At 36.8% G+C, this 72089-nt stretch overlaps 4 protein-coding genes across 4 annotated transcripts; 1 reads left to right on the forward strand and 3 right to left on the reverse strand.

The window, feature by feature from the left end:
- Positions 1–6792: 6792 nt before the first annotated feature.
- LOC147409818 (protein FAR1-RELATED SEQUENCE 9-like) lies at positions 6793–7920 on the reverse strand. Its single transcript, XM_086432016.1, has 2 exons — positions 6951–7920; positions 6793–6860 (listed from the first exon to the last, which is right to left on the reverse strand). Exons 1-2 carry the CDS (start codon positions 7918–7920, stop codon positions 6793–6795), a joined length of 1038 nt encoding a protein of 345 aa, XP_086288142.1.
- Positions 7921–8283: 363 nt separating this feature from the next.
- On the reverse strand, positions 8284–9111 carry LOC147409819 (protein FAR1-RELATED SEQUENCE 5-like). Its single transcript, XM_086432017.1, has one exon. The coding sequence runs from the start codon at positions 9109–9111 to the stop codon at positions 8284–8286; it is 828 nt and encodes a 275-aa protein (XP_086288143.1).
- Positions 9112–26480: 17369 nt separating this feature from the next.
- On the forward strand, positions 26481–32397 carry LOC147409820 (ABC transporter G family member 1-like). Its single transcript, XM_086431882.1, has 8 exons — positions 26481–26835; positions 28591–28670; positions 29808–30272; positions 30406–30492; positions 30593–30721; positions 30853–31044; positions 31392–31478; positions 31592–32397. The coding sequence occupies exons 1-8, from the start codon at positions 26505–26507 to the stop codon at positions 32255–32257; spliced, it is 2037 nt and encodes a 678-aa protein (XP_086288008.1). The 5' UTR covers positions 26481–26504; the 3' UTR covers positions 32258–32397.
- A 20230-nt stretch (positions 32398–52627) lies between these two features.
- Positions 52628–56732, reverse strand: LOC147409821 (uncharacterized). The gene is made up of 2 exons (XM_086431883.1): positions 56510–56732; positions 52628–53816 (listed from the first exon to the last, which is right to left on the reverse strand). Exon 2 carries the CDS (start codon positions 53813–53815, stop codon positions 52643–52645), a length of 1173 nt encoding a protein of 390 aa, XP_086288009.1. The 5' UTR covers position 53816; positions 56510–56732; the 3' UTR covers positions 52628–52642.
- Positions 56733–72089: the final 15357 nt, after the last annotated feature.

Here is a 72089-nt window from a genome sequence, read left to right on the forward strand (position 1 = left end):
GATCGCCGACTTGCATGTTTCAAATCTTAACCTTCTTATTAAATGCTTGGGCGACTCGTCGTTGATAAACTTGTATATGATAGAAAGCTCTGAGTCGCTTCTCTTTGATCAAATTCAATTTTTCATTGTAATGATGGACCCAGTCTGCTTCTGATAATTGATTTTTCAACAATACCCTAAGGGAAGGAATTTTTGTTTGGACTACCAAAATTGTTTCCATGTCGTAGACTTGAGAATATAGAGTGGCTCTTGTGGAGGTTCGAATTGAGGTACGATTTATCCAAATGGGTAAGAGGTAATTTCTTGAATCAATCAATGTGTTTTTGAAAAATCTTTCTCACAATGGACTTGAAATTCTTATTGGCTTTTTCAACTGTTTTGCTAGTTTAGGGACGCTAAGGAGAGGACTTGTGATGTCAAATCTTGAATTTTACATAAACAGTTATAGCCTCAATTTTAAAGTGGGTATCATTGTTAAATATCAACTCAGAAAGCACTCCAGATGAACTAAAAATATTTGTTTAAATGAACTTGGCAAACTTGGAAGTGATGAGCACAGTGTAAGAGCAACTTATAACCATTTGGTAAAGTTATATATAGGGAACGGTTCAGTAACCCAAAGGTTTGCAAAACATTTTTCAAAACATGGGTTAGAAGTTTTGTAATTAACTGATGTTTTGTGAGGATGATCTCTACGATGAGGAGATCATCATCACCAAAAATCAGCCTATTCCAAAACTTCTATCCCCATCAAAAGTGATTTATAAAAATTGGATGGTCCACGATTCTTCAATTTGTAAACTAAGGTTAGAAATTTGTAAACTTCTAACCCATGTTTTGAAAAAGTTTTGGCACAATGTTTGGTAAACCTTAGGGCTGCTGAACCGCTCCCATATATATATATATATATATGGGAGGCGTTCGGAGGCATCAGTTTGATCAGTCGTTTTAACAAACGAAACTCGAGCGTTGGATATTGTTGAATCGGACGGTCCAGATTGTTGATTTCGTTTAAGTTATAATTTAAAGGATTTTTATAGCGCCATCCCTCATGTTTTGAGTTATTAGTGTCACCTCCCTGAGTGAAAAACAGCAGAGAGAACTCGTATGTTCTCTCTAAACCCTCGAACACCTCTCTCTTTCTCTCGCTCTCGCTCCGCTGAAACCCTCGAAACCCTCCTCTCTCTCGCTGCAACTCTATCGACGAAAACCTCTCTCTCTCCCTCTCTCTTTCTCTCTCTCTCTCTCTCTCTCTCTCTCTCTCTCTCTCTCTCTTTCTCTCTCTCGCTCCGCTGAAACCCTCGAACCTCCTCACTCTCACTCTATCTCATTGAAACCCTCCTCTCTCACGCTGCAACTCCATCGACGAAGCACGAACACGAAAGTGTTCTTGTAACACAGAAGCGATTGTGCAAGCCTACTCGAAGGTATATTGAAGAATCATCAGATCTGAAATCAAGATCATGCCGTGGAAGACTGGAAAGTCCAAGTAAAAGTTTAAGGGATAAACTCATGCAGATTAGATCTCACAATCAGCATCATAGGAAAGGATTTGGAGCAGTGTCGCTGGTTTGTAGGCAGGATTCACTTTAGGAGTCTGGTATTCAGGTACCATTTGGTGTTCGTGTACGGAAGGGGCGCCCAAAGAAACAATCTTCCATTTTGGTAAGAAATTCTCATCAAATCGCTTGCATATCGATAGTGAATCTTTTTCATCATCTTGTACCTTCTTCTCTAGCTGAATGTGGGCTGCTGCTATGAATTGACTTATCATTTGGTCTTACATGGTATTTAATTATTTCTTAAATATTTTTGTTGACTTTAGACCATCATATAATGATATGGGTGTGTACACTTGTTTTTGGTTCGCATATTGGTGGGCCACTTACCTATTAAAGATAATAGAATATGTATGTTTTATCGATGAAAAAACATAAGTTTTAAGCAAATTCCTTATGTGTAATATCCTATGTGCTTATGAATGTCACGAGTGAAGTTATGGGCTTTAAAGAAAAATGTGTTCTGTTCTTTTATTCCTCGGCCACTTTCATGCAATTTGGAAAGTAATGATTCTAACAGATGAACCCAAGTCAAAAGAAGAGAGTAAAAGGAGTGGGTGCAATACAAAAGAATGTGGCCACAGTACAAGTTGTGTTGCATTTCCTTATTCTCATTTCCACCATTTCAATGTCATCTCTAATCAAATCCCATTACTAGTTTCACTGTTTCATGCACCATTACTAGTTTAAATTTCTAAATGATAACTATTTCAAACCCAGTGGTGGCCTTCGTAAAATTGAGAAGCATGCACCATCATTGTCAATGGCTTGTTCCAGTTATTTGGTTCACCAACATGAAATCGATTTCGTTGCCTGGAGCCACATTTAGAGCATTTTCTTACTATCTCAATCCACCCCATTTTCAGGTTACCTTTTTTCCATTTTAGACCTCTCAAATTGCGCCAAAGTACTTTTTATGTGCAATTATTATTATTTTTTTTAATTGGTAAGCTTGGTTTTAATGAGTTTAATAACTTATTATTGGCAGGATTTGAACCCAAACAGTTCTGGTCCTCTTCGGCCATGTGCACGAATATACTTGTGATTTTGATAATTTTCTTGTTATTGGTTTACTTGATCTGATTTTAATTTACTATTACTTCATAGAGAATTATAATTCTCACATTGATATATATCTTTGATGCACATTTTGTGAAATCACTGACAATTGGTTTTGTTAGGTTTGCTATCAAGATGGGCAAGTTTTATGTTGTCTTTGTAGGGAGAAAGACCGGGATATTTTCCACCTGGGAAGAATGTCACCAGTACGTGGATAGATATCCGTCAGCTTGTTACAAATCATTTTCATCGTATGAGGAGGCCACAAGACACTTTATCGAAGATACGCATAATCGTGATATAGTTGAAGAGAAATTCCATGAAGTAGATGATCAATTCCATGACTTGAAGCAAGAATTCTATAAAGTGGAGCATGTGGAATTCAAGAAAAAATCATATGTATTTAAGAGATTACATGTAATTTGTATAATTATTTTCATATTGTCTTTAGTCATGGGTATGTATTTTCTTTGAACTTAATAGATTTCAAGAGAATAATTGATTTTGGATCTTAATGAGTGAATGTATATTGTATATTGGCTTTAATTTTTTGTTGCCTTTAGCCTATCTTACATGTAATTGTTTATTGCCTTTAGCCCAACCTCAACACCACCCCTTGTTTGTTTGAGACCAGCTATCCTCTAGCAGATTTCATTACTAATATGCATTCCAACACATTGAGTCATGTGGTTTCATTACCAAATATCAGGATTACAGATGAATGTTGTAGGATATTTAATGGGTATTTCGGAAACGCACTAAAAATGTTTGGAAGAACAGGTTATGATGTGGTTGAAGGTATTCACGAGACATTAAGAAATGGGTTTGAAAGATACATAAGTAAAACTTCTGGAAGAGACATACATGGTAAGTTCATGCATCATGATATCAACATGGCTACGAAGAATGTCATTTGTGTACTTAAAATTTGATTATTCAGTCAAAATTATTGTTAAACGAAATATTCCATGGTTAGTGATTTCCACATGGTTAGTCAAAATTATTGGTTAAATTGCCTGTCAAACCTTGTGCAACATGAGATTAATAATTTGACAAACAATTTTTGGACAATGAAGATGTCTTAATGAGGATGACCCATTTTATGGTTGGATTGTCTCCAACATGAGATTCATGGACCTTATAGAAGAAATACACACATTGCAAAGCAACTTCGAAGTCGTTGGTTCAACTCCAGCCTACCCATCCCAAAAATAAATAATAAATAAATAAATAGCAATAACAAGTTTAGACCAACTCTAAACATGAACTTAGTTTTGGACCAAATGTAAAACCTCTACCTGTCCACAAAAATTAACTAGTTTAACTCAAATTCTCAATAAAGACTGGGATTTGGCAACTATTTTGCCTTAAAGGCTTGGCCACGTGGCTTCTTCCACACACTGTCTAGCATTTTTAAAGTGCAAAATATGTGAAAACTATACAGGTGATCGTAGAATTACTTAACAGCTAGACAAAATCTCCGAGCAATCAAATGATGTACACTTTACAAATCCCACATAATTGGTTTAAATGTTTTCCAACCTCAACAATGTGCCAAACTACACATTCTCTGTTGGGTTGTGAACATGATCACTTACAAAAAAAAAAAAATAGGGCATGATGATTCTGATGCTTTAAGCCAAAGCAGCAGCTGCCATTGGAACCGATCTGTAACATGCCCTCTTGGCTGCACGGACAATATCCTCAACCTGCACAAGGCAACACACATATCAGAAAAAGAAATGTAAAGAAAATGAGTTAGATTTTCACGATAGACTGAATTGGATATGCTTGATCTAACTAGGAAAATTCACAGAATGTCGTTGGTCCGATGCTTACAAAAATATGGTTTATTCAGGGCATATTTGCTAGCATATTTTTTTCCAGCTGAGGGCAAAATCTTTGGAATAAAGTAAATTCAAATAGAGAAAAGAAAATCATAGTACATAAGGAGAGTTCAAAGTTGCAAAATTTTCAGTTCAGGATATATTCAACAACCTTGACAGTGCCAATCACTATACATATGATGTTTGACCTTCACGAAGATGCACGATGAGCTATATGGGTATTTTCTTCTTAGAAGGAAATATTTGAAATTCTGCAGAAAGAAACTATAACACAATTCATTAAAGATAAGAAACAAAGTAAATTCAAAATAAAATCTTACATTCTAGATATAAATCAATTGCACGGGTTATATGTTTTATTCCAGTCAATCCATCTAGCAGAGAAACAATAGGAGTAAATGTCATGTTTATGACATCTAGTGCCGCACGAACAGTGTTTGTCCACTTGGAATGGCTCTGAACAAGATCATCACCTCCTCTCCTCCTAAAAATCACTGTTACATCCTGCACACACACACACACACACACAAACAAAATTATAGACCGACCTTACTAAATATTTTCATACTTCAAGTAAACAAAATAACTATTGCCAGGAAATAATAAAATGCATCAGAAACAACAGTTTCCAAAACAGCTGGAACTACAAAACAACCTTGTGCTTGAAGAATCCCATAACATTTGTAAAAAAGTTGATCTCGTAAGTATTTTAATATGCCATTTTGGAATACTACGATAGGGTACTTATAAAAAAAAGGATAGGGAAGTCATCAAAATTTCCACACTAAACAAACCTCCTTTTCAAACCAAACCATCATCTAGGTAATTCTTGACCGTGAACGGACATGTGGCTGCATACTTGCATTTGATAGACTAAACATAGGATCTCGAGCTACTCAAATCTAATCTCTAGGATTTACTTCAAACCACTGTGGACTGAGTTTTAGTAACATATCTGATCTTATGGTAGTAAAATTGGGCAATAAGGAATCACGTATGAAAATCTAAAACCTGTATCTCCAGAGAATAAAACAGCAGAGACAAGACAGTCATCTATAACTAGAAGAGTAATCATAGTAGGTTTTCTATTTTGCATGCTTATAATATATAATAATGGCCTGTACTAGATTTGGTATATTAGAATGGGGGATTCCCTAGGTGCTGTGTGTGTATGCTTAGTGAATTGATCCAAGTCTTGAAAGTTACGTTCCAAAATCCACTTATAATACCTTGATGTATGTAACAACACAGAGAAATACACAAGTCAGCTAACATTACAAGGAGTTGCAACAGTTCAATGGAATCAGAGGCAAGGGCTTACTGTTTCTAGAGGGAAGACATTTCAACCCTAAGAATGCGTTCAATTTTAGGAGGCAAAGACTTCTCCACATCCTTTATAACTCTTCGGAGATTGTGAGGCCTCAATTCCATACGAAGATTAGCAAGCTAAAAAATACACTCCAGATTTTAGTATAAGTAGAAGAATAAAAAATTAATAGATGGATCCAACTTCTCTCACAAAAGGCCATGCCATGGAAGTTTGAACGCAAGATAAGTGAGGATTGTACCTCATTTTCATTAGAAGAACTTAGATTCTTGTATTTGTTGACAAAATCATCTTTATTCTTAAAATTATCAGGATCAAGGAAATGAAGCAAAGCCATGCCAATAACAGAAAACAAAAAATAAAAACCAATGTCTAGTGCATTTATGATGGAAATAGGATATCTGTCATATCATCAATTGCATCAGAACAAAGCAATAACTAAATGATTTCAGATCAAGGGGGAGTTGTTAACTTATCTGCCAAATAACCAAACAAAACAAAACCACTTACAATCTGCTCCCATTATTCGATAGTGAAATAGATGAAGACCATATATCATTTTTTGTGAACCAGGCCCAGGATGAAATCTGTAAATATGTGCTCATATTTCACAAAAGATCTTTTCTATTTCACAAAAGATGAGTTATAAGTGTTTGATAATTAATATTTTATTTTTTTAGGCATTCAGCTGTGCGGTTGGTTTGAATTCACTATTGTCTCCCCTTTGTTTTTAGGACATCAATCCTACTTATATTAAATATAACACATTTTTTTATAAGTAATTTACATGCTTTTGCAAACATAGCTAGTAAATACTAAACAATAACATGGGGAACTGCAGATCTATGATACAATCTTACCCAGGGGTAATGTCAGCCCACCTTTCAAACAAGGAAGGCCTGGAAATGCAATACAAGTAGCAAAAAACAGCAAGTTTGAAAACCCATGTCTCTAATCAGATTTACTGAACAAAAAACAGCAACTTGCTCCAGCATGTTTGTTAACTCAATGGAAATGCCTCATGATCACTTTCCATGTCCTGACCCAATTCCTGAATATCATCATTATCTATTAAAAAAAATAGATATAAATAAGACTGTATAATATAAATAAATGTTTTAAAGTGATATTTTTTCTTATAAAGATAATTTCACTTACCTTGGGTTGTAGAACATGTCCGCTTTTTATATGGATTTATAAAACATATTCGTTTGTCGTGTCCGAATGCTTTACATGATGCACACTTTCGTTTCTTCTTTTGTTGGCTCAACTCGATACTACTTTTTAATCTACCTGTACATTCAACATTTCCTTTGTCCTTCTCATCTTTCTTCCTACCCTTTGTTTGCGAGACATTTGGGTCTAAAAGTAACAACTGTGATGCATCAACTACAGCTGGGGATGCATCAACTACAACTTCATGTTCTAACATTTCATCGCATTGAATTTCAGAAAGTTTTTTGGATAGTTCATTTAAGGTATTCGTGATGATTTCGTATCTCTTCATTGAAGTTAATGCAAAACTAGCTAATGTAGTAGCTTGTTGACACATACTGCCAAATCTCAATGCAATTGACGGTTCTTTCCCATCGATCATTACTTCTGAATCCATCACCCTAAATTTGTTTGCCCCTTTCCTCCATCTTCCAAGAATAAAGTGTGACGGTATACTATCAATGTCTAGATGGAAAAACACCTTTAGAAAATGCCGACATATTATTCCAACGAACTCAAATTTCTTACATTCACATGCACCCTCGCAAGTATCCAAATTTAACTTCAACACAAACTCCTCTGACTTACCAAACTTAGTTGTCATCCGATACGTATGAAATCTATCATCGATTCCCATTTCTTCAACTTTAAGTCGATTCACTTGGAGCCATTCTTTCCTGAGTTTCTCAAACATATTTTTAGTATACACTGTCGCAACATGTTTGAGAAGTAACTCGTCATTCTTCACACATCGAAACTTGTGTTCTGATTTAAAATCTTCACCGGTCTCATTTGTAACAAGTTTTTTCAATGCTTCCTCATACGTGACTACAAATTCTCTTAGATTTGTCTTCCATGTAACGAACCCATTAAAGAATCCATTAATACTCTCACTACGACCAGTAGTATTCATGCCAGCGAAAAAACAACTCCGATTATACACAGGCACCCAAGACTCTCACAAATAAAATAATTGTTCAAGCCATTCATTTCCTTCCAATCCATGCTCTACAATCAAGTTTTTCCAATTCTTTTCAAACTCTTCTCCCGTGTATGTCGACCAAATACACCTCTCTAATTTGCTTTTGAAATCACAAGTTTCAAAGCATTTATAAGCCAACTTCTCAGGAAACTTCTTCATGATGTGCCAAATGCAAAGGCGATGACATGTGTTGGAAAAAACTTTGGTAATCGCATTCCTTATTGCCAAATCTTAATCGGTGATCATCGATATTGGGTGACATCCTCCCATAACCTTAAGCCAAGTCTCAAATAATCATAAGAAGGTCGTCTCTATCTCATCTTGTAGAAGAGCACACCCAAATTGTATAGATTGAAAGTGGTGGTTTACTCCAGTAAATGGAGCGAACAGCATATCATATTTATTTGTCCGATAAGTCGTGTCCAATGTCACCACATCACCAAAATATTCATACGACAATCTAGACCTTGCATCCACCCAAAAGAAATTCGTTGCCCTCATCTCATCATCACATTGTATTGCATAAAAGAATTGTGGATTTTCAGCCTGTTTTGTTATGAAGTAATTTAATACTGACTGTGCATCCCCTACCTCCAACTCCCTATGCATAACATTCCTCAAGTAATTGTAACAATCCCTACCATCAAAGCCAATTAGATCTCCACCAAGAATGGTTGGCACTTTAGTGATTTGAATATTTTCTCTTCTGAATGTTTTCACTAAATCCTTAGCTACTGTAGGCATATAACGATTTGATCTCATTTTCATTCTCTTCGATGGTGTGACTACCTTGTGATTATGGCCATCGTCGAAAATGGACACTCTCCATTTTGCGGTCCACTTGTAATCGTGTATAACATGCATCATAGCCTTACATCCACATTTAACGGTTGAAGAACTTCTTCTGATTATCTTATTTGCGCTTTCATTCACAATTGTTGCTTCAACATCTTTTTCTTTTGCCTTATATTTGCCTTGATGTGTGCAAGCATATGTCATTCCAGTTATCTCATTTGAACCTCGCCGACACTTAGTAGTTGTTTGAATACGAATGGAAAATCCTTCTTGATGCCCGTAATCTTCATAATACTTCTTGAATTCTTCAATTGAATCAAAGATCATCCCCACATACGGTACATTCAACTTTTAAACATTCTTTATAGGACTCTCACAATCAACATGTTATCTACTATCTACTTGGATTCTCGATGAAGATCCCATAGTTTCACCAATAGTCGCTTCCCCACACTTGTCAACGCCAATTGTATCCATGAAATATTTTCACTGATACATTAAATCACAATCAATGCATTAAAGGAAGATTCAAAGTTATGCCAATCGTATGCCTTCATTGAAGGTAATGCAAAAATATCTAAAGAATCAAAGTTATTCCAAAATAAACTTGTGATTCAGAAGGCTGAACCTTTTGAACATCTTTCCAATAATACTCATAACCAACTCTACCAAGACCTCCTCCCATCCCTTGACTAATACCATAAACTACCACAACTTCCCAAACAAAACTCCAATGCATTTCCCTATAAAAGCATTATGAACCAATCCAGGGGTGCACAACTTGAAACCCAAAATCCCTCTTTGAGTCTCTTCTTCTCCTCAGCCTTCCAATCAAGTGGAAGGCTCTCTTCCTCCTCCATTAGAAAAAATTTCCAAAAAATAACCACTACCCAATTCAAAACTCACTGTTTTCGAAGTGGGTATCTCAATTTCTAATCGAAATTCCTCAAAAATGGGAATTTATAAACTACCCAGCAAACAAACAACTTCAGTTATTCGTGAAGTGGGTGTCTCGATTTCGATTCAATGTGTTCGAAGTGGTTTCACAAAATGTGCATCAGAGATATATATCAATGTGAGAATTACAATTCTCTGTGAAGTAATAATAAATTCAAATCAGATCAAGTAAACTAATAACAAGAAAATTATCAAAATCACAAGTATATTCGTGCACTTAGCCGAAGAGGACCGGAACTATTTGGGTTCAAATCCTGCCAATAATAAGTTATTAAACTCATTAAAACCAAGCTTACCAATTAAAAATAATAATAATAATTGCACATAAAAAGTACTTTGGCGCAATTTGAGAGGTCTAAAATGGAGAAAAGGTAACCTGAAAATGGGGTGGATTGAGATAGTAAGAAAATGCTCTAAATGTGGCTCCAGGCAACGAAACTGATTTCATGTTGGTGAACCAAATAACTGGAACAAGCCATTGACAATGATGGTGCATGCTTCTCAATTTTACGAAGGCTACCACTGGATTTGAAATAGTTATCATTTAGAAATTTAAACTAGTAATGGTGCATGAAACAGTGAAACAAGTAATGGGATTTGATTAGAGATGACATTGAAATGGTGGAAAGGAGAATAAGGAAATGCAACACAACTTGTACTGTGGCCACATTCTTTTGTATTGCACCCACTCTTTTTACTCCCTTCTTTTGACTTGGGTTCATCTGTTAGAATCATTACTATCCAAACATGAAAGTGGCTGAGGAATAAAATAATAGAACACATTTTTCTTTAAAGCCCATAACTTCACTCGTGACATTCATAAGCACATAAGATATTACACATAAGGAATTTGCTTAAAATTTATGTTTTTTCATCGATAAAACATACATATTCTGTTATCTTTAATAGGTAAGCGGCTCACCAATATGCGAACCAAAGACAAGTGTACACACCCATATCATTATATGATGGTCTAAAGTCAACAAAAATATTTAAGAAATAATTAAATACAATGTAAGACCAAATGATAAGTAAATTCATAATAGCAGCCCACATTCAGCTGGAGAAGAAGGTACAAGATGATGAAAAAGATTCACTATCAATATACAAGCGATTTGATGAGAATTTCTTACCAAAATGGAATATTGTTTCTTTGGTCGCCCCTTCCGTACACGAACACCAAATGGTACCTGAATACCAGACTCCCAAAGTGAATCCTACCTACAAACCAGTGGCACTGCTCCAAATCCTTTCCTATGATGATGATTGTGAGATCTAATCCGCATGAGTTTATCCCTTGAACTTTTACTTGGACTTTCCAGTCTTCCACGGCATGATCTTGATTTCAGATCTGATGATTCTTCAATATACCTTCGAGTAGGCTTGCACAATCGCTTCTATGTTACAAAAACACTTTCGTGTTCGTGCTTCGTCGATGCAGTTGCAGCGTGAGAGAGGAGGGTTTCAATGAGAGAGAGTGAGAGTGAGGAGGTTCGAGGGTTTCAGCGGAGCGAGAAAGAGAGAGAGAGAGAGAGAGAGAGAGAGAGAGAGAGAGAAAGAGAGAGGGAGAGAGAGAGGTTTTCGTCGATAGAGTTGCAACGAGAGAGAGGAGGGTTTCGAGGGTTTCAACGGAGCGAGAATGAGAGAGAGAAAGAGGTGTTCGAGGGTTTAGAGAGAACATACGAGTTTTCTCTGCTATTTTTCACTCAGGGAGGTGACACTAATAGCTCAAAACATGAGGGATGGCGCTGTAAAAATCCTATAAATTATAACTTAAACGAAATCAGCAATCTGGACCGTCCAATTCAACAATATCCAACGTTCGAGTTTCGTTTGTTAAAACGACTGATAAAACTGATACCTCTGAACGCCTCCCTATATATATATATATATATATATATATATATATATATATATATATATATATATATATATATATATAACTATTTTGTAAACTGTTAAAAAGCTTCTGAATGTCTAAAGGGATAGTTCATCATATCATTCGAAATAATGTACTATCTTGGAATGTACGGTAAGGATAATCAAGCTCATACATGGTATGGGACGCATATGAGAGTAAAATCATAAATGGAATTCGAGTTTATTCATTTCCATCTTTATTAGTGAACTTGTTATGTAAAGGTAGTTGTACACAAATGGGGTTGTATAATGGGAATTACATGCACATCTGATAAGCATAAATGAAGATGATTGGTCAATGATCACTAACAATCTAAAGTAATCGAATAGTGTGACACATCAAAAAGAGACCCATTGCTTATGATCACATCAAACGGTCAGTTTGAGACAAATAAATAGTCAACCAAGTGTGGTACGTTGCATCGACCAACCACAACATCAGTAACTAAAAGTCAGTATAAAGTATTGTAACATCATATCCCGACTAGGAACGATCCAGTCGTGAATCCCAACTCTCTAATTCTACTATTCCATTATTGTGTATTATGTATCTATTGTTTTATTTTGAATTATAAAATGAAAAGTATGTTTATCATTTCAATATTGCCAATTAGTTTGGTATAAGAAGAAAATGTATATTGAGTATTGTTGATTGATGTGTTATGAATCTTTCAAATGTTTAGTTGTTCATCCTTAGCTATATGTACTACTTAATCGTAGTTTATTTTGTAAAACTTTGCATGTATTAAAATGTTTCAGTATGCTTACTCGTTCATATTAGGTCAAGTTATTAATATGTATTATTTGTAGACCTACTAGAGGTAACCATTGTTACTCAACCTTTCCTTTTTATTATTTTTTAGTTTCAGAGCCTGTAATTAGTGAGACAAATGTAAAACGTGCAGTTGAGGAGCATCTGGTTGGTTAGATTGACGAACAGAATCCGTTACCTGGTGAGTACTGGGGTTACATCCACTAGAAGTCAGTTCATCTAAGATGTATATAGATTTTGGGGTTGAGTGTTAAGATTATTTTAGTGAGAGGACAGTTTGTAATCCTATGTATTATTTACACCTTCTGCACTCTGATTTACATTATATTGCTCGATATACATTTGACTTCCTGTTATCCTATTTTGTTTAATTATATTTATATTCGAGATATTATGTTATTTTTATCAGGTTTTCGAGTGTCTTGGAACACTAACATAAACAGAGAAAATTACGTCAAAATTTCGAAACGACACCTAGTACTTCGAGATTTGACATTGGAATTTATTTTAGTATTTTGGAAGAGTTACAAAAAACATCTATGGTTCCTACACACTTCCATGTCAGGAAAATAAAATATAAGATACGATCTTGAGTTACTTCACCATTATTTTATTTTTAAAAATACTTAAAAGAGTCCACTAGAGTGACTTCATTTCACACTTTTCTAATATGGAGGTGAGCATAGAACCATAAATGTTTTTCAATGATTATATCTCGATAAAAAGAATTTATGGTTCCTACACACTTTCATGTAAAAAAAAAAAAATGAGGTCAATCTTATGGTCACTTCAGCATTATTATATTTAAAATGGATAGAACAAGCAAAACCATTAAAAAAAGAAACACGTGGGTTTTCGTACTATTTCTCATTACTAAGGTTGTTGTATATACATAACGAAAAATGGGAGAAGAGAGGACAATAATAATGATGTTCTCATGTGTTTAGTAGAATTAATGCTTTGTGTGGAACTTTTCTTGCCTTGGAGCCTCTTCTTCTAACCACAAATTAAACTCTTGGTCATGATGGCATCCCAACCATGCGTTTCTAGTACTTTGTTTTTGTATCCCACGGTTTCAAGGCCTTGGATATCTTTTCCTGATGCCCTGCCTTTCTAATCTCATAATTGAATGAAAATGCAGGATATCGCAAATATTCATCAAAACTTGGAGCGGTATGTCTAAATTACCATTTAATCCCTTAAGGTGATTTTCTATCATCATTGTTAATTGATAATTTAAGAAGAAAAAAATAAATCATTTCTCAAATTGTCTAGATTAATTTATGGAAGAGTTGTCCTATAGTGACTGCGGAAGACTTCGCATTCGACATTGAGCTAAGGTGGAGGCGTGTGCTTCACTACAAATGCTTTTCACTCATATCTCGAGAAAAAGAATCTATAGTTCGGTCCAAACCTCCATCTCAACTCAGTGTCAAATGCAGTCCTTTAGCATTTTCCTTTATGGAATTATCATGCTACATTGCCACTTCATTTAGTAAAAAACATATACGTACACGGCTCTTTCTTAAAGATAATTTTCTTTATGAATAGATCTTCCACAAAAATAGTATGGCCTAATGGTCATTGTCTAAATCTTTTCTACTATATCAATTAGCATAGTAACCACGTTTACATGCAACAATTATTTGATGAGGCTTCAGTTTGATTAATTTGGATAAATCTGAGAAAGTTTAGTGGATTAATTAAGGGTTTTTAATTTATAAATTAAAATTAAAAAAAAGAATATATATAACAAGATTTTGAAAGTAAAAGAATTAAGTAGATGGATTATAAAAAAAAATCAAGGTCACAAAAAACACCCATTATCTTTAAAGAAGAAAGATGAAAAAACAAAGGAAAACAAAAAAACAAAGGAAAATGCTAAAGTGATTGCACAAGATGCTATGCTGAAACAAAAGTGTGCACAGAACCATAAATGCATGTACTTGAGATATGATTAAAACACATATGGTTTTGTGTGGACTTTGATGCTAATAGAGTGTCCAATGTAGCATCCTACACATTCACTCTAGTACGACTAAAACAAAAGTACCTCAAATTTTTTACTTGCCAGAAGATCGCATTCTTGAAGATTTATTAAAATAGTTGGGGAAGATTGAGTGGTAGAGAGAGATGGAGTTCGGAGTTCAAACTTTTAACAATCTTAGATAAAAAAGGACTAAATTACATTGAAAAATGTAATTTGTTTGTACAACTTTTGATTATATTAAAAACAAATCATAGAGTTTTGTGACAATGTTCATTAATAAATATTTCATTTATGTAGATACCCCAATTTGTCAGAATCGAGTCTAAGAGTTCTTAAAAACCCATCAAAACAGGACTTAGCCGAAAGTCCTTCAATGTAACCTAGTGGGACCCACCCAAGGGGACCCAGCTCTTCGAGCCCACCTTTTCAAACCCAAAGTTAGGCCAAGCCTTGGGTTACCCATGGCCTAGGCCATTTTCCTCAAGGCCGTGGGTTACCCCTAGCCAAGATCAATTTTTCCCTAGACCTTTGGTAACCCAACTATCCTTCATACTTTAATCCTAACCATTATTTCACGCAAGGACCAAAAAAGCGTTTGGCTTTGAAATTCGGATGTCGCATTATCCTCCAAAATAGATTTGCCATCTAGATTGATTGTATCTTGATTTGATTATGGATTGTCCAGACCAGTCTTGCAAATTAGCCTGGTCAGTCCAAAATGACCCACCAACCACCCTAAGCTGCCCCTAGCGTGCATTCAAGCATATTATTCACACCACAACACACAGACCGACCATCAACATCGGTTTGTGTTGTGTGCTATAAAAAAGCATTTCCCCTCCTCATTAAATACACAGAAACACCCTGAGTACTTCTCTTGTTTCCTTTGAGGTCCCACCTACTCCCTTGTTATTTTTCATTATCTCGATGATCCGCCCCGACTTGATAACTCGACAACCGTATTCCATGAGCTCAAATCCCCAACTACTTCACCCCGACCTTCATAAAAACCTTTCCCCAATACCCACGTAATTGAAACCCTATCCAAATCAACTGAACTATTTCCCACTTTCTTTCGATACTATTGAACATTTGCCAAATTCCCAATCTCACTTCTCCCAACTCAACGGAAGCTTTGTCGATACTCCAACTAGAAGAGGCAAAATCTTGCCAAACTTCTACCTGATTGTCCATTGAGATCATAGGTATAAAGTTGTAAATAAATAATTTATTTATGTTATAAGTTAAAATTCCTGGTTGAGTTTCTAGTTTTAATTCTTACTCTAGCAAAGTAATTTAGAACACCTCCTTATGCATTGTGCACTCAAAAAGACCAAACAAGACAACCAGAAGGTATTCCATGAAATTATCAAATCAAAATCAATCAATCGAACTCACTTCAATTCATACACTTTCCACTATACAAATCAAGATTAAAATTCAATCCCACTCACTTACCACTAAGAATATCTTTGTAAAGCAAAAACATAAGGTATCCTTCATAGAAACTATAAAAGCAATTGTCCTTCAAGACGAGGGATTGGGGTATCTAACAACTTCCTCTTTCTATGTCGAATCGCTTACCGATCTCTAGATCATGCAGACTAGATTGAAAATCATCTCAATAAACGGGTGACTGCTTACATCGGTGATCCCATAAATTGTACCCCAACCAGGGTAAGACCCCAATTTGAGGAAGAGTTTGGCTCGGTTGAAAGGCAAGGGCGCTACACAAAAAAGCTAAAAATTAAAGGAAATCTACATTATTTGCATGAAATTAAACTAACTTCAAACATAAGCACTTAAAGCTAACTAAATGTTCACAATGAACTTATTATGGATTTATAAAAGGGAATATCACCTCACATGGAGGGAATACTCTCTTCCTCTTTAACCATTGAAAGGAAACTAAACTACTTGATTGTATTTAAATAGCTTGAAACTAAATAATTGAAAATTATTACAAGAAATTAAAGTTCAAAATGAATTTATTGTTGGTAAGGATCCCCCCACTAGAAGATTACCTTCATACATACCAAACCTAGCCAATATAAACTACTTTACATCGAAATGAAACTTAAAGAAAAGCATATAAGAGATGGAATGAGAGGGGGACAAAAGAATGAAGTTTCAGATAGTAAGAAAAAGACAACTTAAATGGTCCACCCCACCTTGTTCTTTTCTTTTTTCTTTTTTTATCTTCTTCCAATTGTTGTTCTTGTTATGCAAAAGGTGTGATTAAACAGTTGATCAAAATTTTGAGGCTTTGAGAAGAGATGACAAAATTTTAGGATAGTATATGTGTTAAAATACTCAAGATTCTAGAAAATTCTGTTGGAGGGTAAAGGTTTCCAAACCTTTTGAACTTAGTGAAAATTCAATTAAACCATAAGCAATGGCATGCAGTAAACACGAAAAAGTGGGGACTTGGTTGTAAATTGCATTGTACAGGCTCCAATCAAACTTGAGGGTAGAAGGGTAATAGTTCTTAGATTCTAGAGAATTCTTCTTGATCGTTAAAATGGTCATAAACCTTTGAACTCTGTCAAATTGTAAAGAATTGTGGAGAAATGTTATTGAAACCCTAATTGAGTTTCAATAAGTTAGGGATAGAAAGGTAATTAGCTCTTTGTGAGGATCAAGAGTCAAGATTGGGAGAGTTATAAATTTACTAGAAAAACAAGGTGGGAAAATGAAGATTGACTTAATGTCTGAGGAAAAGGCAATTAAAGAATGGTTTAAGAGGTAAATTCCCTAACCAAATCTAAAGCAATCAAATGCACTTATTCCAAGCATGATTGCCTAACCAACTGTGTGGCGCCCCGCCGAACACTAACACAATTCCCCATGTCAGATCTCGAGGTAGTAGGTGGCACCTCGAAATTTCGGCATGGTCTCCTCTGTTTATGTTAGCATTCCAAGGCATTCAACCTGCACCTGATAGACGACATGCAATCCTGCATATAAACAAACAAAATAGAATACTAGCGGAAGCCTATATACATCAAATAATATACGGTATATCAGAGTGCGGAAGAAGAAATTTACGGGATTATACAAAAATTTCTCACTCTAACAGGAATCCTAACGCTCAATACAAATCTATAATACTCCTAGACAAATCGACCCACTAGGGGGTGTAGCCCCAATACTCACCAGGTAACAAACTCTGGTTGTCTATCTGACCGACCAGATGATCTTCACTCGTGCTCTATACCTACCTCGCCAAGCTCTGAATCTGAGACTAAAAAATGGAGAAGGAAAGGGTGAGTAACAATGGTTACCCAGTAAGGAAGCAACAATTTATGCCAATAACCTCTCCTAACATGAAAGAATAAACATACTGAATCATTTTAAAATAAACAAAATTTTACAAAAGAAACTACGATTAACTGGTACATATAGCTAGGGATGAGCAACTAAACATTTTAAAACTGACATTACATCAATCAGCATTACTCACTATAACATTCTCCTTTTATACAAATCTAATTGATCAAATAGAAACATTAAACATGCAATTCATTTTATATATCAAAATAAGCAATAGATACATAATACACAATGGTGGAGTATTGGAATTAGAGAGTTGGGATTCACGACTGGATCGCTCCCAGTCGGGACATGATGTTACAATTCTTCTCTGGCTTTAGTTCCTGATTTTGTGGCTGGTCGCTGTTTACCACGCTTGGTTGACCATTTATCCGGCTCAGGCTAGCCGTTTGACGTGACCGTAAGCAATGGGTCTCTTTTCGATGTGTCAGAACGTTCGACTACTATAGATTGTTAGTGATCACTGACCAATCATCTTCGTCTATGCCTATAAGGCGTACATGCGATTCCCAAATATACAAACCATTCGTATACGACCACCTTTACATTACAAGTTCACTGGTAAAGATAGAGAGGAATAAACCCGGATTCCAGTTGTGACTCCACTTTCATACGCGTCCCATACCACGTATGAGCTTGGTAGTCCCTACCGTACATCCCAGGATAGTACACCACTCCGGATGATATGACGCACTATCCCTTCAGGCATTCACAAACTCTTTAACAGCTCACAAAATAGTCACATATATATATTATTTTCATTTGAAAACAAAAGAGAAATTAACAATACAAGGTTGAGAATAGATATCCAGTTTCCTACCATGCAAGTATAGCCACCCGGCCTAAAATAAATAACATAACGGAGCGCCTCGCGCCAACAGAAAGGAAATAAACATGCAACCAATAATATTATCACTAGATATCTGTTCACCAACCTACACACAGCACAACAACGTAAAATGCAGACATCACCCCTCGGGTGTGACTCTGACATTTTACCGTTTCATACCCTTTTTCCATTTTTTTACAATTTTCAATCTCTTTAATAAAACATCCATTTTCTGATATTCATCAACTCAATATGAGTTCATTGAATATTAAATCACATTTTCCAACTAACGAATTTATTTTTATCAATAATATTGAAAAAGAAAACAAATTTTATATCAAAACGGGATCCGAGCAGTGCACAAGACCCAATTGATGGAAATAACCCGTTAAAATATCCTACCCACGTATGATTTGTTAAAAATTACAATTAAACATATCAAACATGCATTTTCTGACGTGAATTTTGAAATAATGAAAGAATTCTATATTTTGGAAATACATCAAAAAATTTTAGATAAATTCCTAAATGCAATTTTTACAATCTATGATTACTAATAGAAATTGAGAGTTCCTTACAATGTCTAGGCGAAAGGATCAAAGCTTGTGCGCGGAAATCGAGGCGATCGGCGCGGAAATCGAGACAGACCGAACTTCGAAGCGGTTGATTTTTGAAATCAACCTGGTGGTTTTGAAGAACTCGACGTGCTCGTCTCTTCTCCCTTCTACGGCGAAAGGTGGTTTGACCCCGAAATCGATGAAAACCGAGGTCGAAGTGACGAAAATCTCCGTATAAAAATACGGCTGATTTTTGACTATACGGGGTGAAAAAGACGAGAAAACGGAAGGAATTTGGTTGAGTTACGTAGAGAATGAGGCTGCGGACGTTTCTCTCTTCTACGTCGGAAGACGGTTTGACCCCGAAACGAACGAAATCCGAGGTCAAAGTTTTGAAATTTCCGTATCCAAATACGGCTGATTTTTGATGATATCGGGTAAAATAGAAAGTGAAACGAAGAAAGATAGGGTGGGTTTTGTAGAGAACGTAGCTGCGGACCTTTTTCTCTTCTGTGACGATCGTCGAAAGTGGACCGTTTGCGAGAGATCTGAGGTGGAAGATCGGAGAGAAAAAAAAAACAAATTTTCGTTTTATATGTCTCGGCCATATGACGCGTTGGGGAAGATGAGTTATATAAAAAAAAATTAAATTTTTTTTTTTTTTTTATTTTATAAAAGTTAGGACGAAACCGGTATTTCGCCTATTGTTTTGATCGACGATAACTTGGTCATTCGGTCTCCAAAATTGACAAACGAATATACTATTTTGCCTAATTTTTCGTTCCGGATCTAATGATATAGTCAATTTCTACAAATTATGTCTCCATAAAAAATTTACATTTTTAGCCTGACGTGACCCCTAAACTTGATGTCATTTTCGTTTTTGGCGATAATTCGACTTCCTGGATCTCCAAAAATGACAAATAAATAGTCTATGTTGAATAATTTTTCGTTAGGAACCCAATGGTATGATCGAATTTTAAAAATTATTCCTCTAACAAAAAGTCACTGTTTTAGCCTGGTCCGACCCGGTAATCGAGGATTTTGTAACTTTTATATTCGGACTCGCATTTGAGCGTGCTTACAGGCTAAACTATGTTTTTCGATCATTTTGAATCTAATGGTTAGGTCAGATTCTATTAAAAATGATCAGAAACATCCTAAAATTTTATCCCTAAGTCCCACTTTCAATATTTTTCTCAAAATTTCACTATTTATTTTTCCTCGAGATACAAATCAGAAATTCGGGGTTTTACAAACTGGCCCTTACATGAGTGAAGGCCAGTACAAATTGTTGAAGGGTCTCAAGTAAGTAAAGGGCAAGGCATTTTTTTTACTCTAACATTAGCTAACAACAGAACAAAGTAAATTTAATCCTAGCAATTGGTTACTAAAGGCCACGCTTAAATTAAGTTTTATTTTTATTTTTTTGAAAGTCTTTTAGTTTTTTTTTAAATGAGTTCTACTTGGTAATTTTCAAATACTTTTTGTTGCACCTTTCTTTGTTGGATTTTGATAAGCTCTCGGGCTCGACTCCGGCAAATTGGGGTGTCTACATCTATAATACATTTCATAATTTTGATTTAGATTACTTATGCATGTGATGAACTTATATGTAATAATTTTAACTAAGATCAATATTATATATTAACTTTAGATTATTTTTTTTTATTATATATTATTATTGTTTGATGGTATGGATTGAATGTTAATTGGATGGGTGCTTATACATGTTTATTATTGTAGAAGATGCAGGAGCGACAAAAACAACTGTGGGCTTAGCCCTAGGAAACATGAGCAATTTGTTTACATTTCCTGGTCACCAAATTAGTTGGCCCTATGTCATGGAATATTGTTGAAATTACCATGATTCGAGGGCCTAAGACCATAGTTAGCAATTTGGTGTATGGAAAAAAATCATTATGGGATTAATTACAGTACAATTCGGAATATACATTTAGTGGTTTGTTTAAAAATTCGGTTAAAATTTTGAATAACAATAAAAATGTGATACAAGAATGGTTTGGGTATAATTCTACTTCAATACTCTAAAAAAACTTTTAAAAAATTGTGTATACATACTAAAATTTCCATAGTACTCATTTTCAAATATTTAGAAAACTCCCTTATTTTTTAAAAATTTATTATTTTTATATCTTAGTTTTCAATATCACCATTAGCACCCTTCATCATTGAACTCATCCTTGGTAAATTAAGAACATATGATATTTTTATGCATATAAATCAAACACTTAAGCCTTATTACAAATCAATAATTATTCTAATATGGTATATATATTTATTCTATTCCATTTTAATATTTATTCTAAAATAGCATATATGGAAAATAATTAAAACTAAGAGCATTTTTTTTTCTTATGATTAATCATACTATTGACACAAATCTTCATAAGATGCACAGCACATACTATCTGAATTAATTGAATTACCAAGACTCACATCCAAACATTTTGAGAGGAGAGAGAAGATATGTAAAAGGAGTGAAAAAACTAATTGTTGATTGATAATCGTGGGAGTCAATAACAAACAATGATTGGTACGATAACAATCAACAATTGTCGATTATCTAATGATGAATTACTAACTATGCCTAAGACCATTGACTATTAATGAAATATTTTTGGGCCCATGAAATTGGACTTCTCTTTGACGGTTACAACAACGCGAAGAAAATTCTTCGTTGGCTGAGAATTTTTTTCGACTAGGCGAATTCGATGAGTTTTTTCGACCAATTGGGCCATCAAATTTCCCATAGTTCGACGACTTTGGGCCGTAGAATGTTGCTGTTTTTGACATGGTATGTCCTCTATATTCCATTAGTCATTTGTGTTAGGACAGAGAAGCATTCTAGCAGATGTCCACCACTTAAGGGTAAAATGGCTACCCAAATGTGGAGATATATGATGTAGTCATGGTCTTTTCTATAAGTGGAAGCTTTACTATGGACTATCATTTTTTTCTACTATGTTGCGTATTATACTTGTTCAACTTTTTAAATGTCTTGCATTACATTGTACCAATCTAGAGTTATATATCTTTACTCTCATGATGAGAGAATACGGAGGGGAAGTGGTTCAACACCAAAATTTGAATTTCAAAAATGCCCCTTTTTAATATAATTTGTGAAGTCTTAGTAAAAGATCTAAGAAAATGGTAGTCCCGCCTCCCTAAAATTAGGTTGATTAATTTCTTAAATCATAAAACTATCATTTTTATTATGTAATCATAAAAACAAAAAACACCCTTTAATTAATATTTTAATTCATAAATGAGCCCTTTAGATCAACAAACTTGGGAACTATAATTATCTAGAGTGATTAATTGTGAATCTAATTTTGAACCAAGCCCACCTCAAACCCATCATTATCGTATGTATATAAGTAACTATGCAGCATTAATCGTGGTTCAGTAACTGTCAAGTTACTTGGTGAATGTAATTGTAAAATTTGGAAAAAAAATTTTGTCAGCTACCCAATGGTCAAGGCATTAAATATCTTGTGTCTAGCATTATTTGTGTTATTGTCGTGAGCAAACAATTCAAATTGAATACAATATCGATAGAAGTTGTGATATATTCATGGGAACGAAATTAAACCACACATTAAACTCTTGGTCATCATGCCATCTCAACCACGCATTTCTAGTACTTTATTTTAGCAGCCCACGTTTTAACGTCTTGGACATCTTTTCCTCGTGTCCTATCTTTCTAATCACACTATTGCTTGAAAATATAGAGGATATCACAAATATTCATCAAACCTTGGAGTGGCATGTCTAGTTTTCCGTTTAAGGTGATTTTCTATCACCATTGTTGATTGATAATTTAAGAAGAAAAAAATAAATCATTCTTCAAATTATCCATAGATTAGTTTATAGAATAGTCGTGTCTTTGAGTTACAGCGCAAGACACTGCGTCCGACACCAAGATGACGTGGAAACGTGTATCTCACTGTAGATTTCGGCCCTTCGAAAACTAAAACTGGATTTCTGTACTATTACTGATTAGTACGAAAATCACAAGCAAAATCATTAGAAAAGCAACACGTGGATCTCTGTACTATTATTGATTTGTAAGGTTGATACGATGCACCTGATAGTAGATGAGGTGGCATGAAAGAGTAGTTGGATAAGAATATTTTGATGGTCTGATGAATTTGTTAGAAGAGAGATTTTCCAAACAGATCAATCTATTCCAATTTTATTACAAAAACTCCTATGCTTTATCAAGTTTATTACTAAACAAACCTTATTTTATAAATCAAATGAGCATGACTAATTTAGAAGGATTGATAATCTTTCAAAGTGCTATTAGGCCCACATGGATTATTAAATTGACAATCCAACACTAAATCCTTTTAAATTTTATAAAAAAAAATTTAGATTCAAAATAAAAGTAAAACTATTTTTTTGAGCTTGATTGAAATTATTCAAAATAGGTGACTACCGAACTCCCAAATTTAAAAGTAAATTACAACAATGAAAATTAACTTGATTTTGAAAAGGAAAAAACTTCAAACAACTTCTATGATTTGTTCCAATGATTTGCATCATTTAACTCAAAATTTTTTTTTTTTTTTTTTTTCTTGATCAACATTTTTTTTACCTAAAAGTAAATGCACTAAATTTTTACGATCAACAACTACTTGGTAACATTCTTGTGGGAGGATGATTTTGTTTAGTGATGATGAACAATAAGACAACACCACCTAACCATTATGAAAAAATAAGGTTAGGTCAGAAGGCACACACTTTTCATTTATAGATCAGATTGGACCATTCGATGAAAGAGAAATGCAGCCCAATGACCCATATTTTATCTCAGCAGACTATTAGATGGGATCGGACTAGGCGATGTATATAGAATTGTGAAGGACTCGGTTTGGCATAGCCAAGGAATTACTAATTGAAGAAATGGAGTAGAATTGGCAAGAGAATGAGTATGAGCCTTACATGGAGGGTTTCCCAAACTCTACATAATCCTAATTGGAATGGGTCAATTAGACTAAATTAGAAAGAGATTAATCCAAGAAACAATTGCAATTATATATGGAATCATGTGCGTAAGAATAGAAAGATCCAAGTTCAAGTAAGATTAAAAAAGATACGCAGAAAGATTAAGAAAAACATAATTATCAATGCAAGGGCTTTTTTTCCCAGCTTATAAATTTTTTTGTTAACTTGATTGTTGGAGGGTCTTAATCTCGGAAACCCTCCCAATTTGAGCCTTTTTTGCAGGAACATGAGGGAAATCAACCTAGAAATACAAGTTTGGCGGTGACGTACTTCATTATGCATACATATTTTGATTCCACCATGGGGGTACAGATAATTAGATCATTTGATGAGTTGGACACCGTGTTTGTAGCACATTACATTCACAACCAAAAGAGTGTAATGGATGTTCAAGTGATATTTAACTTGAAGAAAAAGCAACGAGAGTCTATTAAGAACCATTTGGTGAAATTTAAGGTACGAACTTTCAAAGGGTAATACCTAGATGAGAAAACCACTATAATATCATTCCAAAACGGAATGCATGCATCACTAGTTAAAAAACTCATCGGTGCAGTTTGAAGATCTTTTCGTTTGAGAAAAAAAAAAGTGTATCAAGCTAGAAGAAATTATAAATGCTAACTCAATCAGTTGAGTCCAAACAATTAATTCTATTGATGACCAGAAAGGACCCTAAAACAAATAGATAACTAAAAATAGATAATACGAGTCACAACAAAGAAGAAATGGGAAGAAGACTAGATTTCACCAAGATGGGTCTGGAGGAAACTAGTTGAAGGATGCCCAGGTCAAAGGATAAGATGGAGGTAGAGATATAGGGATTTTACTCCTCTAACACTTATGTTGGAGGAGGTTTTGTTAAATATTAATAAAGAGCCCTTTTTTTAGAGGCCTAAGGGTTCCACATAGAAATAAAGAGTCAAAGTCGTATTGCGCATACCACAGAATAAGATATCATCCTACTAACGTATACTATTCCCTAAACCATTTCATTTAGGATTGGATTGAGGAGTGAAGGATTGAACAGTTAATTTTAAAAATATGCTAAGGAGCTTTTGAAGATAGAAGAGGGTGGCCTAAAACTCTCACCTTTCCACCACCTCCAACTAATATAATCAATGTGACCAGAATGAGTCTAAAATTGAGCACAAAAAAAAAAAGCAAGAAACGAAGGTTGAGCATGTAGGAAAAGTTTTCAAAGTAACAACTAAACCCAAGCTAGTGGATTCAACAGAGCACTCGGTAGCCTACCTAAAGACCATTATAATCTTCTCATAAAAGGATCAAAGGATGGTGGAGTTCTTGAGAGGACTTAAAAATAGATGGCCACCAAGAACCCAATTTTAACTGAAATTGAATCGTGAAAATTAACTTTTTATTTTTTTTATTTTTTTTTAAATTCATAGAATTTCATTTTCTATAACCCTATCACATAGGATCGTATTACCACAAGATGATGCAATCATAAAATATCATTTTTTTCCATTGTCGAAGGAGAGATAAATTTTCTCTTTATTATTTGACTTAGGATCCAATACAGTGTCTATGTGTCAAGTTTTTGTTTGATTTTAAGATACTTTGGGCTCCTAACTAAGGATGTACATTCGAGTAAATCTGAATCGGACTAAATCGAATTTTTGGGTTTGATTTGGGAATGGCTAAAATTGAGACCAACCCAAAATTCTTGGGTTTGGGTTTGATCTAGGTTCAAATTCTAAAGGTCAAAATCAAACCTAAATTTTTGAGTATTTTTTAAGGTTTGGTCCGAATTTGGGTAAAATCGAAATTCAAATATTTTTAAACAAAATAGATTCTAGGGAGTCAAACCATGGATATGACAATACCACCACGTCTCACCAATTCGTCAATTGCTAATTTATTCTAAAACTAATAAAAATAAACATATTATAATAATTTAGTTTTCGGTCCTTATTTCAGGTATGATCCAATTTTGGAGGGGCAAACCTAATTTTCCCGATTTCAATTCGATCTAAACCAGATCGGGTTCGGTCCACTATTTCGACATGGGTAGAGGGTCTTTGGTAAAACTTACATCCCTACTCTAAACTAAGCAGTACCCGCATCCGAATACATTTATTCTCCAATGAAAGTGTGCCATGTAAACACCGTTCCTATGTGCACCGTATTGGATTGCGATTGTCTTTTTTAGCACATGTCATACGGCTGTGGTGTTGTGAGCAATAAATCACCCACTGTTTTTCAATGTTTAACTGTTAACAGTCAACACACGTAAGTCTTTGAAGCCTATAAATACTAGTGTTTTATAATTCACTCTATAAATTATCATCTCTCTCTCTCTCAAAGAGCATGGATTCCCTTGTAAACAACTCTGTATCCACCTATGGTTCAAGCCCACTAATCTCACAACGCCATGATCACTTACCAAGTGTAAGAAGTGAAGATTTAGAGATGGGTAGGTTTCCCTCTGAAGAAATGACTGTTACAAGGGATTCAAGAGAAATGGGTGATGGCATTGCCTTGACATGGGAGGATCTTTGGGTCACAGCCTCCAATGGTAAAGGCAAGCCAAGCCGCTCCATTCTTCAAGGTCTTACTGGATATGCCCAACCTGGTGAGGTCCTGGCTCTCATGGGTCCTTCTGGTTCTGGCAAATCCACTCTTCTTAATGCATTGGCAGGTAATTACACAACTAATCCACTATTTGATTTATTTTATATACACTCACTGTTATGTGTTTATTTTACTTATTTTAAAGTCCTTTGGACTCCAAATCAAATGATCATGATGGGGATTTTAACAAGACTATGATGTTCAATTCGTGGACCTGTAGGAAGTTGGGATCCGTTTGATTTCTCATGAAAAATGACTCAAGGAAAAAAGGGATGACTACCAAAATTTAAAATTGAAATTCAAGGATGGAAATGAATTTTTTTTTTTTTTTTTCAAAGTACTTATAATTTCTTCCTCTGCAACCCTGTGGCACTGGATCATGTTTTTGGATGTTACAAGGTGATGCGATATTAAAATTTTAGTTTTTTCATTGTAGGTAGGAGAGAGAAATTTATTCCTTTTTTTCTATTGTTTTTCGCCACATGTCAACGTATGGGAGATGCTGTGAGAAAGATTATGTGCGCAAAAAGGGAAATTTTTTGACTGCATCACCTTGTAGCATTTAAAAGCATGATGGGATGCCATGGGAATGCAGAGGTCGAAACTCTTCGAACTTAAAAAAAAAAATTCAAAAAAGGAATAATTTTTCATCCTTTTTCAAAACTTTGGATCAAGTTTGAAATTATTTTAATTTTTAATTTTTGAATATAAGTTTTTTCATGAAATCTACAAAATTCTGGTGTTAGATTGCCAATATGATAATCATGTGGGCCCAATTACCCTTTTTAAGATTGTTAATCCTAAAATAAAATTACTGGCAGAGGACTGTGGATAGGGAGAGAAATTTTCTCTCTAATGATTTTGTCTTGTTTTTTCTTCACATGTCTAACGACTACGGTGTGTGAAAAAAAAAAAAAATCACGTGAATTAAAATAAAATAGACAAACTCCATCTCCAAACTCTTCCCACGTGATTGTGTATGGTACCATAGATTTTATTTCCTCAGAACAAATAATTGCATGTATAAGGTGGGGAGAGTTTGAGTGGAGTAAAATAAATAGAAACTCAGTCTCTAGATTTTATAGCAAAGATTAGGTTTAAAAAATAAATATTAATAATAACAAAGGGTAAGAGTCGTGCTGGAGTAACATTGAAATTGACATCGTTTGGGACATTCATATACTCAAAGCCATAAATGCTTCTCACTCATATCTAGATGAAAAGTATATATGATTTTTTAGACACATCAACATCAGCAATATACCAAACGAACTCAATTTCAATGTTACTTGAGCATTTTCCAAAGAGTAGTGCTGGGGTGACACATGATTTATTGTGATTCTCACAATTCTGACGGGGACATGCATATATAATTATGTGCACATCCCACGTCATATACTTGTGAGAATTGTAGTAAATACTTTGTATCATTTCAGCATTTTCCTTTTTCAAAAGGTAATTTTGCTTCCTGAGCCATGTGGGACTCTCTCAACCATGAAAACAAGCTATAAAGAATAGGGTGATTTTGCTTTCTTAGCCATGTGGGACTCTCTCAGCCATGAAAACAAGCTATAAAGAATCCCCTCCCATTTAATTAGGAAGACCTAAACCTAGTACATGTACGGGTCTCATGGAAGATTTCTACTCACACACTGAACATGGGATGAAGTTGTAATGTGGTGTTTTAATAATCGGATTTCTACTCAGATACTAAAATGTTGTAGTACGGGGCCATATTTGGTCTTCTTGATTTTACCGTCCAATCACTTTACTCCACCTTCTCTCATTCTAACTGTGAAGGTATGTTTGGATTTACTGGCAGGGAGATTGGGTTCAAATATGATGCAGACAGGAGAGATCCTAATCAATGGTCGAAATGAAAGGCTCGCTTTTGGGACTTCGGTGAGTTAATAAAAAGAAGATGAGTTATTTAATTATGTGGTGCACAGAGGGGTGCAACTTGATCCGGTTCAAACCGAGAACCGAATCAAACCGATAGTTTTGGGTGACTTGATTTGATTTGGAACAAGTTGCGGTTCGATTCTAGGTTACGATCAATTTGATTCGATTCCCAAATCAAGCTTGTATAGAACCGAACCAAATCGAGGACCAAACTCCTATGCAATAAATAAATATGTGTATATAATAATTATTAAAAATTATTTGAAGAGTCAGTACATAGATTAGTAATCTTTTATAAAATTTTATGTTTATTTTTTTATTAAAAAATATTACTTATAATTTATAAAATATTTGCAATCTGTGGAATCGAACTGAACCAAATCGACTTTAATTTGGTTTGGGTTGGTTTGGTTCCAGTAGAATTTGGTTTGGTTCTGGTTCTTATTTAGTAGAACCAACCTATGTCGGTTCGGTTTCAATTTGACCTCAAACCAAATCGAACCGAACCAAGTTGCACCCCTAGTGCACAGTGTGCCAGGCATCTCCCATCATATCATATAGCACCATCAATTCTTAACATATAAAATTGACAAAAATACCCTAGCCCCAGATGAAGTTTGAGATTCTATATCAAATGATGGCTTGTTAGGATAAATTCCCTCGAGGAAATGGATCTCTAGAAAAGTTATACTGATTCCTTAAAAATAGTACTAATATCTAAAAGTTGGTGTTTTTCCATAAATTTCTGCCCTATGTTTTTATGGCTTTGTTCGAGGTCAGAAAAAACCTAAAATAACATGCATCTAATGTTGCTAGGTGGTCTTTTCCTTGTTGATTGTCATAGTAAATTTAATTAATTACGTCTTATTTGATTGCAAGGAAAATTAGCATTTTCTTTTCAAATTGTTTTTTGTGCAAATGATTATTGAGTAACAATAATAAGCGAGTCTGAGCTTAAGAATTCTTTTAAGAGTGGCAATAGTCACTAGTTACTATCACCAACAAAGCCAGCTTAGACGCTTACAGGATGAATAGTATCAATTCACTATAAGGGACTAATAATTTAGAAGCCTCATAATAATCCAAAGAATTCTTACCTCTTTTTTTTTTTTTCTTGTCTTTTTTTCATTAATTTAGGCTTATGTGACTCAAGAAGATACTCTTATGACGACGCTAACAGTTAGAGAAGCAGTCTTCTACTCAGCTCAGCTCCAATTGCCGGACTCCATGTCCAAGTCCATGAAGATGGAGAGAGCAGAGACAACAATAAGAGAGATGGGGTTGCAAAATGCCATGAACACAAGAATAGGGGGACAAGGCACCAATGGCCTAAGCGGTGGGCAAAAGAGGAGAGTAACCATTTGCATAGAGATCTTAACGCGCCCGAAGCTTCTTTTTCTAGATGAGCCCACAAGTGGGCTCGATAGTGCAGCTTCATACCATGTCATGAACCGAATTGTAGGGCTTGCTCGACAAGATGGAAGGACTCTCATCATATCCATCCACCAACCTTGCAGTGAAGTATTTGAACTTTTCGACAACCTTTGTCTCCTCTCCTCTGGAAGAACAATTTACTTCGGTCTTGCTTCTGCAGCGAATGAGGTAATTGGATTCAAGAGCTTATAATGCTACACCTACCTTCTTTTATAAGAAGCCAAATTATGAAATAAATGTCTCAGGTTAATGTTCAATTGAAGACATGGATTTTTTAGTACTAATTATTCAATTAATGTAGTTTTTCGCATCCAACGGTTTTCGATGTCCGACAATGACGAACCCTTCGGATCACTACCTTAGAACAATCAACAAAGACTTTGATACTGTAAGAAGTTTCGTGATCCTGAATCCCTAAAGAGTGTCATTATTTGTTCTAAAAAGATATATCTTGTAAACTTACCAAGCTTCTTAATTCTTATCATTAGGACATCGAACAAGGTTACAGTAGTTCGATCACAACTGCTAAAGAAGCCATCACAATTCTTGTGAACTCATATAAGTCATCTGAAACTTGCAAACAAGTTGGAAGACGTGTCGCCGAGTTATGTACAAGGGTATGTGACTAATGATCTTTCTTTTATGTTATACTTGCACGACCTGATTAAGCCAATGACCACAAGATTGAGGATAATCTGTATGGTCTAATTCTCAACAAAGATTGCTAAAATGTTCTGTTGTTTTGCAGGAAGTAGCATTGGAGAAAGCGGGAAGCCAAGCTAGCTTCATTACTCAATCCTTCGTTCTTACAAAAAGATCATTTGTGAACATGCATCGTGATCTAGGCTACTACTGGATGCGTTTATTGACTTACAGTGCACTATGTGTATGTCTGGGAACCATCTTTTACAACATTGGCCACAGCTATGGCTCAATTCAGGTAAGATGGTAAAGATGAAGCTTGTGCTAAACAACCTTCATTACTCAATCCAGCCATAATTTTTTTTGCTCTCTGAGCACGAAACCCTAGATCAAACAACAACGACATCAGCCCCATAGAGCATGCTATGAACCTATAATAACCTAGCCACCAACCCCTCCCTCCTTCGCGCATTAGAACAATCTTAGTGCTTTGATCCCTGATAACATTACACCCTTAAAGTCTTCGGCCTCGATGAAATTACGCTATAGATAAGTAGCATCCCAAGATGAGATGAGATAGATTTACTCTCTTTAAGAAAGAATTAAAGATGGCTCTTCTAAGAACAATGACTTCTTCATTTTCAGGCTAGAGGTTCAATGCTCATGTTCGTAGGTTCATTCATGACATTTATGGCAATTGGTGGATTCCCCTCTTTTGTGGAAGACATGAAGGTGCCTGTTCCCTTAATCTATCTCAAACTTCATTTCTGTCTCTAACAATTGAATGATAGTTGCATGAAATTAATATTTTTAATTTCCTTTTAATTTCCTTCTTATAAATTCAGATTTTTGAACGAGAAAGACTAAATGGGCACTATGGAGTTGCTGCATATGTTGTTGGCAACACACTTTCATCGATTCCCTTCTTGCTTATAGTCACTCTAATTCCAGGAGCCATAGCTTATTATCTTGCTGGCCTTCAAAAAGGAATTGAACATTTTTCCTACTTTGCATTGCTACTTTTCATCTGTATGATGTTGGTTGAGAGCTTAATGATGGTCGTTGCAAGTTTCGTGCCAAATTTCCTCATGGGTATTATTATTGGAGCTGGAATCCAAGGATTGATGATACTGACAGGTGGCTTTTTTCGACTACCAAATGATATTACCAAGCCTTTGTGGCGATATCCCATGTATTATATCTCCTTCCATAAGTATGCTTATGAAGGATTCTTCAAGAACGAATTCGAAGGCCTAACTTTTCCTAGAAATCAAGCACAAGGTTCACACACCATCGATGGTGAAGAAATTTTGAAAGAGGTGTGGGAAATGACTGGTTACTCTAAATGGGTTGATGTGTTTGTTTTGTTAGGGATGGTGATCCTGTATCGATTAATGTTTTTTGGCATTATAAAGACGGTTGAAAAGGTTAAGCCCATTATCAGAGGTCTTCAATCTGTCCCACCCAAGCAAAAGGCCCAAATTGTGGCGAATCCCAACTCTACACCATAATAGGAAGTAGCTCTCTGATGGTTTCAAAAGAAGGAGTTGTTAGTCCTAAACAATGTGATGGTAAATGTGGTATCTACGTCGAATTTACTAATATGTAATGCTTAATCACTTCTAAGTCAAATCATATTAAGTACTTCTAATACTAAAGGACATACGATTTTTTTGTTTTTTTTTTGTAATACTCCTTATCCTTGTGGAGAATATCCTTATACAACCAAAGATTACAACTCTTACACTATGTTTGGATTGAGAGAAGTGGAGAGAAGAGAAACTCATTAAAAGAAGAGAAGAGAAACTTAATTTATCTCCACTATGTTTGAATTGAGAGGAGAGAATTGGGGATAATTTTAGAATTTTAAAATACCTTAAAAGAGATCTAGAGACAGAATTGGAATTATAAAATATTTAAAAGGCTTTCTCTCCATTTCTCCTCTTATCTCTACTTTGGGAAAGAAAAGAAACTCACTTATTTTTCTTTTCTTTTCTCTCCATTTCTTTCGATCCAAACACATCATTAAGTTTTTCTCCCAAGTACATAAATCCTTCCTCTAACAACTCTCATTATGAGAGGTTTTCTCATAGTCATATCTAACTAATTATGGCCAATACAGTAAGTACAGTGGATTTGTTCAATTGGAGAGTTCGGCTAAGATCTGACCATGGGATTAGATCATAGGTTTTAGAGTGAAAAACTTTGGGTTTTCTAGAGAGAAAAACTTCCAAACAATAGATGAAGGGGTTATCAAACCATCTTCTCAGACCTGATTCTTAGAAGAAGATTGAAGAGTCAACCATATCGGTTTGAGTTTAGTTTCTTTCTTTGTGTTATCTTCTAAAACCCTTTCTACTCTTATTTTTTCTGCCATGACGGCTTCTTCGGGCATTTCCTAGAAAATCTTTTCAAGGGAAGAAAAGGGTCGGTGGTAAAGGATTTGGATTTTTTCCGATCACTCACAATGTTAGGTCCAAGATGGGGAAATGGCCTACTTCCATGGCCTAGAAGAAGTGATTAATCGCATTTGGGAGGTAAAGGGTCATATGGATAGAGAAAGGATTATTCCTCTTCAAATTTAGTAATGAGGAATATTGTAGTTTGTTGTTTAACTCAGCGATATGGAGTATAGGTATAAGACTTTTGATATTGAGAGATGGACATCTAATGTAAAATCTGTGTGGGCGATGATGTCTACAATCCCAGTTTGGGTAAAATTACAATATCTTCTGCTCTAATTTTGGGCACCAACATGCCTTAGAAGGATGGTGAGTGTGATTAGGACCCTTCTCTCTATGGATGAAACCACTACTAAATGATCAAGACTGGGGTCTGCGAGAATGTGTGGAAATCAGTATGGAACACTAGTTTCCACATGAGGTTTTGGTTTTTGAGCGTGAGGATTGCAAAAAAATCATCTACGAATCGACATTGTAGTTGTAGACACCCCAATTTGATCAAACAAGCTTGAAAAACTCGTTCAAATCCAGTATCAAGGGTCAAATCAAGAGAATTTCGATCAATCAAGTGGACCAAAATCAAATCAATCAAGAAAATCAGATTTAATATTTAAAAAAATTGATTTTCGTTTGACCGTACGTGAAAGCGCCCTCGATCCTCGGGGTGCGCGGATCCGCTTTTGAGGTTTGGGAGTCGCCACCTAGTTATTACGGTCTAGGAACCGAATACTGACTCTAAACGGATAAAGAAACTAATCTACTAAAGAAAAACTAAATCCGGGGATCATATTAAAGGGTTGGAAGGTGTTAGGCACCAACCCCGCCCGGCCAATGCCGGTCTCTACTTATCCCAAATAAGACTACATTGCTAATAAAAACCTAGATAGAAAAAATAAAAGAGATTTTACCTTCGAACACAACGATTTTATTCCCTCAGATTTGATAAAATTGCTCCTTGTACCGTACTCCTTACTTCGTTCTATCTCCGAATCTGATTTCGGATCTCCGAGGCAAGGTATCTCTTCCTTAGATCTGGATTCTTTGAATTTTTTTATCGATTTTGGGGTGTTTTTGAAGAGCTTCTAGGTGTTTTTCAGGCTAAAATTGAAGTATGGGTGTTAGGTAAGGAGTTGGGGCTTCAAAATTAGGATTTTGGGAAGGTTGTGGAGGCTTCTTAGCCTACTTTTTCTAGAATTTTTTCTTTGATACGAAAATAGGGTGTGGAGGCTCCTATTTATAAAAAAATTTTAGAAGAATTAGGGTTTGATTAGGGTTTCTTTTAGGGTTTTAATTAGGGTTTTGACTTTAGTCTTATGAGATTGACTTAGTCTTTAGTGTTTCAATTTAGGGTTTTGACTTTAGTCTTATGAGATTGACTTGATTAGTTTAGATTAGGGTTTTGATTTAAGGTTTTGACTTTAGTCTTATGAGATTGATTTGATTAGTTTAGATTAGGGTTTGATTTAGGGTTTTGACTTTAGTATTATGAGATTGACTTTAATACTTTGACTTTAGTCTTTCTTGGTTGACTTTTAATAGCTTGACTTTAGTCTTACTTGATTGACTTTAAGATTGACTTTACTCTTACTTGATTAACTAGATTTTTGGAGAATCCCTTTTATTATATCTTTAATTCTTTGGGCCCCCAAATGGAGGGTTCCTTGAATAAATATCCTGGCAACTATCAACAATTTTGCCTGAAAGCCTGATTGATCGATTTTTTAGTTCAAAATTTTAAATTAATTTTATTAATGTTTCACTTTACATTATTAATGGTTTATTTATTAATTTTGAAAATTTTAATTATTAAAATTGTAAAATTACCGTTTTACCCTCGGAGAGAATTTTTTACGTTTTAAGTCGTTTTTCAATGTTCCAAGATGTTTTGGAATCAGTTTTTTTGTAAGGAATTCGATGGGAATGTTGGTTTTTTTCATTTATAAAGTTTTTTGTATGAAATGGTCATGAACTTTATGAGAGGCATTTTCGTAATTTTGTCGAATCCTGTGAAAATTGGCGAAATGATTTATTTGATTTCGATTTGTTACTTTATGTGTTTGAATGAGTTTTCCTAATCGTAACGTAGGTTCTAGGGTTGTTTTGATGTTAGGGGTATTTTGGTAATTTGGTCATTTTTAGTGATTTTTATCATGAAGCTTTTTTTTTATCTGCAAGATGATGATTTCTATGTTTCTAGGGTCGTATTTTCCTAGTGTAGCGTGGTTTTTAAGTTTTGTCAGTTCAAGATACCTCATCCGGATTTTTGAAACATTTCTGTTAACAAAATAAAGCAATGGAAATAACATCCATCATTAGGAATCATTGCGATCGGGTTGATAAGTTGATTAATCATGCAGATACAAAAATGGGGTGTCTACAGATGCCCCTCTTTGGCAGAGGGTTGAAGCAAACTAGATAGCAAATCTATTTTGGTAGATAGTGCGATATCTGAATGTCAAAGCTAGTGACAGTTTATTTTGCAGCCTGATTTAGCAATTCGTCGAGGTGTTCAGATTCTTGAGGGTAAAGCTCTCCCCGAATTAAAAGGTTGTTAGGTCATTGAGCGAGAGCTCTCACTGACAGTGTCAGATCCTTGAATTTTAGAAAATTCTCCTTGATTGATGTAACAACTGTGCAAGTATGTGGACTTAAAATCTGAGATAGATTTCGAAGAGTTTGAGTAAAATCTGAGCACAAAATGAATAAAAATTGAGCTAAACTGAGCATAATTCCAAGAAACCCTCTGCGGTATCTGAGCAAAATTTCGAGAAAACCCTCGGCGGTAACTGAGCATAATTTCGAAAAAACCCTCGGCAGCATCTGAGCATAATTTTGAGAAAATCCTTGGCGGCATCTGAGCATAATTCCGAGAAAACCCTCAGCGGCATCTAAGCATAATTTCGAGAAAACTTTCGACGGTAATTGAGCATAGTTCTGAGAAAGCCCTCGGCGGCATCTGAGCATAATTCCGAGAAAACCCTCGGTGGTAACTGAGCATAATTCTGAGAAAACTCTCGGCTGCATCTAAGCATAGTTCCGAGAAAACCCTCGGTGGCATCTGAGCATAATTCCGAGAAAACCCTCGGTGGCATCTGAGCATAATTCCGAGAAAATCCTCGACGGTAATTGGCTGAGTAAAACTGAGAATGAAGGAATAAATCTGAGAAAGAAACGATTGAAAATAAATCTGGAAAAAGAGTGATCGAATTTGGGAATGGATAGATCAGGGAAAGAATGAATGCCCTATCTCTTATTCCAAATGTGAGATCCAAAATGCTTTTGTTTGAACCTCAAAAGTTTTATGAATTTAAAACCTGAGTTTTATTTCTTTTTGAACTTCAAAGGTTTTCCAAAAAACTATTATCAAGAGGGTAACCTTAAGTTTTGGGTTCCCATTATCTTTTAGGATTAACTTTGCGCAAAACAAAATACCCCTGGTTTGATAACAAAAGTGGCAGTGGAGATAATTGAATACATCATAAAAAAAATGCCTCTAGTATAAGGGAAAACTACATATTAGAGGAAAAAGAAAAATGCCCCTTGTATGAAGGTTTAAAATATTTGATTACTACAAGCCAAATAAAGATCCAACTTTTTATTTTAATTAATTTTATTGAAGATTTTGAGTCAGGCTCAAGAGAACAAAAATATTTCCTTGTAAGACTCATCATAAAATTCATCCTTCTCTCCCTTGGTTCACTTGGGGATGTAGGAATTTTCAGATCGATCGTAGACAAGATACTTGTGGCTTCCGAGTCTATGCCTGGTTTAAACTGAGTATTGAACTTGATTATTCGGACTTCTGATGTTTCAGTTCGGACCGCTCTCAGCTTGAGATTTTCTTCTGTTTTTCTTTTGTTTTTCTTTGTTGTTCTAACTTTTGCCTAGATCGCCTTTTCAGGTTTTCAATCTATCGAGTTTGCTCTACCTTTTGCCTAGATCGCCTTTTCAGGTTTTCGATCTAGCGGGCTTTTTTTTTTTTTCTTAGTTCTAATTGTTGTCAAAGTTGTCCTCTCAGATTTTCAACCTTGCGAGCTTGCCTTAATTTTTGCCTAAGTCGTCCTTTTCGGATTTTCAACTTAGCAGGCTTCATCATTTTTTTATCTTTTTATTCTCATCTGAACTTCTAGAATTACTTTCTGATCATGCTTTGCTATTTTCCTTGACTTTTCGTACGGTACTTAGGAGGACTTTTATAGGTAAGCTTAGGACTGAGTATAAAAAGAAAGGAATTTTGAGGCTCAAAAATCCAAATGTCTCTTGTGTGGCATTTCATTTAAAATTTTTTCTTGGATTTTCTTCCCCATTTTGGATGATATTTCTTTTTCTTTTGAATTTTTTTTTTTTTGATTTTTTCTTTGTCGGGGAATCTATTCTTTTATTTTGATGTGATCGGGCCTGAAGTAACTTCTCAGGTTGCCTACGTACCCCAGAATTTTGGGATCAGACCAAAACGTAGTTCAAATTTTTTCCCTCCCTTGGGTTAGGAAGTCAGGCTAAGAAGTAAAAGGCATAATTTTTCTCTTTTTAAACAGGCTGCAAAGGAGTTGAGAAAGGAGATAATGAACTAGGTAGTAGGAAAATTGATTCGGCCAAAAATAGCCTCCTTAAATGTAGTACCGTTTGATTTGGTCAAGGTTTGTTGATTCTGGTAATTCGATTCCATCATGATCTTGAAGCCTGACAGCTTTTCCTGGTAATATTTTCTTGATGATGTACGGACCTCCCCACTTTAGTTTAAACTTCCCTCTAGGGTCAAAGATAGGTGCCCGATTCTCTTTGAGTACTAAATCCCCGACTTGTAAGTGACGGGGCTTGATCTTTTTGTCAAATGCACGGGCGACTCTTCTTTGATAAGCTTGCACGTGATACAAAGCTCTCAGTCGTTTTTCTTCAATCAAATTCAATTCTTCATACCGTTGGCGAACCCAATCTGTTTCTGACAACTGACTTTCCAACAAGACCTTGAGAGATGAAATTTCCATTTCAACTGGTAAGACCGCTTCCATGCTATAGACGCGTGATTTCGTCATTATGATGACTACATCTACAATGATTTGGAGTCGCCACCATTCAAGTTGGAAGTGGGTGTGAATGGTCACCCGGGGTACATTTTCCAAAAGATGAGATTTTTGGCATTTTAGTGACTCACAATGGATAAGGGATAGTCAAACCTCGAGATTTGGGTAAGCGGCTCGGTTGAAGAAAAGGGAAGGTGTTAGGCACCCTTTCCTCCCCGCCACATGGCGGTAACCTCAAATAACTCGATCATTTTTTATTTTTAAAAGAAGGTGAAAAAAATGTGCCACGTGGGTGCATATGTTCCCTAAGTAGGGATTCATTTTCGGCTTGATCATAGGGTCATTTCATTAATGGAAATGACCCTTATGAACCTTAGCCTTGGGGCCCAATCATCAAAAGGGGTAAAATAAAATAGAAGAAGGGGGTGTTAGAAGAGGGAAAGAGTAGAAGGTTAGAGAAAGAGAGGGGGTGTGCTTCAAACCCACCTTGTATCTTGTTTCTTCTTTTCTTCTTCTTGCTTGAGTCTTCTTGATCCTTAGTATAATATGAGAGTATGAGAATGGGAAGAAGTGATTAGAGAGAGTAGGGATTTCTTTTGTTTTAGTGAGACTTGTAGAGGATTTGTGTGAAAGAGTTGGTAAACTTGGTGAGAATTGATGATGGTTGTTAGTAGAGAGAGTGTTGGGGAGAAGTTTTGTAATGAGAAGTTGGGGCCATTTTTGGGAAGAGGATGAGGGTATTTATAGATGTTTAGGAGTTATTTTAGGATATAATGGGGTGAAGTGAAGAAAATGGGTAGAATGGTTATGAGTTTGAGAGAGAAGTGGGTGTAATTTAGAGGAGATTGGAGGGTATTTAGGTAAGGGGGGTTAAATGGGTGAGTTTTGACCCAAATGGTTTGGATCCTACCCAACCCATTTGGGTGGAGTGTTTGGTGAGGTGAATTTAAGATGGTGGTGGTGATTTGATTTAAGAGCATGGAGGATTTAAATGGGTGGTTGATGATATTTTGGGAGGGTGAGGGAGATGATGCCATGTGTTAAGGTGGGTGGAAATGAAGGGTTGGGATAGGTTGATGGGAGAGGTTGAGTGTTTGACTTGAGAGGATGGTGTAGGTTTAGGTTGTAGATGTAGGTTTTGTAGGGAATGATGAGAGTAGATTAGGGGAGGTATAGGTTAGGGGTGTGGGTAGATGTGTTTGATTTGAGAGAAAAGGTGATGGGTTGATGTGTGGGTAGATGGGATTTAAAGCAAATTAATGGGGTAGGTGGTTGGGTGAGGGAGGTGAGATGGGGTGATGACATGTGTCATCTCTTGATGATAAAAGAGTGATTGGTTGATGTGGGTTGTGGTTTATGGGTTAGGGTTGTGGGTTGGATAATGAATTGGATATGGTTAATGATTTGTGAGCTTTGTAGTGTTGGGCTTGGGTTTTAGAAATGGTTTTGGGTTACGGAGGCGGAGCGGTGATAGTAGAGGAGGGGTAGGCATCCCAAGTCTCACATTTTTAATTTTTTTATTTTTTAGATTTTAGTTTGATCAAAAATGCCACGTGTTGGCGAATCGGGCTTTTTAGGCCCGTTGGTGAAATTTATCGAAAATTTGACGTTTTTTATTTTGGAAGCGGAGCGGTGAATATGGGGAAAGCGTAAGGTTGGCCGAGTCTTTTGGTGGCCTCCTAAACCATTGAGAGGTCTTAGGGGCCTCGGTTTGGTAAAAATGTTATTTTTCAACGATTTGGGCCCTTAAGGCCCGTTGGCATATTTATTTGGAAAATTGTATTTTTGGGCCCTTTCGAGAAGTGGCCCGTTCAAATTGAGGTGTCTACAGCTGCCCTTCTTTGCAGGAATTGCGTGCAAAGAACTGCAAAGAATAGACTAAACCCCTATTTGTACGGGCCAGAAAAATTCTGTAAAAACACGATCTTGAATTATCGATTGTATTGAAGATTTTTGTGGAAAATGGTTACTCAAGCACGGGGTCTGACAGAGTTTTGCCTTATTAATTCATTGATCTCGATGGCGCGGAGCTCGTGTGAGATCTTTGATTTGATGAAAATTTGATGAGTTTTGAAATCCGACTATTTCTTCGATCGTGTTTTGACAAATCGGAGTTGAGTGCAACTCGAAAGGTTTTTTGAAATTCTTTTGATTTTTTTTTTTTTTTTTTTTTTTTTTTTTACCTTCTTTTTTTGATCTTGCTCTGTTTCTATCATTCGCTAACCCTCTCAATTCATGTATTGTCCTTTGATACCTTTGATCCTTTCAATGGTGCAAGCCCTGAGGTTGTTAGCAGTCGCCACAAATCCAAGAGGGTTTTGTAGTTGGAGCACAAGCAATATGATTGTTAACAGCTGTCACTGATCCAAGAGAGAGTTTTGCAGTTGGAACTGAATCGACCCAGACCTGTTGCATTGGTGCTACTCTCTTGTAATATCAACATGTTGTTCTGACTGGAATTTGGAGTATTAGCTCGCAGTAGAGAAACACAGTTACCAGGATCTCTACCATTAGCAATATGTGCCATTTCTTGAACAGCACCACCATTAGAAAGAATGTCCCACTCACTTCTAAAGTTCTCATCGCGAAGGAAATTGAAAACTCCCTTTGGTGGGACTGGAAGCCAGAAAGAAGTAGCTGCACTTAGCACAATACCAGGAGGCCTGCCGGGATCATCTATGCTTTTTCCAATCATGGCCCTTACATCTTCAGCGCCACTTCCCGATAATGTTGTCCATGTGTGAGCAGTAGAAGCACTTACACCAGGACAAAAACTCATCACCATTCTTTCAGCTAACTTCAACATGCCCTTCTTGACTTGTGATCACACCAACATCTCCAGCGGGCATGTTACTAGCCATAACACTTGCAAGGCGTTCACATTGTTGATCTAGGGTAGCAACCCAACGCTTTGCGCCAAGCCCAAGGCTGGAGTTAACCAGTGTTTTATATATACTATGAACTGCTTTATCATCCACTTCTACGTGTTCGACCCATATAACCTTGGAGTAACCATTTGACATTTCTTGGATTTAAACAACCTGATGGCCTTCTTCGACATCTCGATATCGGGCTAGGACGCAAATGATCCAAGGAAACATCGACCACCGTCCAAATCCCCTTGACATGTTGTTTACAATACCTTACGAAGAAATTTTCTCAAGTCAGAACCAGAGGTGAAGGGACTTGAAATTCTGTTGTCATCACTTGAAGGGCTCCATTGTAGTTTTCTGCTACGCCTATTGATACGACTTCAAGAGTTGTTGCTTTTGAAACAATGTTAGAAAACACGGTGGACCACTGATTCACATCCATAAGGATCTCAACAAGGTTAATGTGATTCATGATAACAACGGCAGTTTCTCGAGAAGCTTCTGATTTCGATAGTTTTGGTCCAATTCCCCTCGGGAATGTTTGTATGTACTTATCTTCACTTAGAATCTCCTCAGTAGGCCCGGAGAGTGATCTTAGGAGGGGTTTGCCTGCGGTCCCTTCTTCGATGCCTTCGCGTCTTGTCTAGTGAGTCGTGATGATGAGTCGGGCTGGAAAATTGATGATGAGTCGGGCTGCCCGAATCCGTGCTTTGTAGGAACGCCTTGACTCTTTTTACAAAATGTTGAAAGATTAATGCAAAGAAAATAGGTTTTGTACTTACTTGGCCTCAGGTGTATCTAATGCTTTGAAAACTTGAAGTTTGAATAAGTCCTAGAATCTTCATCATCGGCCAAAATAGTAGTTTTTCTTTTTTGAAATTTTATGAAATATCTTTATCAAATGAGTACGATAAATTCAAAGTTTGTAAAACCTTTGGTTGCGACGATCTTGGTGTTTTTGCCAATCACCGAGGATATAAATGTCAATTACTCTTTTGATTCCTTTAGAGTCATTCCCAGTGCTTTGGGTCTCGGGATTTTGGAAAGATTTTGCCGTTCACAGTTTATACTCTTGCGGGCCAGGAGTTGTTTTTTTTTTTTTTTTTTTTTTTTTTTTTTTTAACCTTTATTGCCCCTGATGCCAATTACGGTTTTCATCAGACCCGGTTTCCACATTTTTACGCATCGACGTCCTTTTTGGGATTTTCATCGTGCTGGTGGCTTTGATCTTGCCATAGTCTGATTCTTTTACTCATAGCGCCCTTTCAGGTTTTCACTATGCCCTTTCAGACCATGCTTGTATTTTTCTAGGTTTTTCATTACAATTCTTCTCGGAGTCTCTGTGTCTTTGTGGCTTGGTGACTTAAGTTGAGCTGCGAGATCGACGACTCTACTCTTGTAGTGGCACTTTTTCTTGAGTAATAGATCTAGATTCCCCTCTCGAGTTTGCTGACGACTATTCGTGGTTCGACAACTCAAGTTGAGCCGCGAGATCGACTACTCTACACTTCGAGTACTCTTTTTTTTCGAATATCCGATCTGGATTCCCCTCTCGAGTCTTTCAACGACTGACAAGATTTTGAGGTCCGGACCAAGTTGCAAGATCATTGGTGTTGCCACTGTCGTTATGTTGCCCTAAAACATTTCCTGATCAAAAAGGACTTTAAGTAGGACGAAATGTTGGCTTAGGCTTATGGTAGTGGAAGGTTACAAAAAGGTTAAGGTCTGGATCTTAGTTTATCTAAAGTGGAATAAACATGGGGTTCGTCTATTTTTGTTTCGGAAAAGTGATCTATGTCTCCTCCCAACGTCTCTCGAACTTGTTTAGGCTGGAGATTTGGGTCGAGCCAAGATCAAGTGTTCGAGTTTTTGATTTTCTTGATTTTTTTTTTTTTTAGCCGTTCACAGTTTATCCTCATGCGGGCCAGGAGTACTTTTGATGCTTTTGACTTTTCTATTTCTTTCTGATCTTTTTTTTTTTTTTTTTTTTTTTTTTGTAGTTGTTGACTTACCCCAGTCTTAGGTTAAGAAATGAACGTGATGGCTCAAAAGGGTTGACTAGGGTGTGATGGTTTGTTTGGGATAACAAAAATGGCCTTTCGTCATCTCAGGGTCAGGTCTTAGGCGTAATATTTCTTAACAGTGTCAGCATTGATCGGTTGCGGGAAGACTTGTCCGTCCATTTCTGTGAGAACCAGAGCTCCTCCTGTCATTACCTTCTGTACGATGAATGGTCCCTCATAGTTCGGTCTGAACTTTCCTCTGACATCTTCTTGGATTGGCAGAATCTTCTTTAAGACCAAGTCTCCTGGCGAGAAATCCCTAGGCTTAACTTTCTTGTTATAGGCGCGAGCTATTCGTCGTTGATAGATCTGTCCATGACAAATGGCTGCAAGGCGTTTCTCTTCAATCAGATTCAGCTGATCGAACCGAGCTTGAATCCATTCAATTTCATCTAACTCTGCTTCTTTTAAGATTCGGAGGGAAGGAATCTCAACCTCTACGGGTAAGACTGCTTCCATGCCATACACCAATGAGTACGGAGTTGCCCCAGTTGAAGTTCGAACGAAGTCCGGTAAGCGTGAGGGCAAAGGCAACATGTCGTGCCAATCTTTGTATGTAACTGCCATCTTCTCGATTATTTTCTTGATGTTCTTGTTGGCTGCCTCGACTGCTCCATTCATCTTAGGTCTGTAGGGTACAGAGTTGTGATGGGTGATCTGGAAGTCTTCGCACATTTTGATCATATCTTTGTTCTTGAAGTTCTTAGCATTATCAGTTACCAATCCGCTTGGAAGTCCATACCGACAAATGATGTTGTTCTTGACAAACTTCATGACGTTGCTCTTGGTAACATTGGCGTAGGATGCAGCTTCTACCCATTTTGTGAAGTAATCGATAGCAACAAGGATGAAACGATGCCCATTTGCAGCTTTCGGCGAGATCTGCCCAATGACGTCCATGCCCCAGAGTGAGAAGGGCCAAGGAGTAGTCATATTATGTAGTTCTGAAGGTGGGGCATTGATCTTGTTGGCATATATTTGGCATAGATGGCATTTGCGGACATGCTGATAGCAGTCACTTTCCATTGTCGACCAATAATATCCCATCCTCATGATCTTCTTAGCAAGCATATGACCATTCATGTGAGGTCCGCAGACTCCTCCATGTACAGTCTCAATTAGTCGTTTCGCTTCTGTTTCTGCCACACACCTAAGTAAGATCTCATGGTGCGACTTCTTGTACAGAATACCGTTGCTCAAGAAAAATTGTCCTGCTAGCCTCTGAATGGTCCTTCTATCATTTGGCGTTGCGTCTGAGGGAAGTGTTCGATCTTCAAGATATGCCTTGATGTCAAAATACCATGGCTTTTCTTCAGATTCTTCTACTTCGACGGGTAAGCAATAGGCTGGCTCATCTTGAATTCCAATCTCAATAGGGTCGATGATTAGGTCTTCTGAGATGTTGATCATAGAGGCAAGTGTAGCTAGTGCATCTGCAAACTGATTCTTAGCTCTCGGCATGTACGTGAATGAAATCCTATCGAAGCGTGAGCTTAGTTCTTCCAGGTACTCGTGGTAAGGAACCAGTCTTTGCTCTCGGGTCTTCCATTCTCCAGTCGTCTGATAGACTACTAAGCTTGAATCTCCGAAAACATCGATTTCATCTACCTCGAGATCCAGTGCTGCCTTCAACCCTGCTATGCATGCTTCGTATTCAGCCTCATTGTTGGAACATTGAAATTTTAGTCTGATTGCGATTGGCACGTGGGATCCACCTGGCTTGATCAGAACTGCCCCTATTCCGTTTCCTTTCTGATTGGCCGCTCCGTCGAAGTACATTTTCCATCCTGGTTCCTCATTATCGTCTTCAACCTCAGTGATCAGTATGGCTTCGTCAGGAAAGTTAGTCTTTAATGGCTCGTAATCAGGCAACGGGTGCTCGGCTAGGTGGTCGGCGATTGCTTGCCCTTTGATGGCTTTTTGAGTGACATAGGTGATGTCAAACTCAGATAACAATAGTTGCCATTTTGCAGTGCGACCTGTTAATGCTGGTTTCTCGAAAAGATACTTCAGGGGGTCCATTCTAGCAATAAGCATAGTTGAGTAACTAAGCAGATAGTGGCGTAGTCGTTGAGATGCCCAGACTAATGCGCAGCAAGTCTTCTCAAGTGTTGAATATTTTGCTTCATACTCGGTAAATTTCTTGCTGAGATAGTAAATGGCTTGTTCTTTCCGTCCTGATTCATCGTGTTGCCCTAGCACACACCCCATTGACGTTTCTTGCACTGAGATATACATAAGTAGGGGTCGTCTTGGAGTAAGAGGGACTAGGACTGGTGGATTGAGTAGATATTGCTTGATCTTATCGAATGTTTCCTGATAGTCTAGGTTTCACATTTTTGGTGTGTCCTTCCTAAGTAGGTTGAAGACTGGCTCACAGATAGGCGTGAGTTGAGCAATGAAACGACTAATATACTGTATTCTCTCCAATAATACCCGAACATCTCTCTCTAAAACGGGTGCTTTCATCTCGAGGATATACTTGGTTTTTGCCGGATCTATCTCGATGCCTCTTCTACTGACGATAAAACCCAGTAATTTGCCCGATGTTGCCCCGAATACACATTTTGCAGGATTTAACCTTAAACTGTATTTCCTCAGCCTGTCGAACAACTTCTTTAGATTTACCAGATGATCTTCTTCAATACCGGATTTAGCAATCATGTCGTCTACGTAGACCTCCATTTCCTTGTGGATCATATCGTGGAATAGTGCAGTCATTGCCCGTTGGTAAGTCGCCCCTGCGTTCTTCAGCCCGAATGGCATGACTTTGTAGTGGAAAGTACCCCATGGTGTGATAAACGCAGTCTTTTCTTGGTCTTCTTCCGCCATTTTTATTTGGTTATAGCCTGAAAAGCCGTCCATGAACGAGAACATGCCATGCCCTGCTGTACTATCGACTAGAGTGTCGATGTGTGGAAGTGGAAAATCATCCTTAGGACTGGCCTTGTTTAGGTCCCGATAGTCAACACACATGCGTACCTTCCCATCTTTCTTGGGTACTGGGACAACATTAGCCAACCACTCAGGGTACGTAGAGACTGCAAGAAATCCGGCTTCGAACTGTTTCATGACTTCGTCCTTGACCTTGAGGGTCCATTCTGGCTTTAATCTTCTCAATTTCTGCTTGATCGGCTTGCTTCCGGAGGCAATTGGTAGCTTGTGCACGACAAGATCTGTGTCCAATCCCGGCATATCCCTGTACGACCATGCGAAGACATCTTGATAATCTTGTAAGAGTTTGATCATTTCTTCCTTTTGTTGTGACGTTAATAAGGCTCCGATCTTGACAATTCGTGGGTCCTCTTCGGTACCAAGATTGATTGAATCTGTATCCTCAATGTTTGGCTGAACACCTTTCTCGTGGCGTTCTACCAAGTCTTTGATTTCTTTAGGCGGGTACTCCATTTCGTCCTCAGACTCTTCTTCGATCCCCATGAGGTCAAAGTCGAGTTCAAGATCGAAATCATACTCGTCCCTTTCAAATTCTGTTTTATCTAGGTGCTCATTTGATTGAGACATATCCCTTGAAAACTTTGTTTTTTGGAAAATATCTATTTTTTTACAATTTTGAAAGCTTTTTGATTTTTTTGACTTTTGATAAATTTTTGATTTTTTTGCTTTTTGAGGAATATTTGTTTTTTTGTTGCTTTTCGAATACCTGAAATAAGAAGAACAATCATGCGAATTTAATAAAGATAGGGAGCCCTCAAAACAGTCTTTACCCAAGGACGAGGGCTCGTTATGATCCTCGGGCAAACTAGATTCGTTTAACGGAGTTTTTTTTTGGAGGCCTCAATAGCCTCAAGGGTCAATGGGAATTCCTCCCAATTGTTTAGAACTTCACCTTCTCTGAGGGGGCGGATGAGATGTGAAAGTGATGTGTTGGGTGATTTGGTCGGTGGTTCGGAGATAACCATGATCTCCGATTGATTTTTGTCAGATTGGGGCATGGTCCCTCCCAAGCTTGGTGGGATGACGATTGATGCCCAGTCAATGCCCGTTGAAAAGGGTGAGTCTTCCTTTTGGTCGGTAGTGATTTCCACGTTGGTGGATTTTAAAACGGTCTCGGATAGACTTTCGTTGGAATCCCCATTGAATAGAACATCAATGCCTTCTACGAAGGATGGTTGGGACTCAACAACTGAGTCTTCTTGAAAGTGCAGTGGTGCGATTTTTACCGTTTTTGCCCTTTTTGCCAATGGTGGTTCCGATAGGTTGTCGGGTCTGATATGAGACTTTGAGAAGCTAACGCTAATGTGAGGGACTCGGCCGAGGTTCCAGACATTCGATTCCCGATTTTGCTTTCTTGCTAGTCGAAGTTCTTTCTTCTTTTCTTTCATTTCTGCTATATCCTTCTTTGTGGGCCTAAACCCCAGACCAAAATAATGAGTATCCTTTCTTGCTTCGACCGGTGTAGCTCTTCCTCTTCCTCCTGGTCCCAACCCATGCTTGGGTCGATAACCTGCCCTCTTCATGATCCGACCAATCATAAGGTTTGCTCGTGATAGCTTTGCTCTTACCTTCTCCTTCCCCTTTTCGATGTGATTGACAGCCGCGAATTGGTACGAATGGTAGAGTGCCTTGTCCTTCGTCATTTCTATGTCAATAAATGGCACGTCCGGAGCTCTGCCGGGCGGGATCAAGTTTTCTGCCAAAACGGATATCATTCTCTGTCCCATGATGAATTTGACTCTCTGGTGTAGAGAAGAAGGTACTGCCCCTGCTATGTGGATCCATGGCCTGCCCAGTAATAAATTGAAGGTTGTCGGTATTTCCATGACTTCAAATGTTACTTCGAAGGTGCACGGGCCTATTGTGATGGGTAAATCTACCTCTCCCAAGGAGTCTCTTCTTGAGCTGTCAAAGCCTCGGACGACCTTGTTGTTGGGCTTCACATGAGACCAATCAGCGTTGAGCTTCCGGAAGGTTTCAAGTGGACAAACATTAAGCGCTGAGCCATTATCAATCAGCACCCTGGCAACCATCATGCCCTTGCATATGACCATGATGTTTAGTGGCTCGACGTGCCCCGTTCCTCCAGGCACAAATTCATCTTCAGTGAAAATAATGGGATTGGGGGCCATTATCTGGCCAATCGTTTGTTCTAGTTGCGTAGGTGAGGTGGTTGCAGGTACATGCGATTTTTCTAAAACTCTCAGTAATGCTTCTTGGTATTCTTCTGACTTTTGTATTAGACCTAGGATACTGATTTGAGCTGGCTGTTTGTTCAATCTGTCCACTATATTATGCTCTCTCTTGAGGATGAGCTTAATAAAGTCTGTGGCTTCTTCGTCTGTCACTTTCACTTTTTCTTCCGTCTTCTCCTCCTTATACAGCTTACCCTTTCCCTTTGCTTCTCTTTTCTCTTCGTCGGTCACCCCTTTGCCTTCTTCCTTGATTTTCACCCCATTTTTCGATATTTTTTTGTACCGCCCTGCCCTTGTCATATGCTCAATGTCGGCCACCATTGCTTTCTTCATGGCTTCAACCCCGGAGGTTGTGGTGATGGTTGTCTCGTAACTCCAGGGAACTGCCTGGATAGAGTTATAAGGGAATGGTTTGGGTGAGTGTATGGTCATGGGAGGTGGATCGGGTTTTACATTGAGGATGAGAGGTGGTGGCGATGGTTTTGATGGAGTGTATGGGATGATGAGCGGTGGTCGTGAAGACGAGGTGTATGGTATATGGAGAGGGGGTCGAGTTGATCCTTGGGAATATGGTGGTGTGTAGGGTATAACAAGGGGAGGTCGGGTTGAATTTTGATGATGGGGTGATCCGTAAGGTATAACTAAAGGTGGTCGGGTAGCGGTATTTTGATGAGGGGGATGGATAGTGAGGTTGGCCATTCTGAGAGGTAGCTGTGAATTCTGCGATGAATCTGTATAACGGTTGACTGTGTTAACCGTTGACGTCCTTGATTCCTTCGTGAACCGTACCCTGACTTTTGCACCGATAGGTGCTATCAAATCCGAGGGATTGAAGTCGAGTTCTCCACATACAACATTTACCCTATGCCCACTCCCCTCTCCATTGTGAGTAGGTAGGGGGTTTTGGTTGATGTTTTGTTGTTGGGGTGGGTTGGCAGGCCCATCTAGGATGAGAGCTTTTTATCGATCAGGTTCTGTACTTGATGCTTGAGCTGCCAGCATTGATCTGTGGAGTGACCTGGTGCACCCATGTGGAATTCACAGAGCAGGTTAGGGTTGTACCCTGGCCCTTTCACAGCCTCAGGATTTGGTGGACGTTTTACCAGATATTCTCCTCTGAGTAAGAGTGGCAGTAATTCTGATAGTGTCATGGGCAATCTGGTAAATACTCTGTTTACCCTGTTAGGTCGTGCCTGCTGGTTTTGCCCATACTGTGGTGCTGGTTGTGCTTGCAGAGGAACTGTCTGAAAGGGGTTCTGTGGTGCTGGAGCCCAAGCAGCTCGAGGTACTGGCGCCCAAGGGACTTGTGGTGCCTGCGGCCTCTGAACTGGTGCCTGAATGAAAAGAGGTTGGCTGGGTTGTATATTGTTGACTTGAGCTTCCTCTTTCTTTTTGACAAAAGGCACGAACTTCTTTTGTGCCGATGTCCCTGCCGCTGCGCTTAAGGCTGTGAAGTCAAATATTAAACCAGTCCGGATCCCGTCCTCGACCCGGTCTGCCACTTGAACTAAATTTGAGAAGGTGCCTGTGGTGTGTCCAACTAGATGAGTATAAAAGGCATGCCCTAGTGTTGAGATGAACGTGGTGTTCATCTCTTGTTCAGTCATTGCGGGCCTCACTTGTGAAGCAGACTCCCGCCATCTCTGGGCGTACTCTTTTACTGTTTCCCTTTGCTTTCTAGTCATCTTGGCCATATCATTTCGATCCAGACCTACATCTGTGTTGAACCGATAATTATGCCAGAACATTTCAGCCAAGTCTTGCCAACTTTTGATAAGCGTATGGTCCAATCCGGAAAACCATTTGAGTGCAGGCCCTGTCAAGCTTCTTTGAAACAACTGCACCAGTAGCCTGTCATCTTCGCCGTATTGGCACATGGATCCGCAGTATAGTTTTAGATGTGACAGAGGACACCCCACCCCATTGTACTTCTCAAATTCCGGACATTTGAATTTGGCCGGCAGCTGTGCATTAGGATAAAAGCAAAGGTCCCTGAATCTTGTCCCTCCTAGAGTATTTGCACCTTTCATTCGTCTCATCTCTTCTTGGAGAGACTCTATCTGCTGGGCCATTTTGTTATCAGTGACATTTTTGGCCTCAGGCACCCTGAAGTCACACTCATCATCTGGGATTACCACCGGGGGTGGTTGATTCTGTGGGATGTAAAGTGGAGGGCCCTGATACATTGGCACCGTAGGAGGTGGGGTGGTCTGTTGATCTGGTCGTGTCTGTTCAAGGGGTTCTGGGTTTGATCCAGATGCTTGGTGCTGAGCGGCTTGCGCTTGTAAGAAGTTAGTATTACTAAAAACAGCCATCAACATTTGTTCTTGTCTTTTCGTTGTTTCTATGAGCTTCGCTATCATTGCATTAGCTTCGGCAAGTTCACTTGTCGCAGGTTGTGGATCCTCTAAGTTGCTCATAGTTGATGTAGATCGAAGGAAATACGGAGGCTTCTCAGGGTGTTTGTACTTCTTTCGTTTGGCCACCTTTGGGTACAGAAGACCAAGCATTACTATCTTGTTTACAAAAAAAAAAATGCTGACATTTTATTAGGTCGGGTAAAAGTTATTTATTTTAAAGCGCAAACGAGTTTTAAAGAAAGAGTTCTTTGGTTTGGAGCCGACATTAACGCGAAGTTGGCATTAACACGGGACTAGCAAAATATTTTGAAAAAGAATTACATCAACACAGAGTTGGCATCGACACGGAGTCGGGAAAATATTTTTTAAAAAGGAATTTCATCGGCACGGAGTTGGCATCGACACGGAGTCGGTAAAATTTAAAAACGATTTCATCAGCACGGAGCTGGCATTGACACGAAGTCGGTAAAGATTTTTTTTTTTTTTTTTAAATGATTACATCAGCATGGAGCTGGCATCGACACGGAATCGGTAAAATTTTTAAAAATGATTACATCAGCACGGGGCTGGCATCGACACGGAGTCGGTACAAATTTTTAAAAACGATTTCATCAACACGGAGTTGGCATCGACACGGAGTCGGTACAAATTTTAAAAACGATTTCATCAACACGGAGTTGGCATCGACACGGAGTCGGTAAAATTTAAAAACGATTACATCAGCACGGAGCTGGCATCGACACGGAGTCGGTACAAATTTTAAAAACGATTTCATCAACACGGAGTTGGCATCGACATGGAGTCGGTAAAATTTAAAAACGATTACATCAGCACGGAGCTGGCATCGACACGGAGTCGGTACAAATTTTAAAAACGATTTCATCAACACGGAGTTGGCATCGACACGGAGTTGGTACAAATTTTAAAAACGATTTCATCAACACGGAGTTGGCATCGACACGGAGTCGGTAAAATTTAAAAACGATTACATCAGCACGGAGCTGGCATCGACACGGAGTCGGTACAAATTTTAAAAATGATTTCATCAACACGGAGTTGGCATCGACACGGAGTCGGGAAAATATTTTTTAAAAAGGAATTTCATCGGCACGGAGTTGGCATCGACACGGAGTCGGTAAAATTTAAAAACGATTTCATCAGCACGGAGCTGGCATTGACACGGAGTCGGTAAAATTTTTTTTTTTTTTTTTAAATGATTACATCAGCATGGAGCTGGCATCGACACGGAATCGGTAAAATTTTTAAAAATGATTACATCAGCACGGGGCTGGCATCGACACGGAGTCGGTACAAATTTTTAAAAACGATTTCATCAACACGGAGTTGGCATCGACACGGAGTCGGTACAAATTTTAAAAACGATTTCATCAACACGGAGTTGGCATCGACACGGAGTCGGTAAAATTTAAAAACGATTACATCAGCACGGAGCTGGCATCGACACGGAGTCGGTACAAATTTTAAAAACGATTTCATCAACACGGAGTTGGCATCGACATGGAGTCGGTAAAATTTAAAAACGATTACATCAGCACGGAGCTGGCATCGACACGGAGTCGGTACAAATTTTAAAAACGATTTCATCAACACGGAGTTGGCATCGACACGGAGTTGGTACAAATTTTAAAAACGATTTCATCAACACGGAGTTGGCATCGACACGGAGTCGGTAAAATTTAAAAACGATTACATCAGCACGGAGCTGGCATCGACACGGAGTCGGTACAAATTTTAAAAATGATTTCATCAACACGGAGTTGGCATCGACACGGAGTCGGTAAAACATTTTGAAAGAGAAGATTACATTTTGAATTTTGTACACCAACCCATTAAACAATTTATGCCATGATTATCCACAAATAAACTGAAAGAAATTTCATTGAACTATTGAAAATTGTTTGACAAATAGGATTTTCATTGAATTACAACTTTCAAATAATCCTGTTTTACATTCTTTTACATGGACGTTTGGATTTGTTTTGATCGTCATCAGGATTGCTGGGACAATTAGGCTTGCTTCTTTTAGTTCTAACGACTGACTCTTTGAACTCTGCTGGTCCATCTGGATACCCTAAGGTGCGTTTGTTCCACGCCTTCTCAATGAGATGCACTAACTTTTCAGTCAATGGTTCGGGAGAAAAGAATTGTTTGGGTTGAGGTAGCGAAAATTCTATAGGTACTCCGTACTGTTCTGGGATCAAAGCAGGTTGGTAAAAAGATGTCTCATCTAGTCCGATCAAACGGACATAATAGGATCCTTTGGTACCTAAAACAGGGTAGTCCGTCATCCACCAAGGGCATCTCAAACCAATATGACGTGCAAGACGAGAATCCAACCATTTGCCCCAAGCCTTGACTGAGTTGTGACGCACTAACATGTTTCTCTTGGAAAAGTGCTCTGGCCTATACTCGAGGGTTGAAGGAATGTCCACAATTTTGAGACGGTCGCAGAGCCACATATAAAGTAGGTGAGGGCTTCCTTTGAAATCCCTTCCCTCACCATTTTTTATGGCATCCAAACCTGAGAAGGTTTCAGCTAGAATAAGAGGTACGGGATTGGCTTTTCTAGAGAGCTGGGAAGCTATGTCTATGAAAGACTCAGGAACAGTTTGACCCTCGCTTTTGGAGGTCAGTATGTATTGGGCTAGGATTCCTAAACACAATCGATAGTCTCTAGTGGCTCTCCAAGCATCTGGCTTTACATGGATGGGATGACTGCGGGAGTGGTATGGACTCAATAAGGGTATTAAATCCAATCTCCCGTTACGGACTAAGGCCTTGGCTTCTTCCTTTGAAATGTTTAGGCCTGTGGCGAGTTCACCCGAATATCCTGTCTTCAATGAAGGCCTGACTAGAGGACCTGAAGTAGATATCCCCATGATGCCACAATAGTCTTCATGAGTAGGGCACAAGTGCATATGCCCAATGTGGAAGATGTGAAGATATGGGTTCCAACGCTTGGCCATAGCGCGCAAAAGGTTCCAATCTATCTCAAACTCGTGAAAGTACAGGGCGCATCTCAACATGAATTTTGCAAAGTTGAATTTCTCTACGGTGTGCATCCCAGTGACAGTTGTTTTGACCAATTGGTCGATTGGGTTATTGCCTGCAGCCAGCATCCTGAGTTGACACAAGAGAATAGTTCAGTACATTTCCAAGGTCTATGTAAAAATTACTTTTCTTTTGAAACTCTTTGTTCTTATGGAAAACACTTTCTTGAAAACACTTTTTTTTTTTTTTTAAAAATTTGATTTTCATTTTGATTTGAATGGCCCGTCTTATCATGATCATTGGATCGAGATGGACTGGGTCATTATTGAATTTTTGCAAGAACTGGATTCTTTATTGGGTCGGTGTACCCCTTTAATTTCTGAAAACAAAATTTTGACCCTTGAGGACAATCATACACTTTGATCATTCGCATACATCAATCATCAAGTTTCTTTCAACAACCCGGGAACACCCGCGATAAGTTCGAGTTGTGACTTACAGGGAAGGCTTCTAGACTCTAAGCTTACTACTGCAATGCATTTTTATCTGGCCACTCTTGCCCAAGCACACCTATATACCTCTCAAGCGTACTCAATCAGACGGTACGTGGTGACTTGGTTTGATATACCGTATAGGTGATAATCTAAAACTTCAATTCACTTCTCTGAAGCCAAAAATAGCCAGTTTGATCCCCAGTTGAGAGGTGGCGCACGATGCTGAGCAAAGGCCCGCTTAAGTACCTCTCGTCTAGAATAGACGTAATCTATCCCCCTCGTACAGTAGGGTACAGCGGGGCAGGATCTTGCTTAGGCACTGGTTTTGACCAAGAAGTGCAATTGATGTACTTGGATTATCTTTTATATACCTATGGGTACGAGTCAAGAGTTGTAGCTTTCATAAATGGTTTTCGCATCCCGCGAGGGGACCGACCACGTACTAGTACTACGTTGGCAATCGGGACATGTGACCGTGCGGCTTACAATAGGACAAAGGCTCAGGTCGCTCCAACATGGGTGTATCAAATACCTTTCAGAATCACCTGATCAAACGGTATTGATTCCCCAGTTTTATATACCTTACGGTACGTGATTGGAGTTGTGGTTTTCATGAATGACGTCGCATCTCCGAGGAGACCGGGCCACGCACTAGTGCCACGTTGGCTATTAGGGACATGCAAGCGTGCAATACAGTAAAGTAAACGTGCTAGTGGTGTGTGCAAATAGGATAGGGTGCGCCCGGGGCATTTTTCAGATGAGTGGGCCCGTTGGCCAGATCATAGCCTATTAGATAATTTGTCCGTAAGAGTCGCACATTCATCATCAACCAATCAATTTTTTTTTTTTTTTTTTTTCATTATTTTTTTTCAATTTTACGAATGAACTAATCATAAAAGGACTTCTCTTTTTTCATTATAGTCCAACCGATGATCACTTTGAATTTTCATTTTGATCAATCAAAAAGTGGCGAGCGGTACGCCCTGAGTTTGAGAAAGATGATCCGTTTGATCTTTTGAAGCTTTAAAACTTAAAATAAAAATAAGTTCCAAGAGGAAAGTTTCCAAGACTGATGTAAGGAACAAGTTGAGCAAAAAAAAAAAAAAAAATTTTTTTAATTTAATTAATTTTTTTTTTTTTTTAATTTTTTTTTTTTAATAAAATTTTTTATGTGCTCATTTTGAGGCACATTGCCTCTGGTTTTTGGCTTGGGCCAAATTTTTTTCCTTTTTTATGCTTTTCTTTCCTACTCATTTTGTATCGCGACGAGACGTCAAACGGAAATGGTAGCGTAAACGATAGTAAATGAGCTCAAAAACCGATTCTGAGTTGTCAAAATGTTGCTGACTTTGTCACATTTAATAGAAAATTTTTTTCTACCCCAAATCGATATGCACTAATAGCTAATCGGAGATCGGACGAGAAAGTTATGATCATTTTAAGTTCGACTGTCCATTCGGCCAAAAAAGAAGAAAAACGCCTTTTTTTTTATTTTTTTTATTTTTTTATTTTTTTATACTCATTTTGAGGCACATTGCCTCTGGTTTTTGGCTTGGGCCAAAAAAGAAAATTTTTTTTTTCATTTGTTTGGTGATATACATGCTTAAAAAGACATAATCGGGGAAATAAAGTGAAAATCGGTTTTTTTTTTTTTTCAAGTGAGTAAGTAAATAAAGGAAACCTACCTAAAAAATAATTACAACAAACACAACAAGTATTGTTAGCTTGCAAAAATAAAAAATAAAAATAAAAATTGAAACATTTCCTTTTTTACCAAAATAACCGAGTTGACACGAGGGTGGAGTCTTTACTCCCCAGTGGAGTCGCCAAGCTGTAGACGCGTGATTTCGTCATTATGATGACTACATCTACAATGATTTGGAGTCGCCACCATTCAAGTTGGAAGTGGGTGTGAATGGTCACCCGGGGTACATTTTCCAAAAGATGAGATTTTTGGCATTTTAGTGACTCACAATGGATAAGGGGTAGTCAAACCTCGAGATTTGGGTAAGCGGCTCGGTTGAAGAAAAGGGAAGGTGTTAGGCACCCTTTCCTCCCCGCCACGTGGCGGTAACCTCAAATAACTCGATCATTTTTTATTTTTAAAAGAAGGTGAAAAAAATGTGCCACGTGGGTGCATATGTTCCCTAAGTAGGGATTCATTTTCGGCTTGATCATAGGGTCATTTCATTAATGGAAATGACCCTTATGAACCTTAACCTTGGGGCCCAATCATCAAAAGGGGTAAAATAAAATAGAAGAAGGGGGTGTTAGAAGAGGGAAAGAGTAGAAGGTTAGAGAAAGAGAGGGGGTGTGCTTCAAACCCACCTTGTATCTTGTTTCTTCTTTTCTTCTTCTTGCTTGAGTCTTCTTGATTCCTTAGTATAATATGAGAGTATGAGAATGGGAAGAAGTGATTAGAGAGAGTAGGGATTTCTTTTGTTTTAGTGAGACTTGTAGAGGATTTGTGTGAAAGAGTTGGTAAACTTGGTGAGAATTGATGATGGTTGTTAGTAGAGAGAGTGTTGGGGAGAAGTTTTGTAATGAGAAGTTGGGGCCATTTTTGGGAAGAGGATGAGGGTATTTATAGATGTTTAGGAGTTATTTTAAGGATATAATGGGGTGAAGTGAAGAAAATGGGTAGAATGGTTATGAGTTTGAGAGAGAAGTGGGTGTAATTTAGAGGAGATTGGAGGGTATTTAGGTAAGGGGGGTTAAATGGGTGAGTTTTGACCCAAATGGTTTGGATCCTACCCAACCCATTTGGGTGGAGTGTTTGGTGAGGTGAATTTAAGATGGTGGTGGTGATTTGATTTAAGAGCATGGAGGATTTAAATGGGTGGTTGATGATATTTTGGGAGGGTGAGGGAGATGATGCCATGTGTTAAGGTGGGTGGAAATGAAGGGTTGGGATAGGTTGATGGGAGAGGTTGAGTGTTTGACTTGAGAGGATGGTGTAGGTTTAGGTTGTAGATGTAGGTTTTGTAGGGAATGATGAGAGTAGATTAGGGGAGGTATAGGTTAGGGGTGTGGGTAGATGTGTTTGATTTGAGAGAAAAGGTGATGGGTTGATGTGTGGGTAGATGGGATTTAAAGCAAATTAATGGGGTAGGTGGTTGGGTGAGGGAGGTGAGATGGGGTGATGACATGTGTCATCTCTTGATGATAAAAGAGTGATTGGTTGATGTGGGTTGTGGTTTATGGGTTAGGGTTGTGGGTTGGATAATGAATTGGATATGGTTAATGATTTGTGGGTTTTGTAGTGTTGGGCTTGGATTTTAGAAATGGTTTTGGGTTACGGAGGCGGAGCGGTGATAGTAGAGGAGGGGTAGGCATCCCAAGTCTCACATTTTTAATTTTTTAATTTTTTAGATTTTAGTTTGATCAAAAATGCCACGTGTTGGCGAATCTGGCTTTTTAGGCCCATTGGTGAAATTTATCGAAAATTTGACGTTTTTGATTTTGGAAGCGGAGCGGTGAATATGGGGAAAGCGTAAGGTTGGCCGAGTCTTTTTGGTGGCCTCCTAAACCATTGAGAGGTCTTAGGGGCCTCGGTTTGGTAAAAATGTTATTTTTCAACGATTTGGGCCCTTAAGGCCCGTTGGCATATTTATTTGGAAAATTTGTATTTTTGGGCCCTTTCGAGAAGTGGCCCGTTCAAATTGAGGTGTCTACACATGCCATACACTAAGGAGTAGGAAGTAGCTCCAGTAGAGGATCGAATTGAAGTTCGATATGCCCATAGTGCAAATGGTAGTTTTTCATATCAATCTCGATGTGATTGACACATTTTCCTGATGATTGTCTTAAGATTCTTATTAGCTGCTTCGACTGCTCCATTAGTCTGAAGACGGTAAGGAGATGATTTGTGGTGTGAGATTTTGAACACAGAGTAATAACCTCAACTTTGAAATGTGACCCGTTATTAGAAATCAGTTCCGAAGGTACCCCGCACCGACTGATGATGTTCGTTTGGATAAACTTTGCAACTCGAGACGCAGTGAGGACAGCATAAGAGGCAGCTTCGACCCACTTAGTAAAATAATCGATAGCAACTAAAATGTATTCATGACCATTTGATGCTTTAGGCAAAATTTTACCAATAATGTCAATTCCCCAAACTAAGAATGGCCATGGTGAAGTCAGACCAACTAATCGAGAAGGTGGCACATGTATGAGATTTGCATGTATTTGACATTTGTGGCAGGTCTTGACTATGTGATGACAATCTGTTTCCATTGTGGGCCAATAGTACTCTTGTCTCATAATTTTCTCAGCTAACATTTCCCCACTCATGTGAGAGCCGCATTCTCTTGAATGTAGTTCAACCATTATCTGTTTAGCTTGATCTTCATTGACGCATGACAAATGAATCCCATCATAAGACTTTTTGTATAAACTTCATGCGCAGAAGGATGAATTGAGATGCTAATCTTAGTAAGGCTTGTCGTTCCTTCCTCGATGCTTCTTCTGGGAATTCTTGTTTTTCTAACACCTTTTTAATGTCTGTGTACCACGACTTTCCATCAGGTAGTTGTAGACACCCCATTTTTGCATCTGCCTAATTCGACATTTCGTTACCCGGTTACCATGAATTCATAATGATGATCATAAAAAACTCGAAGGCTTGTGAGTACTATCCCTGATTCCCTCCATTTTCAATCTTTTCACCTTCCCTACTCGTTACGACTTTACATAGAAATTTACGCACGCTTAGGATTGTTACACGTTATACCCGATTTAGCAAGCACGTACACTTAGGTTTGCTACACAATTCGATAACCTAGAGACCTCGCCACACTAGGAAAATATGATTTTGAAACATAGAAATAATCACTTTGGGACTTAAAGAAACCTCATGCCAGAATTCGTAAAAATCGATAAAATGATGAAAATACCCCTAATAAATTTTGGATCTCCGAAAGACCTTGAAAGTACCTCCATTGCACTCAGAACGTGATTTCGAGTCTAACAGGACCCAAACCGACGAAATAGAGAAATCTAGAAAAAATCATAAAAATGACCGAAATGCCCCTCGACCTCCAAACTCAACTTAGAGATCTCGATCCTTAGGAAAATATAATAAAAATCAAAATCTAATTAAAATCCAATTTAAACTAAAAAATAAAATTCAAATTAAAAAATTAAACAAAAAATCCAAACAATTAAAACCAAACAATTAAAATTAAACAATTAAAACTAAACAATTCAAATGAAGAAATTCAAACAATTAAAATTAAAATAAAAACAAATCAAAATTTAATCAAGCAATCAAACTTTAAAAAAAAATTATTCAACCAATCAAAATCAAATCGACCAACATTGATCAACCGATCAAGTTAAAAATCACTCCATCAACTAAAATCAATCAATTAAATTGAAAAATCGAACTCAAATCTTATCAAAATCTAATTAAATCAACAAAGTTAGAATTCAAATTAAAAATTAAAATCAAATTAAATTTTTTAATTAAACTCAAAATAAAAGCTAATCAATCAATAAAACTTAAAATTAAAAAATCAAGGAACAAAAAACTCAAAACAAAAATTAACCAAATCGATAAAATCGACCAACCGTAACTCGACAACAAGACACTACCATCGTGGTACGCGTAGCGTGGGAATATTACTCGTGATTCTCCAAAAGGAAATTATAAGTAAAAAAGAAAGAGAGAAATACGTTAAAAAAGAAAAAAAAATTAGAAAGTTTCTTTCTTATAAGGAGAACGTCTCCTTCTTCTTCTTCCTTTCTCAAGATCCTTGGGCTGAACCAGCACTCACACACAGAAAGGCGTCTTCTTCCTCTCCTCGCTCACCCTCAGATCTTCTTCTTCTCCATTGGACTGACAGACGTCTCTCCCTTGGCTCTCTCTCTCTTTGGTCATCTTCTTCTCCAGCAGATTGAAGAACACTTGCTTCTACCTGTAACACAATCCTTTCCACACTTCTCTCTCTGTTCGGGACAGCAATCATAGATCAGAGACGTCCTCTTCTCTTCTTCTTCTCCAAGGAGGCTACTGAAGGGGCTGAACTCGACTGGACATCCTGCTCATCTTCTCTCTAAGTCTTTTCTCAAACAGCAGCAAGCTCCTGACGTCTTCCTCTTCTCTTCTTCTTTCAGCTCTCTTCTCTCCTTCAACATCTTCTTCTCTCAGGTTTTATTGCCCAGCCAACATCGTCCTCTCCAAATCTTTACAATAGCAAGACTGTTCTTCATGTTTTCTTCTCTGCTGCACCCCTCTACCTGCTGCATTCACGTCCTAATAGCCCCTCTGCTGCCTTTTTTCTCCTCCCCCCCACTAAGTCTACAACACAATCAGAACATTCCCTTTTGTTGCCCAGTCTCTTTGTGCTATTGCCATTACTCCTCACTCTTCAACACGTAGCTATGGCATTGTTACAGCACATATATGACCACCTCTCTCACACCCAGCAGTCATCTCCTTCAGCCATTATCCTTTTCGCAACACGCGGATGCTCACAAGTCCTTCGGATCATACCTGAAGGAATCAACTTGCCGTCCCAGTCAAATAGGTAAGTCAATTGCTAGTTTTATTTTTAATTCTGTGTTCTCTTACTTTTCCCTCTCGTTTTCATGGCACATTGGTAATTTTTATGAACTTTTTATTTTTTGATTTGCTTTTACACTTAGTAAGATTAGGAGATTTTATTGTATTTTTATTTATTCATTTATTTTTGTGTTTCGATAGGATTACGAGGATATTTTTAGTTTATTTAGTTTTTCTATATTTTTATATTGATAGGATTACGGGAGTGTTTTTATGCTTATCTTTCCTTTGTATATTTTTTTTATTATTTTCACATGTTAATAGTATGAGGAGTTTTTTTTTTTTTTCTTTTGTTAAAATGCCACGATCATTGTGCCCGAATTTGATTTGCATGATTCATGATGATATTCAAGCTCCGTATAATGGTTTAGGGTTAGAAAATATATTTTTGGGATGAATTGGTGATGAGTTTAGAATTATTCCATGTGATTAATGTGCCCTTTGACTTGATAAGCATGCATGTCGATTAATTGTTTTGAAACTATTGGAAATTATGCTTGCATGCATGTTTGGTTATTTTGAAAATTGATTGAGTATGAATTTCTTCTTCAAATTTGTAAAGTTCGGATGCATTGGTATTTGTTGATCTCCGATTTGATGAGCATGGTAATGTGGAATTTTTCATTATTATTTTTGTTAATTTCCATTCATTTTGGAAAATCATTTATTCGTAAATTTCTAATTTAGAAAACCCACACTTTAGCAATTCTCAATTTGGGAGATTCGGCACCTTCATATTTAGAAAGTTCATGTTTGCAGATTTGGGAATTTCTAATTCAAAATTTTATACCTTCGGAAACCTTCTATTTTGGGAGAATTCCATTTTCCTAAAAAAACTGCTAATTTGAAGCTCATCATGTATTCTTCCAATTCTAATATAGGAAACTTTAGATTCCTGATTTAGAAACTTCATAAGCTCCAATTTAATAGTTTTCAATTCATAATTTTCCTACTTAGATGATTTTCATGAGTTCTTATTTTGGACATTAGGAAAAGATTGCATGTGGAATTTCTTAATTGATTTCAGGTCATGGAGCTAATTAGGACTTTTTCAAACCCTTCCATATTTTGTGGAATTCAAAGACTGATCTGTAGCCACCCCATTTTTGCACTCGCCTGATTAATGAACTCGTCAACCTGATCGCAACAATTCCCAATGATGGATGTTTATTCCAACGCTTTATTTTGTTACCAGATATGTTTCAGAAATCCGAATGAGGTATCTTGAACTGACAAAACTGTAAAAACCGCACTACGTTAGAAAAATATAACCTCAAAAACTTAGAAATCATCATTTCTCAAACAAAAAGAAGTTTTACAATAAAAATCATTAAAAATGACCAAATTACCAAAATAATCCCAACATCAAAATATCCCTAGAGCCTATATTACGCTTAGGAAAACTCTTTCGAACACATAAAACAACAAATCAAAAATAAATAAATCATTTCGTCAATTTTCATAGAATTTGACAAAATTACGAAAATACCCCTCAAAAGTTTACGACCATTTCACACAAAAAATTTCATAAATGATAAAAACCAACATTCTCATTGAATTCCTTATGAAAAATTATTTCTAAAACATCCTAAAACATCGAAAACTGACTTAAAACGCGAAAAATCCTCTCTGGGGGTAAAACAGTAATTTCACAATTTTTATAATTAAAAATTTTAAAATTAATAAATAAAACATTAAATAATTAAAGTAAAACATTAATGAAATTAATTTAAAATTTTCAACTAAAAAAATCGATCAATTAGGCTCTCAAGCAAAATTGTTGAGGGTTCGCAAGATATTTCTTTAAGGACCCCTCCATTTGGGGGTCCAAAGAATTAAAGATATAATAGAGGGGGGTTCTCCTAAAAAATTAAAGTCAATCAAGCAAAACTAAAGTCAAGGTATTAAAGTCAATTAAGCAAGACTAAAGTCAAAATTAAAGTCAATTAAGCAAGACCAAAGTCAAGGTATTAAAGTCAATCAATTAAGACTAAAGTCAAGATCTTAAAGTCAATCAAATAAGATCTTAAGTCAAAATCCTAATAGAGTTCTAATTAAATAACAAATCTACTTAATAGAATTCTAACTAAAATATAACTCTACCTAAAACAATTCTAATTAAGATACAACTCTACCTAAAACAATTATAACTAAAATACAACTCTAACTAAAAGAATTCTAATTAAACACTAATTCTATCTAAATCAATCCTTAAAAAAATCTATAATAGGGGCCCTCACACCTTATTTTCGTATAAAATCATAAATCCTAAGAGTAGTAGGTCAAAAAGTCCCCCTAGCCTCCCATAAACCCTAGTTTTGAAGTCCCAACTCCTTACCTAACACCCGTACTTCGATTTTAGTTTGAAAAACACCTAAAAGTCCTCCAAAAACCTCCCAAAATCCATAGAAAAAAATTCGAAGAACCCAGATCTAAGAAAGAGATACCTTGTATCGGAGATCAGAAATCAGATCCGGAGACAGAACGAAGCGAGGAGTACTATACAAGGAGTTACTCAATCAGATCTGAGGGAACGATAAAGTTGTCTTCAAAAAGGTATAATTTCTTAATTTTTTTTATTATCTAGGTTTTTTTAGCAATGTAATTTATTTGATAAATTAGTAGAGACCGACTTTGGCCGGGCGGGGTTGGTGCCTAACACCTTCATACCCCGTAACGTGATCCCCGGACCCTTTTTTCTTTCGTAGATTAGTAATATTTATCTTTTTAAGAGTCAGTTTGGTTCCTAGACTGTAATAACTAGGTGGCGACTCCCAAACTTCAAAGGTCAAAAGCGGATCTGCGCACCCCGCGGATCGAAGGCGCTTTCAGTGGCGACTCCACTGGGGACATTTGAGTATCAGACTTGAAAAGTCCCAAGTATGGGAAACATTGCCAGTAGGACCTAGTTTTTTTAATTATTTTATTTTTAGTTATTTGTTTATTTATTTATTTTTATTTTTTTATTTTATCATTCTTTTTGGCTCAATTATTGAGCACTAGTTTGGATGTTGAATATTCTGTTTTGGCATTTTTTTTATGGATCATCAAGGGTTATTCGGAATGACCTTAAAATCATGCAGGATTTCAAGAAGGTAATGGTCTAAAATAATGGGTGTTGACTCATTTTGGATTATTATTATTTTTTTGTATTATCCTTTATTAATACCCTTTGGTTCAATTTTGGATATTCGGATTTGGCATATAATTTTTCTTTTTGATTCAATCTAGGGTCATTTTGGGATGACCCTAAATAATGAAAGATTCAAATTGACATAAATTGAGGATGGAATGATGGTGGTTGGAATTTGAGTTATGGATTTTTTTTTTTTAAATTTCTTTTAGCACGTTACTAGGTATTATGAAGATAAATTATTTGTGAGTGATGCATTAAGAAATAAAAAAAAGTGTCTTTTTTAATGTTGTTTGTGATGATGAGAGAATTTCAAGAAAAAAAAAATCACAAAATCATTTTCATACGCGTGGTGTGCCATTTGCAGAAAACTGTTTTTACTATTTTTTATCTCCTTCTCCACAAAGAAGATGACGGAAATCAGCAAGAAACAGAGAGGACGTCCTCTCTCTCTCTCTCTCTCTCTCTCTCTCTCTCTCCCTTTACAAGATCTCCATTGTTTCTACAAAAGCGGAATAAAGATCCTCAGCAAATCGAGGGTTTGATCACACTCCTCTACACCATCTTCTATCCTCCTCCTTCGCCCTTGCTGTTTGCTTCACCTTTATGCTTGGAGCTTCAATGACAGTCAAGATTGATTGATTGTTAGGTTTTTATTTCAAAGATTTTCAAAGATGTTAGAAGAAACTAATGTAATGGATCACATACTTGAGATGGGTTCGATGGTTACGGATTTTGAAGAAGCGAAGGCACATGTTCCAGATCCACTGCAAGTGGTGATTTTGATGAATAGTTTGCCTGATTCGTGGCAATCAAGAATGCATATGATCTTAAACATGGATTATAATGATTTGAATCTAGAAAATTTGAATCTGCAGTTGAGTATCAAAGTAGATTGGTGGAAGTAGAATTCTCTTGATGAAGTACGAGAAGAATCAGTCGTGAAGAAGAAACAAGGAAAATGGGTTTTATTTTAAAGGGAAATTGTTATTCATGTCAAACTGATTGTCCTCGTAAGGATGAGGACTGATTTCAACAAATCGTTTTCTACCTGGCACATGTTTTAAGCTCCAACAATAATTTGCCACGTTGGTACCGTTTGTTATTGTATGAACACTAAAGGCCACTTTAAAGTTTTTTCTAGATAATTGCCCTTGATGGGAAAACTATCAAAAAGCTTTAAAGAGGTTGATCGATTGACACATAGCGCTTTTCACGTTGTGTGCACCTCAATACATTGCACCTTAGCCACATTTCATGGAATTAAAGTCTAAAATATATCCTTTTCAAAATTTCCTTGAAATATGATTAACGTGTCATGTGGTGCTGTAGGTGGAACGAAAGAGAGGATAGGAAATTGGGCTGGAATTTAGATCAATTGATGATGTGTGTTTTTTTTTTTTCTTATTAGGATTTAGGATTATATTTGTTAATTAATGTGTTTTGCAAAGAGAACAACGGCAATTTTTTTAAAAAATATATATAAAAAATAAAAAAAATCTTTTGTTTGGTTTAATAAAACATAAATTTTCTTTTAAAAATAATTATAATAATAATAATCATTTTGCTTTGTTCATGTTAAAAGATAAAAGATAAAAAAAAACAAAAAATCAATTTGTTTAAAAAAAAAAAAGTCGTCACTTCATCATGCCTTCAATATTCTTTGAGAATCTCGATTTGTTTAAGATTTATCCAAAGTGATATTTGATTGGACCATTGAAAAAAAAAAGGGGTTGGATTTCGAAAATCAACCATGTGTGTGATTTCATCTTACATCACGTGAAGAACTAAGTGTGTGCTATTTATTTTCTTTGTGTGATTTAATTATAATATGTTGCCATGATACCTAATTTTGAACATAATGACTCGGGTCAACTCGTTTAAATTTATTGGCCTCATGTAATTTATTTGTTCTCATATATTCTCTCAATATGATATAATGATGCTCCATGTGATATTTTTTTTTCATGTTAGATGATGTTGAATATTATGAGGTGAGTTAACTCAATAAATTCACATTTAAATAGGTCACGTGCTACGTTAGGGTGCATGGTTTCCTTTTGATACCCGATTGATATGATCATATCCCTTGGATATATTGATTGATTGAACCGTTAAGTTTAACATGTTGATTGCTTAATTCTAATTAATTGATTGGCTTGGATTTATAGATTGATTTTAATTTCTTCTGATTAGCATGTCATGACTTTTTGATATTTGCATTTGTTATGATTGTGGCCCATTGATGATCTGATCTGGCCCATGTGCCCATTTATTTGAAAAATGCCCCGGACACACCCCACCCTGTTTTGCACACACCACTAGCACGTTTTTATTATTACATTGCACATTGCATGTCCCTTATAGCCAACGTGGCACTAGTGTGTGACCCGGTATCTTCGGAAATGCGACGTCATTCATGAAAACCACAACTCCAGTCACGTACCTTAGGGTATATCAAACTAGGGCATCAATACCGTCTGATCAGGTGATTCTGAGAGGTATATTGATGCACCCAAGCTGGAGCGACCTGAGCCTTTTACCTATTGTGAGCCACACAGTCACATGTCCCGATTGCCAACGTAGTACTAGTACGTGGTCGGTCCCCTCGTGGGATGCCAAACCATTTATGAAAGCTACAACTCTTGACTCGTACCCGTAGGTATATAAAAGATAATCCAAGTATATCAATTACACTTTTTGGTCAAAACCGGTGCCTAAGCGAGATCTTGCCCCGCTGTACCCTATTGTATGAGGGGGATAGACTACGTCTATTCTAGACGAGAGGTATTTAAGTGGGGCCTTGCTCAGCATTATGCGCCACCTCTTAACTGGGGATCAAACTGTCTGTTTTTAACTTCAGAAAAGTGAATTGAGGTTTTAAATTATTACCTATACGGTATATCAAACCAAGTCACCACATATCGAGAGGTATATAAGTGTACTTGGGCAAGGGTGGTCAGATAAAAATGCATTGCACGTAGTAAACCTAGAGTTTAGAAGCCTTCCTGTAGGTCACGACTTGAACTGACTATGGGTGTTCCCGGGTTACTCTATCCAACCAATAGGTAAGTGGGTGGACTGATCCAGACTGTTCAAACTAAATCCACTATATCGGACCGACCCAATCGGTGAAATATACCGATTAAACCAGTTGGCCCAATTGACAAATGGATCAAACTGATCAATACCAAATCAGTTGGACTAATTGGTTTCACTTTTAAAGATCCAAACCACTTTGTATTGAAAGATTCGATCTTAGGATCAAATTAATTTGTCTGATCAAAGGTTCAATACCAATAAGGGGTAGACCCGCGTCTAACCTTTCTCACTTTCTTCGTTACTATAGACTTATAGTGCATTTGGATTCGATATTTTCCACCGGACTTGGGCTATTTATATCAAAATTTTAATCATGTGATTAAAAGTCAAACCTTCAGAATCGATGGTTAATTTTAAGTGCCCCTAAAAGTTCTAAACCCTTATCTGTGTCATTTAGGGTCCGTCAAAAGAGTCGTCTAGTCAAAGTACCAGTGTCAAGTCCAAGTAATCCATCCACCCAGAAAGACCTTCTCGTTTTGTAGATAATTATCCCTGAGTTTTCTTTGAATTTCAATCTAGTTTTCGTCAGTTTTTAAATCAAGTTAGTTACGTTAGTCTTTCTTCAACTTTCAAATTTTAGTCAAATTTATCAGTCTATGTTTTTCAATTCCAATAAAATAAAGAAGCTTTTGATTATCATGCGTTCAATAATGATGTGAACATAAAATTGGATATGAAGAATGTCTCAAAGCTTACTAATTAAGCTCGATAAATATTTGAATTAAAGAGTACAATCAAAAAGTGTAAATAGGTACTACATTTTTCTTAGAAGAACATGAGAGAATAATAAATTTACCTGAGAAATTCAACAACGTTCCTGTATGGTCTCGTGAGAATATATGGATAGATTGCACAAAAATAGATAAAATCCTAAAGTTGAGGGTGAACTTCAAAATCAAAGATTATCAAGAATGATGTAGTTGAAACCATCAACAAAGGTGTTAAGATCTGCAAGAAGGAATTTATCATGTTTTTCATTTAAGAAAAAATAGTTCTCATTCGCGAAAGAATATAAGATTTTTTTCAAAATTTGGAAAGGGTTGAATGAGTCAACGTCAAATACAAAGAAGTCAATCACACTCAACTTTGTAAAAGAAGATTGAAGATTTCTCTTTATCAGAAAAAGACTGAAGATTATTCCTTCTCAGAAGAAGATTGAAGATTACTCATTCTCAAAAGAAGACCTTACTCGATAGAGCAATCAAGACATCGAGTTCTTAAAACCTTGACTAAATCGAGTAGTATTTCACTAAAGGAGGTCTTCTTTGGTCGAATCATTTTCCTGTCTTACCAAGAAGAAGATAACCTTCTTTAGCCCTCGTAGCCTTTAAAAAAAATCAATAGCCTCTTCTTTCTAAATCACGTCACTAACCTTGGGAGGGAATCTTAGTATGAACTACGTTTTGACCTGATCCCAAAAGGAAAAAAGAAATATTTGGGGTACGTAGGCAACCTGAGAAGTTACTTCAGGCCCGGTCATTAAAAGAAAAATGTATTCTCTTAAAGAAAGTGTCATCTAAAAGAAAAATCCCCTATTGAAATGTTCAAAAGAAAAGAATTCCAAACTAAGGGCATTAGAAAAAAGAATCAAAAGAATTGATAAAAAAAATGCCAACCTAGGGGCATTTAGAAAAAAAATCAAAATAATTGACAGAAAAGAGAGAATATCAAACTAGGGGCATTTTGGGAAGTTGAGCCTTATATCTTTTCTTTCTAAACCATATCCTAAGCGCACCTATTAAGTCCTCCTGAATGCTAATTGACTTGGTTAAGGTGCAGGGAACCAAGAAGTTATCGAGTTGGTTATTCAAGATCATTAAGGAAAAAAAGCTCGCTAAGTCGAAAATTCGAAAAGGCGATTTAAACAAAATTTAGGACATAACCATAAAAAAAATAAAGCCTACTAGGTTGAAAACCTGAAAATGTGACCTAGGCAAAAATCAAGGCATCATCAAAAAAAGAAAAACAAAGCTCGCTAGATTGAAAACCTGAAGAAGCGATCTAGGCAAAAATTAGGGAATCATCAAATGGAAGAAAATGTTTCATCAAAAAGAAAAATTCAGAAGGAAGCTTTTGTGCAGAAACTAGAAAATACAGAACCATTCAAGCCACAATATTCATTTTTCAGCTAAGAGCTCACATCCGACGAAGATAATGTTGAAGTCGAAAAAATCAGAAGTCATCTTGAACATTATATGATCTTTAAAAGTATGTTTACTTGTTCAAGTGTTCGCTAATGGAAGATGTAGAATCATCAACCACTTTGAAGAGAAAGATCTTCTATTATAATATTTATCAAGATTTTTTAAGTCCAGCTCAAGCATTTCTCAAAAATAATGATCAATTCTTTATTGCATATATTATAATCTTAAGAGTCTTATTTTTAAGAGAATGTCAGTTCTTAAGATTATAATATATGTTCTTAATCACATGATAAAAAGAAAATCATACAAAAGCTTAAAAGTCCGACGAAGTCTAATGATAATTATAAATCCAGATGCATGATAAGCCAATAAAGGCCTAATCTTTCAAACTTTGAGCTCGATTTTGAATCATAGAATGAATTAATAAGATTGTTTAAGTTCCTATAAATCTAAGCCCGAGAAACGTGACTTAGTAAGTTCGAGTCCGAGAAACGAGACTCCAACTTTTTGAATCATAGAACGAATAGGCTTTTTGAAGTGCCTACAAACCTAAGTTCGAGTCCGAGAAATGAGACTCAACTTTTTGAATCATAGAATGAATAGACTTTTTGAAGTGCCTACAAACCTAAGTTCGAGTCCGAGAAACGAGACTCCAAAATTTTGAATCGTAGAATGAATAGGTTTTTTGAAGTGCCTATAAACCTAAGTTCGAGTCCGAGAAACGAGACTCCAACTTTTTGAAATGCCTATAAACCTAAGTTCGAGTCTGAGAAACGAGACTCCAACTTTTTGAATCATAGAATGAATAAACTTTTTGAAGTGCTTATAAACCTAAGTTCGAGTTCGAGAAACGAGACTCCAACTTTTTGAATCATAGAATGAATTAATAAGATTGTTTAAGTTCCTATAAATCTAAGTCCGAGAAACGTAGCTTAGTAAGTTCGAGTCTGAGAAACGAGACTCTAACTTTTTGAATCATAGAATGAATAGACTTTTTGAAGTGCCTATAAACTTAAGTTCGAGTCCGAGAAACGAGACTCTAACTTTTTGAATCATAGAATGAGTAGGCTTTTTGAAGTGCCTACAAACCTAAGTTTGAGTCCGAGAAACAAGACTCCAACTTTTTGAATCATAGAATGAGTAGGTTTTTTGAAGTGCCTACAAACCTAGGTTCAAGTCCGAGAAGCGAGACTCCAATTTTTTGAATCGTAGAATGAATATGTTTTTTGAAGTGCCTATAAACCTCACGAGTCCAAGAAACGAGACTCCAACTTTATTTGAATCATATCGAATTAATAGGATTATTTAAGTTCTTTAGCCCGAGAAGCGTGGTTACAATAGGCTCGAGTCCGATATACGAGACTCAAACTTTTTCAAATTCTAAAAAAGAATTTCAAATAGGATTTAAAGAAGTTCCTACAATGTTATGACTCCAATTACCTCATTCTTCGACCTTGTCATGATTGTTTTCGTTGCATAAGCACATTTCAATTTTGAATCATTATTGTCAGTGAGAGAAGATCTCTAGAACCTGACACATTTTTACTCAGTAAGCATCACACCATTGCACACACGTGCACTTTTGCATTAGTCAGGGAGAATTTTTTAAAATTCGAGGATTTGACATCGTCAGTGAGAGTTCAAGCTCAAGGACTTGACAACCTTTTAGTTCGACGAGAGTTTTACGCTCAAGGATCCGAACACCCTGACGAATTGCTAAATCAGGCTGTAAAATGAACTGTCACTAGCTTTGACATTCGGATATCACACTATTTATCAAAATAGATTTGCTATCTAGTTTGCTTCAACTCTCTGCCAAAGAGGGCATCTGTAGACACCCCATTTTTGCACTCGCCTGATTAATCTTCTCGTCAATCTGATCGCAACAATTCCCAATGATAGATGTTTATTCCAACGCTTTATTTTGTTACCAGATATGTTTCAGAAATCCGAATGAGGTATCTCGAACTGACAAAACTGTAGAAACCGCGCTACGTTACGAAAATATAACCCTAAAAACTTAGAAATCATCATTTCTCAAACAAAAATAAGTTTTACAATAAAAATCACTAAAAATGATCAAATTACCAAAATAACCCCAACATCAAAATATCCCTAGAGCCTATATTACGCTTAGGAAAACTCTTTCGAACACATAAAACAACAAATCAAAAATAAATAAATCATTTCGTCAATTTTCATAGAATTTGACAAAATTACGAAAATGCCCCTCAAAGGTTTATGACCATTTCACACAAAAAATTTTATAAATGATAAAACCAACATTCTCATTGAATTCCTTATGAAAAATTATTTCTAAAACATCCTAGAATATAAAAAACTGACTTAAAACGCGAAAAGTCCTCTCTGGGGGCAAAATAGTAATTTCATAATTTTTATAATTAAAATTTTTAAAATTAATAAATAAAATATTAAATAATTAAATTAAAACATTAATGAAATTAATTTAAAATTTGAACTAAAAAAATCGATCAATTAGGCTCTCAGGCAAAATTGTTGAGGGTTCGCAAGATATTTCTTTAAGGACCCCTCTATTTGGGGGTCCAAAGAATTAAAAAAATAATAGAGGGGGGTTCTCCTAAAAAATTTAAGTCAATCAAGCAAAACTAAAGTCAAGGTATTAAAGTCAATCAAGCAAGACTAAAGTCAAAATTAAAGTCAATTAAGCAAGACCAAAGTCAAGGTATTAAAGTCAATCAATTAAGACTAAAGTCAAGATCTTAAAATCAATCAAATAAGATCAAAAGTCAAAACCCTAATAGAGTTCTAATTAAATAATAATTCTACTTAATAGAATTCTAATTAAAATATAACTCTACCTAAAATAATTCTAATTAAAATACAACTCTACCTAAAATAATTCTAACTAAAATACAACTCTAACTAAAAGAATTCTAATTAAACACTAATTCTATCTAAATCAACCCTTAAAAAATCTAT

The sequence above is a fragment of the Akebia trifoliata genome, chromosome 2 (assembly GCF_017979445.1).
Source record: "Akebia trifoliata isolate Shusen 1 chromosome 2, ASM1797944v1, whole genome shotgun sequence".
NCBI classification, from domain to species: domain Eukaryota; kingdom Viridiplantae; phylum Streptophyta; class Magnoliopsida; order Ranunculales; family Lardizabalaceae; genus Akebia; species Akebia trifoliata.

What these genes read in the sequence shown, in the direction of transcription:
- LOC147409820 (XM_086431882.1), top strand. Translation starts at nt 26,505, where the DNA reads ATGGATTCCCTTGTAAACAACTCTGTATCCACCTATGGTTCAAGCCCA. An exon ending in TCAACAAAGACTTTGATACT is followed by an intron (nt 30,493 to 30,592) that starts GTAAGAAGTTTC and finishes TCTTATCATTAG; the next exon opens with GACATCGAACAAGGTTACAG. An exon ending in TCGCCGAGTTATGTACAAGG is followed by an intron (nt 30,722 to 30,852) that starts GTATGTGACTAA and finishes GTTGTTTTGCAG; the next exon opens with GAAGTAGCATTGGAGAAAGC.
- LOC147409818 (XM_086432016.1), bottom strand. Translation starts at nt 7,920, where the DNA reads ATGAATACTACTGGTCGTAGTGAGAGTATTAATGGATTCTTTAATGGG. An exon ending in GACATGTTCTACAACCCAAG is followed by an intron (nt 6,861 to 6,950) that starts GTAAGTGAAATT and finishes TTTTTTTAATAG; the next exon opens with ATAATGATGATATTCAGGAA.
- LOC147409819 (XM_086432017.1), bottom strand. Translation starts at nt 9,111, where the DNA reads ATGATCTTTGATTCAATTGAAGAATTCAAGAAGTATTATGAAGATTAC.
- LOC147409821 (XM_086431883.1), bottom strand. Translation starts at nt 53,815, where the DNA reads ATGCTGGCTGCAGGCAATAACCCAATCGACCAATTGGTCAAAACAACT.